This window comes from Dipodomys merriami, unplaced genomic scaffold, assembly GCF_024711535.1.
Source record: "Dipodomys merriami isolate MVZ:Mamm:240054 unplaced genomic scaffold, mDipMer1.0.p SCAF_5, whole genome shotgun sequence".
NCBI lineage: Eukaryota > Metazoa > Chordata > Mammalia > Rodentia > Heteromyidae > Dipodomys > Dipodomys merriami.
Window position 1 is genome coordinate 78,977,137 of NW_027206068.1, and position 68,997 is coordinate 79,046,133.

The following is a 68,997-nucleotide window of genomic DNA, read 5'->3' on the forward strand; positions in this document are numbered from 1 at the left end:
CACTTCCGTTTTCAAGTGGTTTATTGGAGATAAGAGTTTAATGGACTTTTCTGCCTAGGCTGGCTTTGAACCTCGATCCTCAGATTTCAGCCTCCTGAGTAGCTAGGATGACAGGCATGAGCCACTAGCGCCGGGCTCCAAGTCTGATTTCTTTCTTTGTTTTAAGGCTGGTGCTCCACTTCTTGAACCACAACTCCACTTCCAGCTTTTTAGTGATTAACTGGAGTCTCCAGGACTGGTCTGCCCAGACTGGCTTTACTCTGATTTTTAACAGAGATTAAGATTGAGATAATTTCGCGATTGCTTTTCTTGTAAGGCGGGATTGGAAGACTCACACAAAAGTTCTGAAGTCGTTAAGGCAAGGTCATACTAAGTCTTATCATCCGAGGACCCGGTTCTGGGAACTCCCTGATCCAGCAGAGTGGTAGGCCTGTTAGGGCATCAAGTCCTAGTCAGTCCAGGCGGTGCTGGCCCAGGGGAGGCCCGGGCAGGCGGGGGAGGGGGGGGGCCGGGGCAGGCGGGGGTGGGGGGGGCTGGGGCAGGCGGGGGCCGGGGCAGGCGGGGGGCCGGGGCAGCGGAGGGCCGAGGGGCCGGGGCAGGCGGGGCGGGGGGCCGGGGCAGGTGGAGGGCCGGGGCAGGCGGGGGCCCGCGGGGCCGGCCTGTCCGCGGGGCTGCGGGCCCGTCCCCCGCCGGCCGGCCTCGGCCGGACCTGCCTGGGCGGCCAGGGCGGGCCGGGCTGCGAGGCCCAGGCGGGCGGCCGGCCGTGCGCAGCGCAGGGCGCCCCGGCCCCGCCGCGGCCCCGCGTCTCCTAGGAACGGCGAGGTGACGGCGAAGGGCGGGACGTCCTTGGGCTGCGCGCGCGGCCGGCTCCTGCGCGGCGGCTCGGCTCCCGGCCCCACCGGCGGGCTTTCGGCGCGCGCTCCCTCGCCGGGGCCGGGCTCCACGCCAAGGCGCGGGCCGGCGGGGCCGGCGGGGCGCGACCGGCTCCGGGGGCCGCTCGCGGCGGGGCGGCGTGCCGGACGGGCGGAGGACCCGAGACGGGCCCGGCGCCCCCGGAACCCCGGAGCCCGCGGCCGCGCCTCCCGGGCACTTCCGGAGAGCGGGAGTCGGGCGCCGCCGAACCCGACCCGCGGCGCGGGCAGCCACGGCGGCGCATGCGCGGCGTCACGTCCGGGCGGAAGTCGACGTCATCGCGCCGCCGCCGCGTGACGCACTTCCTGTTTGTTGTTGGAGAAAAGGAGAGAAAGGAAAGCGCGAGGAGCCGCCGCCACCGCCGCCGCCAGCGCAGCCGAGCCGGAGCCGCGAGGAGATCGGCCGCCTCCCCCCTTCTTCTCGCCGGCCGTCCGCGTCCTCGGTGAGGGGCCGCCGGGGGCCGGGGCGGGCCGGGCGCTGCGCGGGGCCGGCCGGCGGCAGGCGCGACCCGACCCGGCGCCGGCCCCGGCGTGCGCTGACTGGGGTCGAGCCGGGCCGCGGCCCGGGCGCCCGGGGGAGGCCCGTCCGGGGCGGGGGCCGGGTCGGTGCCGGCCTCCTGCCGGACCCGCGGTTCTTATTTCCGCCCGTACTCGGAGCCGCCGTCGGGGTCGGGCCGGGCCCCCTCCCCCCGGCCGGCGGCGGCGGTTGGGCCGGACCCGCGCGGGGGGCGGCGCGGCGCGGCCGGGGACGGCGAGCGAGTTCGGAGGCCGGGGGGCGGCGAGGCCGGGGACGGCGAGCTCGGAGGCCGGGACGGCGCGGCCGGGGGGCGGCGAGGCCGGGGGCGGCGAGCTCGGAGGCCGGGACGGCGCGGCCGGGGACGGCGAGCGAGTTCGGAGGCGGGGGGGCGGCGAGGCCGGGGACGGCGAGCTCGGAGGCCGGGACGGCGCGGCCGGGGGGCGGCAAGGCCGGCGCGGCCGATCCCGGAGCCCGCGCAGTGAACACGGACGGCTCGGGCTCGGACCCTTGTGCAAGGAAGGCCCGAGCTGCTGACGGGACCGGGGCCGCCGCGCCAGAGCAGCTTCTAGAACCGCCCAGGGACTGCTGGAAGTTTTGGTCGGTGGCGTGGACTCCATGGCCGGGAGGCGGCGTGGGGTTTCCCTTGACGACTGTGTTGCCGGGTTTATGTAACCCGGTTTACGTAACGAAGTGTGCCCTCCGGCCGGCCGCGGGGCGCCGGGGCGCGGGGAGGCGGAGCGCGGGGAGCCGGGGCTGGAGGCTGTGCGCGGGGAGCCGGGGCAGGAGGCTGGGCGCGGGGAGCCGGGGCAGGAGGCTGTGCGCGGGGAGCCGGGGCTGGAGGCTGGGCGCGGGGCGCCGGGGCTGGAGGCTGTGCGCGGGGAGCCGGGGCTGGAGGCTGGGCGCGGGGAGCCGGGGCAGGAGGCTGTGCGCGGGGAGCCGGGGCAGGAGGCTGTGCGCGGGGAGCCGGGGCAGGAGGCTGGGCGCGGGGAGCCGGGGCAGGAGGCTGTGCGCGGGGAGCCGGGGCAGGAGGCTGGGCGCGGGGAGCCGGGGCTGGAGGCTGTGCGCGGGGAGCCGGGGCAGGAGGCTGGGCGCGGGGCGCCGGGGCGCGGGGAGGCGCGGCGCCGGGGCGCGGAGCGCGGGGAGGCTGGGCGCGGGGCGCCGGGGCGCGGGGAGGCGGGGCGCGGGGAGGCGGGGCGCGGGGCGCCGGGGCAGGAGGCTGGGCGCGGGGCGCGGGGCGCCGGGACGCGGAGCGCGGGGAGGCTGGGCGCGGGGAGGCGGGGCGCCGGGGCGCTGGGAGGCGGGGTGCGGGGCGCGGGGAGGCTGGGCGCGGAGCGCGGGGCGCCCTCGGTGGTTTCCAGTTTCCGTTTGTGCCGTGGACTGGCGGTGCCAGGGCTGCATGGCCTAAGCTCGGATCCAGTGCTGGAGAAGCGCTCACGCCCGAGCTGCACCCCAACTGTTTCAAGACCACTAATTTTCTGGAAAAGTTAGAGCAAGAGGGAAAAAGAAAAGAAAGAAACTAGCCAAGTGGCTCGGTTGTCGCCTCAACTTGGGCTCCTCTACCAGCTCTTCAGGTTTACCTCGTTTTCTCTGATTGCGAATCTCCCAGCGTCTGAAAGTAACGAGAAATCTCTCTCCCCTTGGTGTTTCCTCCTCTAGGCTGTGTTTGTTTCAGCACCAAGAAACTTTAGCTCCCTTGGGTTAGGGATTCCTTTTACATGTCTTTGCTCTCATAAAACGGTGAGTTCCATTTACACTTAGGCTATGCAGGCTTTTTGGACTATGTAGAAGGTGAAATTCGGGGAGCTGCCTTCGGGGTACCCCTTGTAGATGTGGATTGTTTAATTAGAAGTGGGAGAATGATGCGCTTAAATTTTACTTTTTTGGAGGCATTGGAGTTTTAGCTCCGGGCCTCATCTGCCGCCAACTCTGCTTTTTGATGATTATTGAGACAGTCTCAATGGACTTTATTTTTATTTATTTTTATTTATTTTTTTGGGGGGTCCGGTCGTGGGGCCTGAACTCTGGGCCTGGGCACTGTCCCTCAGCTCAAGGCTAGCACTCTACCACTTGAGCCACAGCGCCACTTCCCGCTTGTTTCTTTTTTGCTTATGTGGTGTTGAGGAATGGAACCCAGGGCCTCGAGCATGCAAGGCAAGCGCTCTACCACTGAGCCACCTTCCCAGCCCTGGGCTTTTTTTTTTTAATCCAGGCTATATTTGAACCAGAGATTCTCTGTATCTCAGCCTCCTGTAGGATTACAGTTGTGAGCCAGAAGTCACCAGCTTCGATGATAATAGTAATAATGTGTGCCAGTACTGAGCCTTGAACTGTCTCTGAGCTTTTTTGGCTCAAGCCTAGCACCCAGCACCCAGCACCCTGTCACTTGAATGACAGCTCTACTTTTGGCTTTTTGGTGGTTAATTGGGAATATCCCAGACCTTTCTTGCCTGGGTTGGCTTTGAACTGTGATCTTCGGATTCCAGCATTCATATGACAGGCATGAACCCCAGCATCTGGCTGTTTTTTTTTTTTTTTTTTTGTCGGTCGTGGGGCTTGAACGCTGGGCCTGGGCGCTGTCCCTCAGCTCTTCAGCTCAAGGCGAGGGCTCTACCACTTGAGCTACAGCGCCACTTCCGGTTTTCTGGTGGTTTATTGGAGATAGGAGTCTCATGGTTTCTCCTGCCCGGGCTGGCTTTGAACCGCGATCCTCAGATCTCAGCCTCCTGAGTAGCTAGGATTACAGGCGTGAGCCACCAGCGCCCGGCCTGTTTTTTTTTTTTTTTTTTTTAAAGTTTTCTTATAGAGGTGTTAGACAGAAGGGTTACATTTACATGCATCAGGTAATAAGTACATTTCCTTTCTTTTTATTTTTTTATTTTTTTTGGCCATCATGGGGCTTGGACTCCTGGCCTGGGCGCTGTCCCTCAGCTCAAGGTTATCATGCTACCACTTGAGCCACAGCGCCATTTCCGGTTTTCTGCTGGTTAAATCTGAGGTAAGAGTCTGGACTTTCCTGCCCAGGCTGGTTTTGAAATGCAATCCTCAGATCTCAGCCTCCTGAGTAGCTAGGATTACAGGCATGAGCCACCAGTTCCCAGCTTATATTTACTTTCATACAGTGTCATCTCTTCTCTCCCCCATTCTCCCCCTCCCATCTCCACCCATGAGTTGCATAGTTCACTTTCATCCATGTCCAGTGTGCTCCACTGCTGCCCTACTTTGCCCTCCCCCCCAAGTTCTGTGTGTGTGTGTGTGTGTGTGTGCGCGCACGCGCCTGCCTGCCTCTGTCTGTCTCTGCCTCTGTGTGTGTCTCTGTCTCTGTCTTGTGGGGCTCCTCCTGGGCTCTGTCCCTCAGCTCTTCAGATTAAGGTTAGTGCTCTGCCACTTGAGTCATGGCAGTACATCTGGCCTTTTCTTCTTATGTGGTACTGAGGAATTGAGCCCAGGGTTCAATCATGTATGCTAGGTAAGCATTCTACTGCTAGGCTACATTCCCAACCCTAAAATTTTTTTTAGTTAAAAACATAGCCAGGGGCTGGCTCAGTGGTAGATTGCTTGCCCTGCATGCATGAGGCCCTGGGTTCGATTCCTTAGCACCACATAAATAGAAAAGAATTGGCACTATGGCTCAAGTGGCAGAGAACTAGTGTTGAGCAAAAGAAGCTCAGGGTCCAGTACCTGAGTTCAAGCTCCAGGACTGGCAAAAACAAAAAAAAAAAAAATAAGCTGGGTGCCAGTGGTTCACCTCTGTAATCTGAGGATCACAGTTCAAGGTCAGCTATGGCAGGAAAGTCTCAAGATACTCTTATCTACAACAAACTACACCAAAAAAGCCAGAAGTGGTGTTGTGGCTCAAGCGGTAGAGCAAAACGAAGCTCAGGGATAGACCTTAAGGTCTGAGTTCAAGTCCCAGTACTGGCAAAAAAAAAAACAAAAAACACAAAAAACCCAAAAAACTTAAGCCAGCTCTGGTGATGCATGCTTGTAATGCTAGATACTCAGACTGATTTCAGGATTGCAGTTCAAAGCCAGCTCAGGCAGGTCCCTCAGACTCTTTATCTCCAGTTAACCACCAGAAAACTGGAAGTAGAGCTGTGGCTAAGAATGTTAGAGTGTTGGCCGTGAGCAGAAAAGCTCAGGGACAGGGCCCAGGCCTTGAGTTCAAGCACGGTAACTGGGGGTGGGAATTCTGGTGATGTAATCCCAGAGAGCATCAAGCTCTGCTCTTCCTGTCTCAGCCTCCTATGTGATAACTTGGTGTTTTGTAGGGTTGAGGGAGATGAGTGATGGGAGTGAAGAATACTGAGAGCCTTCAAAGAAATTTGATGGGTTTGAGCATTGTCTTCAAAGCTTATTTTAGAACTTACTTTGTTCTGCACTGACCTGTTAGATACAGTAGTTGTTGAATAATTCTGATTGTGATATTTGCAAACTCTTACTTTTTAAGAAGCCGCCTCTTCTCCCCCACTCTTCCTGAGAACAGGCCAGGTTGGTTTCCTTCTGTTCTTCCCTCAGCTTCCTGGGTGCCGGGATTGTATTCTAGTTGGATGGAGGCATTGGTTCATCCCCTTATATTAACTGGTAAAGCTGTTTTCCCTGTTTCTCTATCTTTAACAATTTCAAGCAAATATCCCATTGTTCTCATAACCACTGTTAATGGCTTTCAATCTAGCAAATTAAAAACCCAGGTTTTTTGGGGGGTGGGTGGGGCTTGAAATCAGGGTGGGGCACTGCCCCTGAGCTCTTTTCACTCTAGGCTAGCGCTCTACCATTTTGAGCCATAGCTCCACTTAAAAACTCATCTTCAGGCTGGGAAGGTGGCTCAGTGGTAGAGCGCTTGTCTTGCATGCATGAGGCCCTGGGTTCGATTCCCCAGCACCACATAAGCAGAAAAAGCCAGAAGTGGCGCTGTGGCTCAAGTGGTAGAGCAGAGCCTTGAGCTGAAGAGCTGAGGAACAGTGCCCAGGCCCAGAGTTCAGGCCTCACCGACTGACAAAAAGATAAACAAAAAACAATCCAGTTTTGTGGTGTGTGGTTTACTCTTGTAATCTTAGCTACTCACTGAGACCTGAGGATTGGGGTTTAAAACCAATCTTGGCAGGAAAGTCCGTGAGAATGTTATCTCCACTTATCCACCAAAAAGGGAGAAGGGGTTCAGGTAGAGGGGCTAGGCTTGAGCACAAAGCTAAGGGACAGCACAAGGCCTAGAGTTCAGACCCCAGAACAAGACCATAAAACAGTTTTGTGATGGGTTGGTCTATTTGCATGCTTTGCAGTTTTAGTTACCTTTTTTTTTTTCAGTCATGGGCCTGAACTCTGGGTCTGGGCGCTATCCTTCAGCTCAAGGCTAGCGCTCCACCACTTGAGCCACAGCACTACCTCTGGCTCTTTCTGCTTATGTGGTGCTGAGGAATTGAACCCAGGGCCTCAGGCATGCAAGGCAAGCGCTCTACCACTGAGCCACCTTCCCAGCCCCATGCTTTGCCATCTTAATAAAAGAGGAAACCTCAACTGTTGCCAGTCACTGTCCACCTGAATGTCAGTGCATGAGTATGCACCAGCCCTGTTTGTTGAGAGTTCACTCATATTGGTTAATGTTTTTCTAAAGATGCACATTTTTTTAATACTGTCCTGGGGCTTGAACTTGGGACCTTGGTTCTGTCCCTGAGCTTTTTTTCTTTTTCCTTTTTGCTTAATTAAGGCTAGTGTTCTATCACTTGGCCACACTTCACTTTTGTTGTGTTTTGCTGAGTAATTGTAGATAAGGCAGCCTCTTGATTAGATTAGCTAGGTGTGTGCCTGGACTGTAGCATTCTTAGATGCCAGTTGAGTGATTACAATCTGGCTTGCTATTTGCTGTCATGTGACCAAACATTTTTTCTTCTGCTTTGCTTGGAAGTGATAATTCTGTGTTAATTCATCTAGGACACCATCTAGTGGTGGAATGCTGCTACCTTTGGGCTCATAAAGAAGTGAAATCTGAGTGGCAAGATTGAATGCTGTAGTTTCCTTTTGTGAATAGAAGAGAACCTTAGGAAAGAAAATGAGGGTAATGAATGAGCTGGGCTTCTTAGAGGCATGCTAGTATTTGAAGGGAGGCTAACGCAGGAGGACAGACAAAAACCCATGTCATTGAGAAGCAAAGTAGCGCTCATGAGAACAGCACAGCAGGAACAGTCCTGTAGGGATGGAGTGGTGGGGAGGCCTGGAGATGCACTTACAGTGCTTGGATAAGTTAGCTAGTAAAATTGGACATTTGGGCTGGGAAGGTGGCTCAGTGGTAGAGTGCTTGCCTTGCATGCATGAGGCCCTGGGTTCGATTCCTCAGCACCACATGAGCAGAAAAAGCCAGAAGTGGGCTGGGAAGGTGGCTCAGTGGTAGAGCACTTGCCTTGCATGCCTGAGGCCCTGGGTTCGATTCCTCAGCAACACATAAGCAAAAAGAAAAAAGCCGGAAGTGGCGCTGTGGCTCTAGTGGTAGAGCTCTAGCTTTGAGCTGAAGAGCTGAGGGACAGCGCTCAGGCCCAGAGTTCAGGCCCCACGACTGGACCAAAAAAAAAAAAAAAAAAAAAAAGCCAGAAGTGGCGCTATGGCTCAAGTGGTAGAGCGTTCGCCTGGGCTGAAGAGCTGAGGGACAGTGCCAAGGCCACAACCAAAAGAAAAGAATTGGATATTTTTATCAGTTATTAATACATATAAGGTATCCCTAACTGTGGGGTGGACATGCAGAATCACACATTCCCTTTGTGTTAACCTACCTGAAAAGTACTTTTGACTCCAAAAACTTTTTTTTGTCGGTTGTGGGGACTTGAACTCTGGTCCTGGGCACTGTCCCTCAGCTCTTCAGCCCAAGGTGAGTGCCCTGTACCCCTTGAGCCACCTTTGGAGTTAAGGAGAATACACTAACGTGGTAGATAAATAGATATTTGGGTATTTGAATTACCAGCCTTCTCCCTGACGTAACACCTGTGTATGCAACATGTTTAATGCCCATGTTAAATACCTTAGTTCCAAAACAATGAAAGTGGATGAGCAGGCCCTACTTGTGAGGGTTGGAAATGGGAGACTGTAAATAATTCATACACTGAGGAGGTCTTTAGCAGTCAGTTGAATTGCAAGAACAGATCTTTCTAGTAGTTTCTCCTTCACCTAAAAGGTTATTTCTAGGATTGGCAGGACTAAATAGAACTTCAATAAAGTGAAAGGGGCTTGGGAGCTTTTTTCTGTCTTTCATGGTGGTTTGGATCATGGTACAGGCTCAATGCCTTGAGCGCAGGATTTTCCTTGGTAGGTCTAGGGTCAAATAGGGTGAAACTCATTCCTTTTATAGTACCTCACATATATTTGGCATAAAATAACATTTTCTCTGGGTGCCAGTGACTCAAGCCTGTAATTCTAACTACTCATGAGGCTGAGATCTGAATATTGTGCACGGTCCAAAGCCAGCTTGAGCAGGAAAGTCCAAGAGACTATCATTCTCCAGTTACCCACCAGAAAAAGCCGCTCAAGTGGTAGAGCTCTAGCCTTGAGCAACAAAAGCTCAGGGACAGCGCCCAGTCCTTGATAAAAGCCCCATGAGTGACTTAAAAATTAGTATTTTGCTAATTTGGCCTGACTAATTTCTATTTTTGTTTCTGATTTTACAATACTTACACGTTCAGCACATTGTTGGCTGCCTGCTTTCTCCTTGTCTGGGAGCAGTTCAGGGTTTTCACTGCTTATTTCAGTGGCACCAGCAACCTAACAGCCCCATTTAGTGTCTTCTGCTAGGTGGGCATTCTGGTTGAAAGAATGAAATGGAAACATTAAGAGATGTTCCAGCATTGGGGTGGCGGTTGGCTTGTTCCGCTTGCTTGCTCATGGCTAGAGCCTACTTACAGCTGGGATTTTGCTAAGTAACTGGAGATGGACTTTCAGGGACTTTCTGCTCAGGTTGCTTCAAACTGAGGATCAAGGTCTCAGCTTCCTGTGTAGTTAGGATTACCTGTGCGAGTTAAGAGGCACCCAGCTCAAAAACAAATTAAGAGTGGGAAAGTGGGCAAAGGATGTAGGCAAAAGTTCATAGGAAGCAGGTGGTTGGTGGGGCGGGTGAAGGGAGTGTCACGCGGGGAGGGAGGGCTTGGTGTCCGAGGACTGGAAAGCCTGCAGTTGATAATAAGGGTTGGCGTCTATAACAGGTGTGTGGTTGAACCAAGGCCTCCCTGATGGTGGTCTGTACTCTAACCCACTATCTTTTTGTCATTAAAAATATTTCTACTGATAGACGCAAAGCACATTAACTACTTTGCATTCTGTGATTGAAAAATTCCTGTAGTGTACATAAAGGTGTTGCCCTGAGGCCCCAGACAGCAGCTCAGGGTGGCTGAGGGAACTTCGGTTTGACAAGACTCCTTGGTCCCTGCTACCCAGCCTCAGCTGTCCCAGCTAGGACGTGAAGGGGCGGAGGAGTCATCCTGTCTGCTTTGTTGTTGGTCGAGGGGCCTGAACTCTGGGCCTGGGCGCTGTCCCTCAGCTCTTCAGCTCAAGGCTAGCGCTCTACCACTTGAGCCACAGCGCCACTTCTGGCTTTTTCGGCTTATGAGGTGCTGAGGAATGGATGGAACCCAGGGCCTTATGCATGGGAGGCAAGCGCTCTACCACTGAGCCAACTTCCCAGCCCCGTGTCTGCTTCTTCTGTAGTTGTTGGGTTTGGATGAAAGGGCTGGAGATTGTCAGGCTATTGCTTGACACAGTCAGGACTCAGATACGAGCTATGACTTTTTTAATGTGTCAGATGTTTGTAGCAAGAGAATGATGTCGAGTTGTTCATTGGCCTGTAACCTTCGTACTTTAGAAAGGAGACTTGGCTCTGTGTTGGTGTCCACAGAGTTGCTGAATGCAGGAATGCAGGGAAAGCAGATTATATCGGGCAGGGATTTGTTTGTTGGTTTGTTTTGTGCCGGTCCTGGGGTTTGGACTCGGCCTGGATTTGTTTTGTGCCAGTCCTGGGGCTTGGACTGGCCTGGGCTCTGTCCCTTGACTCTGTTCACTCTAGGCTGACACCCTACCACTTGAGCCACACCTCTACTTGGAGCTGTTTGTCGGTGGTTTGTTGGAGATGAGTGTTTCCTGCCCAGGCTGGGTTTGAATTGCAGCCCTCAGATCTCAGCCTCCTGAGTAGCTGGGTGTGAGCCCAGCCAGTGCTGAGCTGTATTTCATCTAGTTTTGGTACCATTTTTGGGGGGCTTGTTCTGTCTCGCCTATCTAGCTCAAGGAAGACCTTACTTGGAAGCCTTGTTGTCTCTGAGGGGACTTGTGACAGTCAGAGGGCTCTTTTCTTTTTGTTCTGTCCTGGGGCTTGAACTCAGGGCCTGGGCACTGTACATGAGATTTGTGCTCAAGGATAGCACACAGCTCTGTTTGATGGCTTTTTGGTGGTAAATTGGAGGTAAGAGTATCAGACAGCGAGGCGCTGGTGGCTCCTGCCGGCATGGCACTGTGGTTCTGGTGGTAGAATGCTCGCCTTGAGCTGGGTGACAGAGCCCAGGCCCCGAGTTCAAGCCCCACCACCAGCCAAAAAAAAGTATCACAGACTTTACTACCTGGGCCGGATTCAAACTGTGATCCTTAGATCTCAGCCTCCTTAGTGGCTAGGATTACAGGCGTGAGCCACAGTGCGAAGCTGAGGACTTCCTAATGATCACAAATGGGTAGGTGCTTGGGCTTCTGGTGGGTGGCAGTCAGCTGTGACAGGGAAACGCTGGCTGGAACAGAAGGCTGGAATGGAAGGCCGGCTTCTAGTTTGTGTAGGTGTCCACCCCTCCCCCCACTTCATTGAGGAACTTGATACTCCAGGCTTGGGCCCTGAGCTTTTTTTGCTCGACTATTACTCTACCACTTTGAGCCGCAGCTTCACTTCCAGCTTTTAGGTGGTTAATAAGAGATGCATCTCACAGCACTTCTGCTTGGGCTGCCTTTGAACCATGGTCCTCAGATCTTGGCCTCTTGAGTAGCTAGGATTGCAGGCATGAGTCACACCAGTGCCCAGTTCTGTAGTAATGTTCTGTTGGATGAGGTATTTTCTACATGCCTTTTGGTGGTTTGCTAAATGTTCAACCTCCTTCCCTTTTTTAAAAATCTTTAACATGTATCATTTTATTGTTACTAAGTTGTACAGAGGGGGGCTGGGAAGGTGGCTCAGTGGTAGAGCGCTTGCCTTGCATGTATGAGGCCCTGGGGTTCGATTCCTCAGTACCACATAAGCAGAAAAAGCCGGAAGTGGCGCTGTGGCTCAAGTGGTAGAGCGCTAGCCTTGAGCTGAAGAGCTGAGGGACAGCGCCCAGGCCCAGAGGTCAGGCCCCCACATCTGGCAAAAAAAAAAAAAAAAAAAAAAAGTTGTGCAGACGGGTTACAATTCCACGAGAAAAACTCACAAGTTTTTCTTGGACAGTGTCACCCCTTCTCATTCTCCTAGCTCCCCCTCATGTTCTTGCTCATAAGTTTCATAGCTCACTTTTTACATAGTATGTATTGAATACCATGGCCGAATTTGTTCACCTTTCTTCCCTCATTTCTGTGTCCCCACCTCTCCCCCAAGAATAAGAAATCAACAAAAAATCCCCACCAGCACAACAAAAGAACACTTCCATTTCCTAGAACTCATTGAGTAGTAGTATTTTAGCCTTTAGTACCCTCCTTCAGTTGGTCTGTGTGTAAATGCATGGAGCCCTGTAGCAATAGGAGGGGGGTTCATTTGTGACACTACATACAACCACACACACGGGCACTCTGAACAGTGTCACCCCGCTCCATTCTCCTTCCTTCCTCAACATGGCAGGCTCTGTTCCTGAGCTGTGTTCAGGCCTCCAGGTTATCTGACTGTAAAATAGGAATGGCAGGTCCCAAGAGGAATTGTACTAAGCTTTGTATTTTTGTGTTTTAAGTTTCAAGTGGTTGTGCAAGGGAGTTACAGTTTAGCATGTTCATTTATGGATACATTGCTCTTTTATGTTTGTAGTGGAGCTTGAACTCAGAGCCTATATACTCTTGCTTTTTTTTTTTTTTTTTGGTGCTCTCATGCCTGGCACTCTAACAATTGAGTCACACCTCTAGTCCTTGAAATGTTTTCTGATAAAGTAACCAGTTGAAACTTTTTTTTTGGTGTGCACCTGTACCAGTCCTGGGGCTTGAACTTGAGGCCTGGGTACTGCTCCTGATCTTTTCAGCTCAAGGCTATCGCATTCTGTCACCTGACCTACGGCTCTGCTTTCAGGTTTGTGGTGGTGAATTGTAGATAAGAGTCTCATGACTTTACTCCTGGGGCCAGCCTGGAACTGTGATCCTCAGATCTGCCTCCTGAGTAGCTAGGGTTACAGGTTCCCAGCTAGCCAGTCAAACTTCAAGTGTAGAATCCCTCCTGGGGCTGGGAGTGTGGCTTAATGGTAGAGTGCTTGCCCAGGTCCTGAGTTTAAGCCCCATGATTGCCCCCCACCCAAAAAAAAAACAACAAAAAAAACCACAAATCCTTTGTGTCCACCACAGTGGAACTTGCCTTGCCTTGCCTTCCCTTCCCTTTCCTTTCCTTTTCCCTTTTTCCTTTCCCTTCCCCTTTTTCCTTTCCCTTCCCCTTTCCCTTTTTCCTTTCCTTTCCTTTTCCTTTCCTTTCCCTTCCCTTTCCTTCCCTTTCCTTCCCTTCCCTTTCCTTTCCTTTCCTTTCCTTTCCTTTCCCCTTTCCCTTCCCTTCCCTTTCCCTTTCCCTTTCCCTTTCCCTTTCCTTTCCTTTCCTTTCCTTTCCTTTCCTTTCCTTTCCTTTCCTTTCCTTTCCTTTCCTTTCCTTTCCTTTCCTTTCCTTTCCTTTCCTTTCCTTTCCTTTCCTTTCCTTTCCTTTCCCTCCCCTCCCTTCCCCCTCTCTCTTTCTTTCTCTTTTCTTTCGATGAGGCTTGAACTCAGGGCCTGAGCACTGTCTCTCAAGGCTAGCACTCTACCACTTTGAACCTCAGCTCTTCTTTGGTTTTTGTAGATAAGCATCTCACTGACTTCCCTATCTAGGCAGGCTTTAAACTTTGATCCTTAGATCTCAGCCTCCTGAGTAGCTAGGATTAAAAAGCATCCAGTGGGCTTGACTTTTTTTCTTACCATTTTAAGAGGAGAAAGTGTCCTGTAAATAGTGTTTCTAAAATTGTTACTCTGATAACAAAGCTATTTAAGTCTCTATTTGAGTTAGTTGTAGAGGTCTAGTAATGTATACTTGCTGGCATCTGGTCTGTGGGTCTGCTGGTCTGCCTGTCCTCCCTCCTACCTACCTACCTTCCTACCTACCCACCTACCCACCTACCTATTGTATGTTCCTGGGTCTTGAGTGGTGGATTTGGGTGCTGTCTCAGCTTTATTGCTCAAGATTAGCACTCTGCCACTTGAGCCACAGCTCCACTTCCAGCTTTTACCTGCCAGGTTTACTTCAAACCTTGATCCTCAGATCTCTGCCTCCTGAGTAGCTAGGATTTATGGGTATGAGCTACCCATACCCTGCCTTTTTATTTTTTATGCCAGTACTTGGATTTGAACTCAGGACCTGGGCTATATCTCTTCTTTGCTCAAAGCTGATGCTGTGCCACTTGAGCTACAGCTCCTCTTCCAACTGTTTTTCTTTTTCTTCCTTTTTTTTTTGCCAGTTGTGGGGTCTGAACTCTAGGCCTGGGCACTGCCCCTCAGCTCTTCAGCTCAAGGCTAGCACCCTACCACTTGAGCCACTGTGCCACTTCCAGGTTTTTTCTGCTTATGTGGTGCTGAGGAATCGAACCCAGGGCCTCATGCATGCAAGGCAAACACTCTACCACTGAGCCACCTTCCTAGCCCTCTTTTCTTTTTTCTTTTTTTGTCCTGGGTCTTGAACTCTGGGCCTAGGTGCTGTCCCCCAGCTCTTCATCTCAAGGCTATTGCTCTACCACTGGAGACACAGCGCCACTTCCGGTTTTCTGGTGGTTTATTGGAGATAAGAGTCACCAAACTGGCACTGGTTGCTCACGCCTGTAATCCTAGCTACTCAGGAGGCTGAAATCTGAGGATCGCAGTTCAAAGCCAGCCTGGGCAGCTTCTGGCTAGGATTGAGGTTTGAAGCCAGCTTGGGCAGACAAATCCAAGAGAATCTATCTACATTTAAGGCCCCCCCCCCAAAAAAAAAAATCCACAAAACTGTATGGATCTATAACTCAAGTGGTAGAGCACTAGCCTCGAGCAAAAAAGCTCAGGGACAGCGCCCAGGCCTTGAATTGAAGCCCCCTGACTGGTACACGTATGTGTGCTTCCCCCTCGGGGTCCCCCTTGAACTTTCCTGTACTAGGCTGGCTTCATAGGGGTAATCTCAGATCTCAGCCTCTTTTCTGAATAGTTAGGATTGTAGGTTCCTACCTGCAATCACCAGCTTACATTCCAGATCCGTAGGTCCTATGTTTGAAGATTCGCAGTCTTTTTGTACTGGGTCTGTGGTATGAATGGGAAAGGCTTACTGGTAGGGATCAAGTCCCAGCATTAAGCATAACAGATTTCCCAAGCAAGATTTGACCTAAGTCATTACCAAACTGAAAGCTTATAAAAGACCTCTTCAGTTAAGCTGCCAGTAATTGAACACAGGCTCTACCTCACTGTCAACCTGTATTTTATGGTAGGTTACTAGAAGTAAGCCTCTCTTTGTTTAGGAGGATGAGGTGAGCTCGCAGGTGTGGTGACCCATCCGACTGAAGGGAGTGGCGTCTCTGCAGATCAGCTTAGAGCGGTGTAGTCAGCCCTGAGCTCATCCACCCTCTGCACTTCTCCTCGCCCTTCCTCAGAGTGTGAGGTCATCTGCTGTGGATAGACTTTTTGTTGCTTTGTAATTAGCACGTAGTTACTGGGTGATTTTCCTCCCTTCTCCCCATTCCTTTCTGTCCTTCGCTTCTCTTTCCTGTATTGGAGATTGGACTCAGGCCTAAATTGGAATGTTGCTTTTCCAAAAGAAAAGGCGTTTACTTCACTTCTTGAGTAAGCCAAGTTAAACTAAAGAGTTCTTCATCTGATGGGCTTGGTGAGGACCCCCTCACCACTGTCTGCTGTAGACTTCATGCTCTCAGCATGCATCACGGGCTCTTGTAGGACCAGCTTACCTTTGAGCTGGGTCAGGTGGTTGGGCAGAATGGGAGAAGTTACCCAGTGAGGCGTATGCTACCAGCCCCATCTGTCATGGTGGTTCACACGTTTGTGTGTTGACATCTGTAGTGTGTCACGGATCACATAAATTGAGGAGACACCTGTAGTTAGGGAAAGAGCCATGGTAGAGCTGAAACTAAAAGAATGGATACGCTTAAGGTTGTAGGCAGGAGTGTGTGTGTGTGTGTGTGTGTGTGTGTGTGTGTGTGTGTGTGTGTGTGTGTGTGTGTGTGTGTGTGTGTGTGTGTGTGTGTGTGTGTGTTAGGGTAGTGATGTTGGTGAGGGTGAGCTCACTACCTGTGGTCAAGCAGCTTGAAAGCCTTCCTAGGGGAAGGCCAGCAGGTCTCCGCACCGGAGCATTAAGAGTTAAGTTTTGGGATGCTTGCTAGCTATCCCCGGGGCTATTTGCATGGTCCTGTCCTCTGTTTATGTCTGAGCCCAAAGGATGGACTTTCCATATGGGACTGGGGTTTCCCTATGGGAGGTGTGAGAAGGAAGACTTTCTTTTAGTCTTTTTCTTTTTTGGTATTGGGGATCATACCCAGGACCTTGGACTTGATAAGCAAGTGCTTTGCCACTGAGCTACTCAAGTGGAGGAGGGAGAGGTAGTTGATGTTTCCTTATGTTAAAATGGTGAAGTTAGGCTGGCGCGGGGCAGGGGCCATGGAGGCCAGTCAGGTGGGAGAAGTATTGAACAGTTGGCTTGTCTAGGGGCAAAGGTTTTTTTTTTTTTTTGTTGGTCGTGGGGCTTGAACTCTGGGCCTGGGCGCTGTCCCTCAGCTCTTCAGCTCAAGGCGAGCGCTCTACCACTTGAGCTACAGCGCCACTTCCGGTTTTCTGGTGGTTTATTGGAGATAGGAATCTCACGGTCTCTCCTGCCCGGGCTGGCTTTGAACCGCGATCCTCAGATCTCAGCCTCCTGAGTAGCTAGGATTACAGGCGTGAGCCACCAGCGCCCGGCGGGGCAAAGGGTTTGACGCTCTAGTTTATCCATTCGCCATTGTTTTTCTTTGTGAGATAAACTTCCTTTAGTAAGACAATGCCAGCTTTCACATGGTGCCCAAGTGCCAGGCCCTGTCACGTGGTGGTGTGTGTCAGTCCACTGCCCTGGGGAGTCTCCTGGTGGACCTTCTGCAGGGTCATGGCGGCTGAGCCACCTGCTCCCACTGCCTGCCAGGCCCCTTCCTCCTGGCTCACAGTCCCTCTGTGTCATCTTGCTGCCATGCTACCACCGACGCTCATAGACACACCTTAGAATGCAAGTGCAAACATTTGCTGTGAATTGGAAGCACAGGAGTCTCCATGGTGGTGTCATTGGCAGATGCTGACTGGTCTCCTGTGGGTGGCTCAGAGGTGGTGATTGAGGTGGAGTATGGTCCTGAGATTTCCGCCTTTGTTCTGTGAGAGCTTGTGCTGTCTCAGTTGGGCAGTGTAGTTGGCTGGTCTCAGAGCCCTTGCCACTGGTGCCCTGGGTGGTTCTCAGCCTGTTGAAGTAGATCTGAAGGGCTGCTGTCCTGTGTCTCCAGGAGATAGGGCCCTTTCCTGCTGTTGTTTGGATGCTTTTGATGGGTCAGCCACTGATGTAGTCGGGTTTTGGTTCCTGGAAGATAGGGGCTGTGTTCTTGAGTAGTGCGGGAATGGACCGCTGCCTCTGTGCAGCCTGTCTGGCATTGGTTCCTGTTCTAACTGGTCTGACTGGTGTGCTTTGAATCCTGAGGTACTGTGTCATTTTAACTGCCAGGGAGGGAGCCTTGGTTAGTTGCACGCTCATTTGCTTATGTGTAACTTGCTTAATTTTTTTTTTTTTATTATCATTAAGTAGTTTTACAAAGGGGTTCCAATTCCATAATTAATTTTTTTCCTTAGTATTTTATGTGAACATTTCAAAGTTCTTGGAGGTGCTGGAAGGGGGAGGCTCGGTGGAAGAGCCTGTGTAGCAAGCATTTAGGCCAAGTTCCAAACCCACTACCACCAGAATACTAAGTTCTGTGGCTGGAGGTAGAGCTGGGTTCCATCCCCTCAGTGCTACGCAGGTTCTTCCCGTGTGACATGTATACCGTGTAAAGTGGAGTGCAGTTAATTGGCATTGAATACATTCTCATGGTTGTACGTCTGCTGCCACTTGATCCATCTTGAGAACATTTTAATCTTTCCAAGTGAAACCTTTTTTTTGTTGTTGTTGTTGGCCAAGGGGCTTGAACTCTGGCCTGGGCGCTGTCCCTGAGCACTTCAGCTCAAGGCTAGCGCTCTACCACTTGAGCCACAGCCCTACTACATTTTTCTGGTGGTTTATTGGAGATAAGAGTCTCATGGACTTTCCTGCCCAGACTAGCTTTGAACTGTGATCCTCAGATCTCAGCCTCCTGAGTAGTTAGGATTATAGGTGTGAGCCTCCAGCGCCTGGCTTCCTAATACTTTGGGTAGAGAGAAACCTTTCCTTGGGTTTCAGTTAACTAGCTTTAGGACCAGTGCCCCTCTCTCTTTAGACCCTTCCTAGACTGGCACCCACCTCACAGAAAAAATCTCCCATTCCAAACTTCTGCAGCTGTACCCCAGGAAGCCTCCCCAGAGCCATTGTCCACATTGCGTAGGGGCTGACCGTGGGATGCTGCAGCCCTACAGAGAGAGGTCCAGTCGGTTATTTTGGGGAAGAAGGCGATGTGAATTGGGGACTTTGCTTGGCTGTTTCACCTCCGCTGCCATTTTTTCCCAGGTCTTTTAACGTCCACTCTTTCCACCTTACTCTTACAGTGCCTCTCACCCTCTTGTGAGTTGGTTTATCTGAAAAGGAAATGGAGACACTGGTCTCAGGAGTCCCAGACTTCCTGCTCATTGACTCTTATCCCTTGTGTCCCATAGACTCCCCAGCTGCTACCTGAGCCCTTGGTGGAGGTTTAGACAGAGGTTTCCATTTTCCTCAGGACAGGTCTTCAGTAAACGTGTGTGTGTGTGTGTGTGTGTGTGTGTGTGTGTGTGTGTGTGTGTGTGTGTGTGTGTGTGTGTGTGTGTGTGTGTGTGTGTGTGTGTGTGTGTGTGTGTGTGTGTGTGTGTGTGTGTGTGTGTGTGTGTGTGTGTGTGTGTGTGTGTGTGTGTGTGTGTGTTGAACTCTGGGCCTGGGCGCTGACCCTCAGCTCTTCAGCTCAACGCTAGTGCTCTACCACATGTGCCACAGCTCCACTTCTAGCTTTTTCTACTTATGTGGTACTGAGGAATCGAACCCAGGGCCTCATGCATGCAAGGCAAGCGCTCTCTGGCCACCTTCCCAGCCCCAGAACACTCCCATCTTGAAAGAGGCAGCAAGTGTGCAGTTCTGTGGTGAGGCAGGTGGCGCAGTGCCTAGCGGAGGTGCAGTGGCTTTCCTCCCGCTGCCCTTTGAGGACGGGGGTGGGGGGTGGGGGGGTTGGGGAGGGAGGGAGGGGCTGTGTAACCTGTAAGCCAGGGAAGGTCCTCTGCTTTTCCTGCAGCAAAGGCACAGTTGTATGTGGTTAGGGAGAGAGCTGCCGCTGCTTAGCAGGACAGTGCTTCAGGCTTGCCCAGTACCTGGCACAGGAACATACTGAAGGAGGGAGGCGCTCTGGGCTTGGGTGCTTGCTGCCTAGCCTGCCTGAGAGCATCACCCCCTCTTCAGGTTGTTGTTGAGGCTGTATATACTTGAGAGGTTTTCAGGCATGGCAGGAGCGGCGGGCAGGAGCTGTGGCTCGGTCTGGTGGGTGCTGAAGCACCTTTTCCCTGTCTACTTTCCACCTGTGACCTACCTAGCCTTCACATTCTTGCCACTGACCAGACGCTTCAATTGCAGGACTTGTTCCAGCAATCTGTTAAAACATGGTGGATTACTATGAAGTTCTAGGGGTGCAGAGGCATGCCTCGGCCGAGGATATCAAGAAGGCGTAAGTATTTTATCCCTGGATATATCTGCCCAATTGTCCATAGGTAATTGGGTGATAGAATATTTGCTAGCTATTAAAATGGCTTTTCCCCCTCTTTTTTCTTTTGCAGTCGTAGGAGTCTACGCCAGACCTCATATGCTAGGCAGCATCTCTACCGCTGAGATACACCCTTAGCCCTAAAATGATGTTTTCTCCTTTCTCCTATTGTGTCTGTTCTGGGGCCTGAACTCTCTCTACCTGGATGCTGTCCCTGAGCTTTTATTTATATATTTTTCTGCTAGTTTTGGGGCTTGAGCTCAGAGCCTGGGCACTGTCCCTGAGCTGCTTTTTGCTCAAGGTTAGTGCTCTACCACTTGAGCCATAACACCACTTCTGGCTTTTTGTATTTATGTGATACTGAGGAATTGAACCCAGGGCCTCATGCATGTTAGGCAAGCACTCTACCACTAAGACACATTCCCAGCTCTCCCTGAGCTTTTTTTTGTTTTAGGCTAGCCTTCTACCACTTGTGCCACACCTTTACTTTTTTTGGGGGGGGGTCCGGTCGTGGGGCCTGAACTCTGGGCCTGGGCGCTGTCCCTCAGCTCTTCAGCTCAAGGCTAGCGCTCTACCACTTGAGCCACAGCGCCACTTCCGGCTTTTTTCTTATGTGGTGCTGAGGAATCGAACCCAGGGCCTCAAGCATGCAAGGCAAGTGTTCTACCACTGAGCCACCTTCCCAGCCCTCCTTCCAGCTTTTTGATGGTTAGTTGGCGATGAGTCTTCTGAACTTTGCTACCCAGGTTTTAAACCAGGCTCCTCAGATCTCAGCCTTCTGAGTAGTTGTGTTATAAAGAGCTCACATAGAAATACGTACACCAACTCAAAAGGAACTCAGCAAGGCAAACATGGTGCCACAGCACCACTTCCACTTTTCCTGGCGGTTTATTGGAGATGAGTCTCACGGTCTTTCCTGCCTAGGCTGGCTTTAAACTGTGATCCTCAGATCTCAGCCTCCTGAGTAGCTAGGATGACAGGCGTGAGCCACCGGCACCTGGCCTGTTCTTTTTTCCTTTCCTTTCTTTCTCTCTGCTTAGAGAATATTAGTTTCTGGACTAAAACCCAGATAGATAATAACTTATGGGTAGGCAGGACTCCGCTTGTGAGCTGACATCTCCGCCCTAGCAGCCCTAATCCTGGCCAGGTGCTGACTGCAGAACAGAGGCAGGCTGTCTGTGTGGGGCTGGCTGGCTTTGGCCACACTGATCTGAGCAGAGCTGGCTTAAGAAGTGGGGAGAACCCGAAAAGCTAAGGGTCCAGGTCCTGTTCTGGACGACCCTGCTGTAACAGCCCAGTCACTGCCAGTCTGTGTTGTGGACACTTGAATCCTCAAATAGTTTTAATAGTTTCCTAATTTTAGAAATCAGCTTAGGCTGGGAAGGTGGCTCAGTGGTAGAGCGCTTGCCTTGCCATGCATGAGGCCCTGGATTCGATTCCTCAGCAACACATAAGCAAAAAGAAAAAAGCTGAAAGTGGCGCTGTGGCTCAAGTGGTAGAGCACTAGCCTTGAGCTGAAGAGCTGAGGGACAGCGCCCAGGCCCAGAGTTCAGGCCCACGACTGGATGACCTCCCCCCCCCCCAAAAAAAAAAAAAAAAAAGAAAAGAAATGAGCTTGTGTTAGCTATATTTAGATATGATTGATTTGATTATTTTTTTGTGGTGTCTTGGGGCTTGAACTCAGGGCCTGAGCTTTAGTGCTTAAGGCTGTACCATTTAGCTTCAGTCTACATCTGGTTTGGGGATGATTAATTGGAGATTACAGTCTTAAGGTCTTTACTGCCTGGCCTAGCTTTGAACTGTGACCTTCAGATCGCAGCCTCCTGAGTACCTAGGATTACAAGTATGAGCCACTGGCGCTTGGCCTGTTTCATTTTTAAGAAAAGGAAGACTATTCAGCTAAAGCTGTACTAGTTTCACTAGTTGGCATCTCTGAAGCTTTTTTTTTTTCTTTTTTGTGATGCTAGTCCTGGAGCTTGAACTGTGAGCTTGGGTGCTTTCCCTGAGTTTCTTTTCATTCAAAGCTAGCAAACTAGTACTCTGCCACTTGAGCCATAGTTCCACTTCAGTTTTTTTTTTTGTTGTTGTTGTTTATTTTTTTTTTTTTTAGTAGTTTATTGGGCATAAGGGTCTCACTGACTTTCCTGCCTGGACTGGCTTCACACCGTGATCATTAGATCTTAGCCTCCTGAGTAACTGGTATCACAGGTCCACCTCCAGTGCCTCCCTTTCTCCCTGTCTCTCCCTCCCTCCTTACTTCCTCCTCTCCTCTCACTCTCCCCTCCCTGCTTTCCTTTTCTGTGTGCAGGTATTGGGGTTTAACTCAGGGCCTGGGCACTGAATCTTAAGTTGCTTAAGGCCCAAGCCACAGCTATACTTCTGCAACTGTTATTTTTTGTGTGTTAGTATTAAAAGCCTAGTTGATTTCTAGACTGTGAACATGATGAGTATTCCTCATTTTTTTCAAGATACCGGAAACTGGCATTAAAGTGGCATCCAGATAAAAACCCTGAGAACAAAGAAGAAGCAGAGAGAAAATTCAAACAGGTAGCTGAGGCGTACGAGGTGTTGTCAGATGGTAAGTGGCACTGAGCCTCTTGAGTCTCAGGAGCGTCTCAGGTGGGCTTCGTGGTAAACTGGAACTGGGCGGGCAGTGCGGGTGAGCTGAGGAAGGGCTGTTGGGTTCACCGTGTGGTGGTGGCCGCCTGGTGGGTGCTGCTCCTGCTGGAAGGGGGCCCCGTCATTCTGACCTGTCCTGTCTCAATGGAACAGGTCCATTCACGGATAAGATCAGGACATCAGACATCTGTATGTTTCCCCCACCCATCCCAGGGCTACATACAGAGCAGGAATCATATGTCATTGAAAGTCAGGCCCATTGGCTTGGCTTTGGAAGTAGGTAAAGGTTTGTTGGCTAGGTCCAGCCAGGGGTTTCATAATGAAGACCAGACCTTGTATGGGCTGAGGTGGGGTCAGTGCCAGAGCCTGGAAAAATACCCCTGATAGTTGGGTGGCCTCGCGTGAGTCACGGCAGAGGCATTTAAAGGACTGAGCAGTGATTCACTGACCACAGGAAGCAAGTACATGATTCCAGGTACATCTCCATGTGGTCAAGTAGGAAATGAGTAGCTCACTATTTTTTTTATTTTTATTTTTTATTTTGGGTCTGGTCGTGGGGCCTGAACTCTGGGCCTGGGCGATGTCCCTCAGCTCTTCAGCTCAAGGCTAGTGCTCTACCACTTGAGCTACAGCGCCACTTCCAGCTTTTTTTTCTGCTTATGTGGTGCTGAGGAATCGAACCCAGGGCCTCATGCGTGCAAGGCAAGCGCTCTACCACTGAGCCACCTTCCCTGCCCTAGGTCACTATTTTTATAAGACTGTTTTTAGAAGGACTCCAGTGCAAAATGCATCATCACCATTACTAGCACACGACCCTTTGCATTATTGAACATTTCCCCAATCTCAGAGGCTTCCTTGCTTACCAGCAACTTGTAAACTTACAAAAACATAAAATATTGTTCCTGAAAGCCGTGTGTGTGTGTGTGTGTGTGTGTGCGTGTGCGCGTGCGTGCGTGCGTGCGTGCGTGCATGCGTGTGTGCGCGTGCTTTTCTGTGAGCCTCAGATCTTAACTTCCTCAGTAGTTAAACGGGTGAGCCGCAGTTACTGTTTTTTTTTGTTTTTGTGGGTGCTGTCCCTCAGCTCTTCAGCTTAAGGCTAGTGCTCTACCACTTGAGCCACAGCACCATTTCCAGTTTTCTGTTGATTAATTAGACTTTGTTGCCCAGGCTGGCTTTGAACCTTGATCCTCAGATCTCGGCCTCCTGAGTAGCTGGGATGACAGGTGTGTGGCCACCAGCGCCCGCTACAGTTACAGCTGTATCTAAAGATATCTGCGGGCTAGCCATCACGTTGCCAGCGCACAGGTCCTGCAGAGCCCTGCTGTGGCTGTGGCTGTGGCGGTCCTTGTCTGGGGGGAGGAGGCGGGGCCAGCACCCCTGCCTCACAGCACCCCTGCCTCACAGCGCGGTGGGCCTGAACGCGGAGGCTGTTTCCTGGTGTTATCCATGTGCTTTTGCTTTGCCCAGGCAGCATGGTCGTCCTTGTCTTTCATCTTCACTGCTGTGATGGCGAAAGCTTTACACTTGAGCATATGAGTTCAGTGTGTGCGTAGGATCTGGCCCTGTAGTGAGATCAGTTGTCTAATGGAGTAAGTAAGTGCTAAAAATTCATGATACTTAAGTTAATCTAAAGTGTCTTTCTGGAGAGAGGTATCTATACCTGCCCCTTTTTCTGTCTAAGAGGAGCCTAACTTCTTAAAACTTGAAAAGCTGATATCTGGTTTACAGTGTGTGAAATACTGATTAACTTTAAAGAATTTGAAAGGAACTGACTCCTAATGATTTTTTTCCCTCCTCAAATTTGAAGCTAAAAAACGGGACATCTATGACAAATATGGCAAAGAAGGATTAAATGGTGGAGGAGGAGGTATGTAAATGAGTTTAGTGTTCTCTTTGGGGACAAAAGGTTTAGTCATCTAATGGTATGTTACTGAGTCTTTGGAAGATGGTAAATACTGATACAGTCTATAAAAAGTAGGCTGAATTGGGTAGGAATAAGAAATTGGTAACACACAAATGTTTAAACATGTTTAATGCTGGCACTCAGGAGGTAGAAGCAGAATTTCAAGGCCAGGCTGCCCTATGTATAAAGCCACTGTCTTAAACAAAAAAATAAAGCAAATGTAAAAAAAGAACCACAAACACTTTCAGAGTAGAAAGTATATGTAAATATACTTCTGTAGGTGCAGACTGTACTGCACTGGCATGCTGTGTGAACAGTCCACCTGCATTAAGGAATTTGTCCTTAGGGTTTAGAGCGCAGACTCCCCGTAGTATGAAGCTCCCATGATTCTCCTCGGGTATGATGCTTGATGGAAGTGTCATCACAGGTGCTCAGAGTTCTGTTACCACCCTGTGTGGTCAAGTTTGTGCCTGAAAGGTGGTCTGAGCAAACAGTCTTGAGTTTTCATGAACCTTCATAACAGGCAACAAAATTGACATAACACACGGTGATGGCAGACTGGGAAAGGGTTTGCTGGATGTTGAGTAAGCTCACAGTGTGAGCAGTGCTGTGTGGTTAGCTCTGGGCACAATTTCAAGCAGTCTAGGGCCCAGTTTGCATTCCAGGAAATTGCTGGAAGATGAGATAATTCTCTTTAGATCACAATGTGTATATAATGTTCTGTAAACAAATAACATGTCTAAAAACATTAGAATTTAGCAACTAAAAGCTGTGCTTATTTATGTAGGTGGAAGTCATTTTGACAGTCCATTTGAGTTCGGCTTTACATTCCGGAACCCAGATGATGTCTTCAGGGAATTTTTTGGTGGAAGGGACCCATTTTCATTCGACTTTTTTGGTAAGTTAAGTTGCCTGGCAGCCATCTACTTGGTATATGGTGTTTCTGTGGTCTGGTGAGGGCTACTGGTGCCCTTTCTATTTAACATGTGTCTTGGTACTAACTTTTGTGTTTCAGCAGCAGTGAAATGACCAACCTTTTATGCTCTCCCTTTTAAAGTATTGGAATTTATGACTCAAATATTAGAACCTTCAGATAAATTAATGCATTGTCTCTATCATATATGGTGCTAATTAACTTGATTTTCCTCTTAGACAGCCATGGAGAAGACAGGACAGAACACTGGTGAGGGATCTAGGAAGTGTTTTTTCTTGTGTTTTGATTTATGTGTGTTGAACCCATGGACCTTCCTCTGAGGTATGCTTTCACCCCACTCCCTTTGGAGTTTGACACTGTTACTATAAAGGTGATGCACTAAATTCACTCTTGCTCCCCAGTTTATGAATTGGCTTTGGAATCTTGTTAAAACCAAGCACCCTAGAATCTGTTCAGAAGACATTTCATCTGTGCAACTTTCCTTTCCTTACTGTGTTACAGTGATTGGCTTCACAGTTTGTGAGGAGAGGATTCTTTTTGGGCAAGGCAGAAGTAGTCAGTAGTTAAGGAGACAAAGTTGGTTTAGTAGCTGTTAGACTATGGGAAAACATTTTCATCTCTTTCCTCTCAGCCCTGGTGTCTGAAACTGTGCTCTTGGGTGTCCTGGCTCTGGTTGGCCATCTACTCGCAGGGTTTTCTTCTTCTCACTGGCACTCTTTGTTTGATGTGCCCAAGGTGCCTGGAAGTCGGTGGTGGACAGGTTGTTTGCTGCTGCTGGTTTTGTCTTGTATATCGAGGGGGAAAGCATGGTCTGTGTTTGTCTCCTTTGTTGCTGGAGCCTGGTTGAAGAGGCTTGGCCTCTTCAGCATTTCCCAGGAGGGAGAGGGAAGAGAAAGGGAGTAGAAGGGTCTCACAGAGAGGGGAGCATTTGAGCTTCCTGTCAGGAGTGTGTAGAGAGCTCTCCCCTGGCTCTAGTAGGTCTTCAGTCCTGTACATGGTGTATTCTTTCATCTGATCTCAAAATGTGTGCGTTCTAAGTCTTACAGTAAGTATAGCAAGGTTGTGAGCAGCCTTGTTGAGGGAGGGAAGGACAGCTAGCTTTTTCATGGACATGTAAAAAGCTGAAAAGCAGGAGGAGAGGACAGCTACAGGTGGGCATACGTGCTGTTAGCACGGCATGGACACAGCCTGTGAGGCCAGGCCAGGCTCCCCGGGTGAGGACAGGCACTGAGTCGGAGATTCCCTCTCCTCTTGTGTCCTCCCCACACAGCTGATGATGGATGCTTATAACGTACACGAACAGAACCACGCTTATACAGGGAAAATGAACAATTAAAAAATGGTTTTGTTTGGTCCTGGGTTATTGTCCCTTAGCATTTTGGCTCTAAGCTGGCACTCTACTTCTTGAGCCACACTTCTGCTTCTAGCTCTCTGGTGGTTAATTGGAGATGGAACTCTCATGGGCTTTACTGCCCAGGCTGGCTTTGAATGGTGATCCTCAGATCTCAAGTGGCCTGAGTAGCTAGGCTTAGGCCCAAGTCACTGGTACCTGGCCAAATCGAACACTTTTCATGTTTTCTGTCGTCGCAGTATTTCATTATTTTTTTGTCAGTCGTGAGGCCTGAGGTTCTGTCCCCTCAGCTCTTCAGCTCAAGGCTAGCGCTCTACCACTTGCCACAGCACCACTTCTGGATTTTTGTGGTGTTGAGGAATGGAACCCAGGGCCTCATGCACGCGAGGTGAGCCCTCTACCACGGAGCCCCCTTCCCAGCCCCTCAGCTTTAGTAAGCCCACATTGGTTGTTTGGAGGCAGGGCTTCATTGGGTTTTACATCCAGTTTTTCGATTCGATGAGTTCCTTGGCGGCCAAATTGGGAAAAAGCTGCTTCTCTGGCTTCTTAGCTTCAGTTCTGGCATGCACACGATAAAGTGTGCTGCTCTCTGCAGCTGCAGAGCCCAGGCATCTTAAACCTTATCCTACACGATTAAAAAGAAAGTCCGACGTAGAGGTTTGGTAGAGTGCCCGCCTGGCACAGAAAAGTAAAGTAAAGCATGAGCGACAGACCTCAGTGTCCTGGTGCCCACCCCCACCCGACCCCTGAAAGGAAGGAAGACTTGTCAGTGTGGTGGTGTGCCTGTCATTGAACTCTAGCACTTTGGGACAGGAGGATGGAGGGCTTGTGGCCAATCTAGACTAGATAATAAATAGTAACCTGCCTCAACTGCCCATTCTCTTCCCAAGGGGTGCAAGACTGGGAATGGTAGAACTCTGGTCCCACCTCTGCCACTATCCCCCAGACCTAAGTGGGAAATGAACGGTTCATTTCAGTTTTGTATTATGTAGACAGAATTTGTTTCCCTGGGAAAATGAATCTGAGGGACCAAAGTTCTCCAACAGAAACAGTTTTCCTGTAGACAATGTTTGTACACTTATACCAAAGGCTAGAGTGTACAAAGGACACGGTAGAGTTGTGAATGAGTAAACTTTACTTCTGCTCCAGAGATCCCAGGCTTACGGAAAGTCCACTCTGGTGGTGCTTCGTCCTGTTGGCTGCTCAGACAGAAAGCAGACACGCCCAGCCTTCCCGTGGTGCGGTGTGGTACTAATTCAATCCGTTCTTGTAGGTGTTCTAGGGGACTTCCATTTTCAGGCTGTAAGGATTTACGCACAGGAAAAGAAGCTGCTCCACAGCTACTACCTGTATGAAGTGACCGTGCAGCCTCCCTGTGGTATGTGCAGCACAGGGCGGAGCCCGCGGGCTTAGCTGGGGCGTGGCTGGTGGTTAGCAGCACAACCTTGGGACCATGTCCATTTCTTAGAGGAAGTTATTTTCACTCTTAATTTTTCAAAAGACTGAGCCCCCCCCCAGCACCCCCCACTTTGGCTTTCAGAGGAATAGTTCAAAAGACAGCTGGACTCAGTGTCACAGGCACATAATTGCAGGTGCTCAGGAAGCTGAGGCGGGAGGGCTGTGAGCTTGAAGCTTGATTGGGTACATAGTTAGGCTTCCATCTCAACATGAAAGCAATTTTAAGAGAACTTTGAGCTGTCCTTTGCCTTTGTCAAGCTGTAGAGCCCCTTCCTGAGGTGGGAGTATGCCTCAGCATGTGCCCCGGGGCCTTGCAGCGGCAGAACCCCAGCTCTCCGGGAAGGCAGCAGAGGCCGATGTGGAAGCTCTGGAATGAGAACGTAGCTAGTTGGTACGTGCAGATACACCCATCAGACTATTATTGGATATGTATTGGGGTGTTATATAGTTTGGATTAGGGTGATGTCTTCATCTCAGGATTCTATTACTGGTGCTCTACAGTAGACAAAATCCTGATAATAGTCCTTTTTTTTGGGGGGGGGAGGGTGAGGCTAGTGAGAGATCTTGAACTTGGGATTCTTAGTGGTTTGGAGTGTGTATGTGTGTCAGTCATGGGGCTTGAACTGTGGGCCTGGGCATTGTCCCTGAGCTTTTCAGCTCAAGGCCAGTGCTGTTGCCTTTTAGCCCCAGCATCACTTTCATTTTTCCTGGTGGTTAATTGGAGATAAGAGTCTCATGGACTTCTGCCTTGGCTGGCCTTGAGCCATGATCCTCAAATCCCAGCCTCCTGAGTAGCTAGAATTACAGATGTGAGCCACTGGCACCTGGCTGCTGCCGCCGCCTCCCCTCCCCCTCCCCCTCCTCCCCCCCCTCCTCCCCCTCCTCTTCTTCCTCCTTTTTTTGGGGGAGGGGTCTAGTCGTGCAGCCTGAACTCTGGGCCTGGGCGCTGTCCCTCAGCTCTTCAGCTCAAGGCTGGCGCTCCACTTGAGCCCCAGCGCCACGTCCGGCTTTTTCTGCTTCTGTGGTGCTGAGGAATCGAACCCAGGGCCTCATGCATGTGAGGCAAGCACTCTACCACTGAGCCACCTTCCCAGCCCCTCCTTCTCTTTTTTTAAATCTCTCTATAAAACTAATGCTGTGCTACTTGAGCGAAACCTCCACTTGTAATTTTTTGCTAATTAATTGGAGATGAATCTTAGATTTGTCTGCCTGGGCTGCCTTTGAACCTTGACCAGTAGCCTTCTGAATAGCTAAGATTATAAGTGTAAGCCCCCTGCCCCCAGATAATAGTCCTGATCCCTTTAGAGTCAGGGTCAGAATTATTTAGAACTGCCTGGGTATAAAACACTTTGTGCACGAGCGCCCCCCCCCCCCCCCCCCCCCCCCCCCCGTCCTGAACTCTGGGCCTGGGCACTGTCCCTGAGCTCTTTTTGCCCAAGGCTAGCATTCCAGCCACAGCTTCATTTCTGTTTTTTTGGGGACAGTTAATTGGAGATAAGTCTCAGGAGCTTTCCCTCCTGGCTGGCTTTGAACAGTGATCCTCATATTTCAGTCCCTAGTTAGCTAGGATTATAGTCTGAGCCACTGGTGCCTGGCTCCCACCACCAATTTTCATTGGCATTTTGGAAAGCCAAAACTAACCTTGCACTGTTTGCAAGGAGCCTTTTCATCCTAACACTTCAGAGTGTTTTCCTTCTGGAAGTGTCAGTCTGAGGAGCGGCCCAGCAGTGGAGAGAGCCTGGGGCCCGGGTTGGGAGGAGGAGTGCTGCGTGGAGGGAGATGTGTAGCGTCATGAGTCAGTCGTTTTGCTCCCCAGGGCTCGAGGAAGTCGCCAGTGAGGAGCTGGAGCCTAGTGAAGACCTAGACCTGCCCGGGTTTGAGGGGTCGGGAGAAGGCACCCCAGGCGAAGAGAGCAGTGAGGTTCTGGATGTGATACCCAGTGAGGAGCTGGATCTCTTTAGTGAAGACCTAGACCTGCCCGGGTTTGAGGGGACAGAAGACGCCCCAAGCGAAGAGAGCAGTGAGGTTCTGGATGTGATATCCAGTGAGGAGCTGGATCTCTGTAGTGAAGAGGAGCCGAGCGAAGGCTATAGCTGGGTCCAGGGCGAATTTCCCAGTGAGGACTTGGACCTCATATCCAGCGAGGAGGAAGCCAGTCCCCGGGACCTGGAGGAGGAGCAGCTGAGCGAGGACGAGTGTGAGGAGCTGCTGAGCGAGGAGGAGCACAGTGGGGCTGAGCCGGAGCTGCTGCTTGTTCACCAATAAACGGAGAGGAACTGCCCCACCCAGCCTCCTTGGAGATTGAGTTTAGTTTGCCCACTGCCTATCTAGAATAAAGACGTTTCTTCTGTACCTAGCCCTGTCCTGAGTCAGTCAGATAAGCCTGGCTGCCAGGCTTGCCCCCGGGGGAGCCTGGGGTGGGAGCTGGCCTGCGTGCTGTCTGTCTTGTCGGGAGGCAGAGCCTCAGGCCCTGAAGTGGTATGGTCTCGGGTCTTCTAGGGCTCCACCACCAAGTGCCCTGCACGGAATGCTTTAGCATCTTCTCCCGTGTTGCCTGTCTGGACCAGTCCAGGATCAGGATGCTTGCTGGCTGGGCAAGGAAGGATCTGTCCCGGCCATCTCTAGGTGGAGTCCTCAGACAGACCAGGCTGGGCTGTAGGTGGTTTGCTTCCTGTGTCTTCACAGGAGCCGCCAGTTGTGACCAGGTGACCGCTGGATGGGGGTCCGTACCAGTGACCTCAGGTTGCCTCACACACGTGTTCACAGACAGACAGACAGACACTCACACCTGGGAGGAGGATGCAGCCTGTCCTTGCAGGGCCAGTGAAACCTCCTTTTTTTTTTTTTTTTGTTAGTCGTGGGATTTGAACTCAGGGCCTGGGCACTGTCCCTCAGCTCTTTAGCTCAAGGCGAGCGCTCCACCACGAGAGCCACAGTGCCACTTCCGGTTTTCTGAATGGTTTATTGGAGATCAGAGTCTCACGGAGTTTCCTGCCCAGGCTGGCTTTGAATCGTGATCCTCAGATCCCAGCCTCCTGAGTAGCTAGGATTACAGGCTTGAGCCACCGGCGCCAGACTCAGTTGAAACCTCTTAACAGACTTTTATTCTAGCAGAGGCTTAGGTTTCTGTCTTAGAAGCCATTAAGAGTCTGACAAGAGAAAGAACAGGAAAACGTTAAAACTACATGTAAGGTAAAACTGGAAATCACAAAATGTAAATATGGAGATGGAAGGGGCGAACAGCTTAGTTCAGTCCTTTATGTGGGTCTGTGCGGTGTCTTGCACTGCCAGGCCCAGTGGGTCATGTCCTCGTGAGAGTTCCCAGTTACACCAGCCTGCTTCCCGACACACGTGAAATGTGAAAGAAAGCAAATAATAAGAGAAACCATGTCGCGCCCATTGCCAGTGGCTCATGTTTGTGATCATAGCTACCACTGAGGCTGCAGGGAAATGTATCAGAAAGCTGGAGATGACGATGTGGCTTAGGTAATGGAACACCACCAGCCTTGAGTGGAGAAAGCAAAGCAGGTAGGCCCTAATTTGAAGCCACAGTCTTGACGTACAGGCGCATACACAAAGTTAGGTCGGCCTGCCTCTCTGTGCAGGCCCAGGCCCCATGCTCACCGGTGTGATACCTGCTCTGGGGTCTGGAAATGCTGGATTTTAACTTGGCAGCCATGCTCATTGTCAGGATAATTCCAAGTGGTTTTCAGCTTTTCATTGTGTACGAGCGATTCTAAGCAGCGTTTCCTCTGACCTTCCTGTTAGAGGATAAACATGAGTCTGAGGACTTCATTTCTTGCTGCGGGAATCTGCAGTGGGCCAATCCTAAAGCATGATTTAGCACCATGATAATGTTTTGCATGTACTTTTTTTTTTTTTGGCTGTGGGCCTGAACTCTGGGCCTGGGCACTGTCCCTCAGTTCTTTAGCTCAAGGCTAGCACTCTACCACTTGAGCCACAGCGCCACTTCCAGCCTTTTCTACTTACAGGGTGCTGAGGAATCGAACCCAGGGCCTCATGTGTGCAAGGCAAGTGCTCTACCACTGAGCCGCCTCAGCCCTTGCATGTACTTTTGAGATCAGGTTTCCAATCGATTTTCCTGTGTATTTTTTTAATCACCCAAAAGGGAAGACAGTGTCTTAGCTAGTGTTTTCGTGTGGGTGCTTTTTTGCACGGTGGTCACCCTTTTCTGTGGACAGGTGAGAAGCAGTGAGAGGGCTGCATCACTGCAGTGGCAGAGCTTTCTGGACATCCAGGGAACACCACTGCATTCTTTTTTGTTTTTGTTTTCGTTTACGTCGGTGGTGGGGCCTGAACTCGGGGCCTGGGCGCTGTAAGGCTAGCGTTCTACCACTTGAACCACAGCACCACTTCCAGCTTTTTCTGCTTCTGTAGTGCTGAGGAATTAACCCAGGGCTTCATGTGTGCAAGGCGAGCGCTGTACCGCTGAGCCACCTTCCCAGCCCAGCACTGCATTCTTTTTTTTTTTTTTTTTTTTTTAACCATTTAGCTGCCAGTTAACGACGCGTTTCATGAATGCAGTATGTCTGGTCAGTGTCACCGCTTCAACTCTTCAGCAACTGCATTCTGGGTGCTCTTCAGTCCACCTCCTGAGAAGGTGAGCAGGTTCAGCATTGTGTGAGGAGAGGGGAGGCAGCAGGTGGACTGTGGGAAGGAAGACATGTCTTCGTAGATCAGGGGCTGGAGAAGACTCCGCAGAAGAGCCTTGCGGTCATCCTCGCTCCTGGAAGTAGATTGTCCAGCAACGAGGACTTCTTGTCTACAGGGCTTCTCATACAGAACTAAGTTTCCTGGCATTGGAACTGAATGACATGAATAGGTTTCCTAATGATGCTCCAGCCAGACCTAGGGTTCTGTAACAGAGACAGCTTCTGGAAGAAGTACTTCTCCAGTGCTCTGCTTAGACCAGGCCTCTTCACTGGTGTGGTCCAGGGAGAGGATACCCCAGGAGGCACGGTCTGCTAGGGCTTGCAAAGCGAAACCTGGAGCAGACAATGTGGCCACGGCCACAGACGGCTCCCCTTGCCGTCTGTCTTACATTCTACTTCTGAGGATGTAAGCAATACCAGTTAAAAACCCGAGTTGTAATAAGCGCATGTATTCACGTTAGCTCTGGGAGTCAGGATTGGTGGGAGACGGGGGTACTGGGCCCGCCCTGCTTGATGTGACCTCAGTGTTCCTGGCAGCTGCAGCCAAGTAAACTGCCCAGCTACACTGGTCAAAATGCAGGTACTCCTGGCACAGGTGACTCAGTGCAGGTAGACAGGTATCTCCCACCATGCCAAGCACTAGTAGTGTTGGAACCTGTGGAGAGGGGTGTCCCTGTGGCTCTTCTGGTGTCCCCTTCTGTCCTGGTGGCTTGGAGCCCTGGGGGATTGATACGGTGCAGTCATGTAGCTTCGCAGCTCTTGTCCGGTGAGCGGTGTGTGACCATGCTGAAGAGGGTCTGTACTTCTGTTCCTGTGCTTCCATAGGTTTTAACGATCGATCATGTTCGGTTTCTGTGTGTAGTATACTTGTATATTTTGTGTGAGTTTTAGCTCTTAAGTTTGAAATCTTTACATGGATTCTCCATACTTTAGTAGTCTGTTGATATTCTGAATCAGGATTAGTATTCATCAGAGACTAGCAAGCTTTTTTTGGCGGGGGGGGGGGGGGGGGGAGGCGGGGTGTCCGGTCGTGGGGCCTGAACTCTGGGCCTGGGCGCTGTCCCTAGCCCTTCAGCTCAAGGCTAGCGCTCTACCACTTGAGTCACAGCGCCACTTCTGGCTTTTTTTCTTTTTGCTTATGTGGTGCTGAGGAATCGAACCCAGGGCCTCAGGCATGCAAGGCAAGCGCTCTACCACTGAGCCACCTTCCCAGCCCCCTTGCAAGCTTTTTAATGGGGAGTGTGGGGGCAGTGTGTGGTTGTTGGTCCCTGGGCTTGAACTCAGGGCCTAGGCACTGTCCCGTAGGTCTTTTGCTTTTTGTTGGTCATGGGGCCTGAACTCTGAGGTTGGGCACTGTCTCTCAGCTCTTCAGCTCAAGGCTAGAGCCACAGCACCACCTCTGGCTTTTTCTGCTTATGTGGTGCTGAGGAACTGGACCCAGGGCCTCATGCATGCAAGGGAAGCACTCTACCACTGAGCCGCCTTCCCAGCCCTCCTTAGCTTTTTTAAAAGCTGGAGGCTAGTGCTTTACCCCTTGAGCCACAGCTCAGCTTTGGCTTTTTTTTTCTTTTTGGTGTTTACCTGGAATAAGAGTCTCGGGGATTTTCCTGCCCTGGCTGGCTTCAAACCACGGCCCTTAGATCTTAGCTTCCTGAGTGGCTGTGATGACAGGCGTGAGCCACTGTTGTCTTACAGGCTTAATTTTTTGGGAGGAGGGTCAGTGGTGGGGATTGAACTCTGGGCCTGGGCGCTGTCCTTGCACTCTTCAGCTCAAGGAGAGCAATCTACTGCTTGAGCCACAGCACCACTTCCAGTTTTCTGGTGGTTTATTGGAGATTGGAGTTTCACGGACTTTCCTGCCAGGGCTGGCTTTGAACCGTGATACTCAGATCGCAGCCTCCTGAGTAGCTAGGATGACAGGCGTGAGCCACTGGCGTCTGGCCTACAGGCTTACATTTTAAAGAAGCATTTGAGCTGGGTATTGGTGACTCACACCAGTAATCAACCCTTAGCTACTCAGGAGGCTGAAATCTGAGGATCAAGGTTCTAAGCCAGCTCTGGTAGGCCAGTCTGTGAGACTCTTATCTATAAATAACCATTAAGAAGCCAGAAGTGGAACTGTGCTCAAGGACAGGACAGTGACGAGGCCATGAAGTCAAGCCACAGTTCCGGCACGCACACAGTAAAGAAGCACTTGATAATACAGAGACTGGGATATTGAAATGAGTGAGTTAAATAATTGACATCTCTTTGGAGAATACAACCCGTATCTCAGGATGGAGCTGTGTTGTTGCAGAACTTGCCCCCTAATGATTCTTGTGAAATGATCTTTCCAGATAGAATAAGGCACATGCCGCTGGTTTGAGGGCTCAGGCTCCCTTGGTTACCAGTTGGCAGATAGAACCGGTAGCACCTCTGGGCAGCTGTCTCGTGGTGCCATCGGGCTGGAGAGTGATCTCCCAGACGGGGCTGGCGCTGGGCCAGCCTTGGCTGCTGTGTCACAGCCGTGCTATTTCAGCCAGGCCCGCCTAGGCTCATGGCTTGAGTAAGACTGTATTGGGCCACCAAGTGGCCCAGGGACGTTAACCAGTCAGCTCTGTGCCTGCTCCGGTCTCTGTGACCTGTCCTCATCTCGGTCTGCCTGTGAGTGCTGTGCTGACTGCAGACGTGGGCAGCACACTGGCCTCTGGCTGATGGAGATGAGTCTAATGGGAGCCCCCTTCGTGGTGTGTGTAGTCCTGTGCTCCTAGTAGATGATGGTAAGGAAAGGAAGAAAGATGGCACTACTAGGAGTGCCCCCCCCCCCCCCCCCCCCCCCGTCAGTTGTGGGCACTGTCCCTGAGCTTTTTTGCTCAAGGCTGTGCGCTACTACATGAGCCTCAGCTTTGCTTACAGCTTTTTTTTTTTTTTTTCCTTTTGCCAGTCCTGGGGGTTGAACTCTGGGCCTGGGCACTGCCCCTTATCTCTTAAGGTTAGCGCTCTACCACTTGAGCCATAACACCACTTCCCACTTTTTTTCCCTGCTTATGTGGTGCTGAGGAATCGAACCCAGGGCCTCATGCATGCAAGGCAAGCGCTCTACCACTGAGCCACCTTCCCAGCCCCACTTCCAGCGTTTTCTGTGTTTGTGGTGCTGAGGAATCAAGCTAAGGACCTCATGCATGCAAGGCAAGCACTGTACCACTGAGCCACCTTCCTAGCCCTGCTTGCAGTTTTTTGGTAGTCAGTTGGAGATTAAAAAAAAACCTTCTGATCTTTCCTGTCTGGGTTGGCTTTTTGCACCATGATTCTCAGATCTCAGCCTCCTAAATAGCCAGGCTTACAGGTTTGAGCCACCTGTATCCAGCTAGGATTGAAGGCTTGCTTTGGGGAGCGGGGGAGGGGGGGCACGGGGAGGTTGGTCTGCTATTTGAGCGCACAGCTCCAATTCCACCTTTTTATTGGTTGACTGGGTATATATTTAGCGTGGGCTGACTTTGAGCCTCAGTCTTGAGCCTCCTGAGTAGCTAGGGTTACTGGCATTAGACATCAGTGCCTGGTCTCTAGAATAATTTTTATAGCAGTGATAAAGGGGATATTATAGGAGGATAAAACAATTTCCCTCCCTCCCTCGCTCAGTCATGGGGCTTGCCTAGGTGCTGTCTCTGAGCCTCTTGGTGTTCAATGCTAGCAACTCTACCACTTGAGCCACAGCACCACTACCTCTGGCTTTTTCTGAGTAGTTTATTGACAATAAGAGTTTCACAGACTTTCCTGTCCAGACTGGCTTTGAACTGGAATCCTCAGATCTCAGCCTCGTGAGTAGTTAGGATTACAGACTTGAGCTGCTGAATTCCGTTTTATAGTGTGACGTTTTAGTGTGTATAAAAGAATGATTTGATTAGAATTTTGTTTCGGATAATGTATAAGGCTAACACATATATATACACACACACACATACACACACACACACACACACACACACTATATATATATATATGTTGTTTGCTTAGAGTTGAGCCTACAACAGAATTATTACAAAGTAAATTTCAATTGTATTCCTTAATTTTGGTAGGTGTTTAGTATACCAGTTTCTGTTTTTGGTTTGGTTTTGGTGTGGTTTGAGACATAGTCTGCCCTGGCTTAGAATTTTTCATCTCACTTCCCACTCGCAGATGCTGGGATTCGACACACTTGATATTATACCTGGCTTCTTTCATTACCACCCCCACCCCTCATATTTGGTGTCATTGCACGGTTCTGTCACTTGAGCAACAGCCCAGCCTCTCCTAATTTCTTAGATGTAGGAAATGGTCTTCATTTTGAAGTAGCTCGTAAATGGCCTAAGGGTGGCCTGTCCAGCAGCTCCGGGAGTGAGGTGTGGGGTTCCCTTGTCGCCATCTGCCTACCTTGCATGGGATGGAGCTGGAAGGCGTCTGCGCCCTGGACTGCTCCTTCCGCGCTTGGAACCATGCTGCCAACGGCTACTTTGTCCCCGCTGGTCCTTCAAGCCTGTTACGTTGGATTCCACTTTAATCAGAGCAACCTGTCCAGAGAGGGTCCTCTCCTTCAGGGCAGACATGCGACCTGCCTCTGTTCTGTTCCAAGTCCCAGCCTTCCCGGGACTCTCTCCGACCCACCGCCCAAGGCTTGAGCCCTTGGTTCCCATAGGCTCCTCCCATACGGAAGCATAGGCCTTTTTTTGGCTCCTCTGCCTCACACAGCTGCTTTGTTGTCGTGCCCGCGCTGTGTGTGCTGTCGTCACGTCCTGGATCCAGGCATAGCCGTCCCCTGGCGTGGCTGTCTTTCTTGCCTTGCCTCTGGCGCAGTGACTTGCTGTAATATACGGACTTGTTATTCTTGTGTCCTCACTGCTCTTTTTTCTCCTGTATGTCCCAATGTAAGCATGATTTCTACATTTATTCCTTAACAGTTTTCTCATTTTCCTGAAAAAAAAAAAAAAACACTAATTATAAAGAACCCAGATAAAATTTTAAAAACCTAGTATGTTGTGTGTGTGTGTGTGTGTGTGTGTGTGTGTGTGTGTGTGTGTGTGTGTGTGTGTGTGTGTGTGTGTGTGTGTGTGTGTGTGTGTGTAATGGCACTTAAACTCTGGGCCTGGACACTCTTCCTCAGCTCTTCAGCTCAAGGTGAGCGCTCTACCACATCGAGCCACTGCTTCACAGGCTTCACACTGGTTTACTGGTGGTTAATTGGAGATAAGAGTCTCAAGGACTTCCCTACTATGACTGGCTTGAACCTTGATCCTTAGACCCTGGCTTCCTGGGTAATTAGAGGTGTGAGCCACCGGTGCCTGGCAAGTTATATTTTTAGTTAGTGCTTTAGATAGATAACCACAACAAAGAGAAAACTCCCTGCTGATCTTTTTAAAATGAAGGTATGTTTAATGTAAATTCTTTGAATCATTGTTGATCTTAATTTTCAGAAGCATTTTGGTGTTAAGGAAAATGTAATACCTACTTTTGTCTATCAATACTTCTGTAAGTACAGTGTATGTTGGTCAGTTATTGTTTAGATTTGACTTCAACTGTTTTTGTTTTTTTTTTTAAGGAATCAAAAGTTAGAAAATTAGGGTTTCCTGGACATCTTGGTAAAGTAGACCAGCTGATTGCATCTGCTTTGCTCTGTATCCTCTGTTTACATTAAGAAGGGGCTGGGAAGGTGGCTCAGTGGTAGAGCGCTTGCCTTGCATGCCTGAGGCCCTGGGTTCAATTCTTCAGCACCACATAAGCAAAAAGAAAAAAAGCTGGAAGTGGCGCTGTGGCTCAAGTGGTAGAGCGCTAGCCTTGAGCTGAAGAGCTGAGGGACAGCGCCCAGGTCCAGAGTTCAGGCCCCACAACTGGACCCCCCCCCCAAAAAAAAAAAAAAAAAAGAAAAATTCATGTTCTGGTTTAAACATGCTCTGGAGAAGCAGCTTGAATGCCTACGTATACAACTGCATTGGCCAAGAGTTGCGGCAGTCCTCCAGTGGACACGGACCCTGAGCGCTGCGCGCGCCTGCGTGCGTGCATGTGCGTGCATGATGTAAGGCTGTTTTCATCAGTCTTAGTCAGCAGTGCAGCTGGTGTTGCAGTTCTCAGTGAGGGGTCTAGATCTGTTCCTTTAACTTCTTGCTGGATGTTTTCCAAGGAAATGACATGGAAGGAGGCACTGGCTGATTCCCTCTCCCAGGCAAAAACATATGAATGAAACTTTCATAGCACCCATCTCTGTTTGTTTCTAGAAGACCCATTTGATGACTTTTTTGGGAACCGAAGGGGTCCTCGAGGAAGCAGAAACCGAGGTGCAGGCTCCTTTTTCTCTGCCTTCAGTGGATTTCCATCATTTGGAGGGGGATTTCCTTCATTTGATGCAGGTATTTAATAGCTTAGATTTGATCTTTCTCATTCAAACAGAAATTGGTGCTTATGTCAGGACCACCCTTAGAGTGGGTATAGGTTGAAGTGTCTGCATTTCTTTTGTCAGAAGAGCTTTGTGAACATGTTAGGTCAGTGATTAATGAATGATTTACTGCATTTACTTCCCATTTCCCCCAAGAATGGTAGCTTACTTCACTCTAGCCAGGTGTTGGTGGGTCATGTCCGTAATCCTAACTACGCAGGAGTCTTGAGCTGAGATTTGAGGATCACAACCAGCCTGAGCAGGAAGGTGTCTCCCATTGTCAGTCCCTTAGCTTGAACTCAGGGCCTGATGGCTAGCACTCTACTATTTGGAGCCACAGTGCCACTTCGGTCTTCTGCTGTTTAATTGGAGAGATAGGTGTTCCTGCCCAGGCTGACTTTGAACTGTGTTCCTCAGTTCTTAGTCTCCTGTGTGGTTTAGGATTACATGCATGACCTACTGTTCCCAGATTATCTGCCAGACGCATCTCCAATTAACCACCAAAATGACAGACATGGAGCTGTGGCTTAAGTGGTGCTAACCTTGAGCCAAAAAAAGCTCCGGGACAGTGCCCAGGCCCTGAGTTCAAGCCCTGGATTGGCACCAAAAACAAAAAATACCTTAGGAAATTCAGACAGTAAGTAATGATATATTAAATGAAATTGATGGGAGATACTAGACTTTGTCAGTTCCTTTTGGACCACATCTCTAGCCTTGCTTTTTGCTGGCTATTTTAGAGATGGAGTCTCATGCATATTTTTTTCTGGGCAGGTTTGAACTACAATCCTCTGCATTTTGGGCTTGATGAGCAGCTAGGACTATGGGGCTACCAGCACTTGGCTCTAATTTTAAGTTGTTTCATGCTTTCTCGGTTTGTTTGCTTATAGTTGACACTCTACCATTTGAGCCATGTCCCCCACCCTGTTTCTTTGCTGGCTAATGGGAGATAGAATCAAGGGCTTTTATGCCCACTGGCCTCTGATCCATGAGCTTCAAGTTCTCATTCTTGTGAGTTGCTAAGATTGTAGGCATGAGCCTCTGACGCCCAGTTGTAATGAAAGTTTTAGTTAAGAGGGATGGAGTATTTTTCTGGTTAGTATGTGCAGAATAAGCCACTTGCTAGCACCTCACCAAATCTGTGCTAGCAGGAGCTTCCCACCTCTGGCGTCAGACAAAAGGACACACTCAGTAGCTCCCCTGGTGTCTTGGTTGTATGGAATTGGATCGTGGGTCCACACATAGCTTGGGTGTATGCGCCCCTGAAGTTCTCAGCCAGGAGCAGTTCTCACAGGCAAGGTTGAGCTTACTCTGCAAACTGGCATGTGCACATATCATGGCATATTGATGCTGGAACTGATTTTAAGCCTTGGTGGCTATGATTGGGGTGTTGGCAATTGTCTCCCTTTAAGTCTTGTGCCAGATTGTTTTTGTCTAGTTAAGTAGTAGTACACTGGTCCTTTTCCAGCAGATGGGCGTGCTCAAGACCATGTAATAGGCCAAGCACATGCCAGGAAAGGTGCCAAGACTCTGACCAAACTTTCAGGAGGCACTGGTGCTTCATGCCCGTAATTGTTAGCTACTTGGGACCAGAGGATCTGGAAGATCAGAGTTCAGAGCCAACCAGGGCAGAAAAGTCCTCAAGATTCCATCTGTGATTAGCCAGGGAGATGCCAGACTGGAGTGTGACTCAAGTGGTATAGTGCCAGCCAAGCAAGCGAGCAAGCCAAGTCAGAGCAGGAAGTCTTACAAACCCCTGTCCCATGTGTGTCGCAACAGTACTAGCACGTAACAGATGTGTGGCGGTCTACACATGAAAGCCCTGGAGAGGCCACAGGATTGAGAGTTCAGCCCCACCTGCTCTGCAGAGAGACAGTCAGGCGCCTCCCAGAGCACGCGGGTCTCAGGCTCACACTGTCTTGTGTGGCAAGTAGTCCAAAGGGAGATGGACTGGAACTGTGAAAGAAACACAGTGTGTTACAAATTGTACTGATTTCTAACTTTTTAGGGAGACTATAAAATTAAACGTGTGGCTCACGTTTTATTAAAGCAGCACAATCCGAGACAGGTCAAACAATGTTCAGGAGTATGTGTTGTTTTAGTGTGACCATTTCAGAAATAGTAAAGAATTAGGCTCTTTTATCAAACCAATCTCCCTATCTATGAGCGGTTTTGCTTTAGGTTTTGTGTATCCAGGGTAATAGCTTCATAATTGAGGACTATGCTTTCGGGGGGTGGGTAATTAATTGCAGTATTCTGAAATTTCTGAATAGCTCAGCCTTTTGTTTCCTGTGGTGCCACTGCAGCACGGGCCAGTTAGTTAGATGCATGTTTCTGTGGGGAAGTTGCTGTAGGTGTACCACACAAAGATGCTCTCCAGTACCAACTAGACGGTCCAGGGCGGGGCGTATCTTTGGCATGTTGGAATGCCAATGAGGCCCTGCAGTGCAAACATCTGGTCTTTGTGCTTAAGGGTGAGCGTCCAGAGGTAACCGACCCATTCTTTGGCTCCCCTGCAGTTCCCCTGAGGTACTGTGCCTATGTGGCTTATTGACGGCAGACAGATTACAAGTACTTCGTGCAGTCATGCTTGACCAGGTATCTTAAGATGATCTCTTGTGTTTCCCTGCAGGATTTACTTCATTTGGGTCACTGGGTCATGGAGGCCTCACTTCCTCCTTCTCCTCCACGTCATTTGGCGGTGGTGGGATGGGCAACTTCAAGTCCATATCAACTTCCACTAAGATAGTTAACGGCAGGAAAATAACTACAAAGAGGTGAGTACAGTACAGTGGCTTTTGTGTATTTTCAGGAAATCAGCATAATAGCAAAAAACTTCTATGCGCCCTCGAGCTGAAGTATAATTGTAAATTACTAGAGCCTTTGCTTTTTAATTTATGCAGCAACTTACTTATTAGAAATCGTTATTTTGAGCAATAGTTTTAATAGGTAATTGAGGGTAAAACGTTTTCCACAGTACTGTTGGAATGGTGAAATGGAAGATTGTTACTAGTGAAATTCTCCCTTTTTCTATTCCTGTTTCTTTTCCCTTCCTTCTCTTCTGGTCTTCCTTCCCCTTCCCTTCTTCCCTTCTTCCCTCCTTGTATGTGGGAGGAAACTACAGCCTTGACATCCTTCCTAGGCAGTCTTTCTACCATTGCACTACACTCCAGCTTAAAAAGGGTTTCAAATGAATTCTGTCTTGCAGAATTGTTGAGAATGGTCAGGAAAGAGTAGAAGTTGAAGAAGACGGCCAGCTAAAGTCCTTGACAATAAATGGTAAGGAGCAGCTGCTACGCTTGGATAACAAGTAACTCAGCGCACGCATTTAACAGGAGTGTTAAACCATAACAAGCACCATTTGAGGATTAACAGGAACATTTTTTTGAAGATTTCAAACGAACTCGACTTTCAGTATAACTGTACCTAATCTAAAGTATTTATAAGCAGCTCATCGGAGCCTCTATTTGTCATAGACTTTTGAGTTTATTGTTGGGACCACACAATAGGACCATTTTTTTTTTGTCTTTAAAATTGTTGTAATCTCTGTATGCACTTTGCTTTTTATTAAGCGTAATGCAAGGTGAGGCCCGTGACTCTTGCGTAGCCCTAGGACAAGATTGTACTCTTAACACCAGCATGGACCTGCTTTCGTTGTGTTTGAAATGTGAGCCACGTAGTTCAGCCTGCTGTGAAGTTGACATTGCCAGGATGAATCTTCTACCGAAACAATTCCAGTTTCTTATTTTCAGTAATGAAAGACTTAATACATTAATGGTAATACATTTCTGGTTTATTATAAATTAAGGATGTTTTCTAGTTGTGCATGAATGCTGGCAACTTAGTACGTTTTGACAACTGTTTAAATAATGTAATGTTAAGCTTAGGTTAAAAATAAGTTGGTAAACTGGGTCTTTGTCATTGCTTTAAAAAAAGAAAATAAATGCGACTGTGTTTGGTGCATTCTTTCCTGAGTGGGTGTCGTCGGCCTTCTTGTGTCTGTGTGGTTTTGTGCCTGGGTTCTCGTGTCACACCAATAGCACGTCCTTCTGTATTGAGGTGGATGCTGAGTGAAGCTACGTGTAGACCTGCTCAGCGTATTTGGAGAGTAATGAGTTAGCAAATTACGGGGCATTTTAGTGTTCTGTTGCTGTGGGGAGGGGAGAAACAGTGCCACAAATTTAGTCTCTTTCGGATGTTGTAGTTTCCTGAGGAATGGATGTGAAATCACCTGACCTAGTCATGAAATGATGGAGTAAGCAACAAAAAAAAGTTGATTTTGTCTCTGTAACCCTTGTCGTTGTTGTCATTGCCTACTACTATTCCAGCTTACTTTATTCCACAGAGTAATTCTTTGGGATTTTCCAAACCCCACCCACAAATCGTTTAGGAAACGAACAGCTCTTCGCTGATGTAGGTGTGAAGCTGGCAGAGCATTTAAGGACTCTGGTGAACTATTCCCGAGAAAACGTTTTTTTTTGTGTTTTTGTTTTTGGTTGGTCTTGGGGCTTGAACTTGGCCTGAGGGCAGTCCCTGACATTTTTCACACAAGGCTAGCGTCTAACACTTTGAGCCACAGCACCACTTCTAGTTTTCTGGTGGTTAATTGGAGATAAGAGACTTTCCTTCCCTGGGCTGGCTTTGAACTGCAGTCCTCAGATCTCAGCCTCCTGAGTAGCTGGGATTACAGGCATGCCACCAGCGCTCATCTTGTAAAAGACTTTTTAAAGAAAACTCATAGGATCTTTAGAAAGAAAGCACAGCACACACCAACTGAAGCAGTTGAAGAACAGTTGGACTAAGGACAGCAGTGAATGAATGCTGTGTCAGTGCTAGGAGTGGTGTGCCTTGCAGCCCCTGCTTTGGATGAGGTAGGTATGCAGTCCATCTGTTCTACACCTGCTCCACCCCTAGAGCTTTCTCGTCGGAAGGCCTACTTGTGGTCATGCCACCAGCATCAATGGCTTCCATTCAAGTAGACACCCGAGACTCTTGGATGTAAGTTTTTTGTGGATAGGGATATCTCACGTGATCTATGGGGAAAGGCACGTGGGAGTCTTGTCTCTTCCAAACGTGTTGACATGAACCAGCAGTTTGCTACACACTTGTTTGAATGCTTGGGGTAGATCTCTTTTGCTTTACTTGATACTGGAAGACCCAGAAGGTGTCTGACTGTGTGGGCTGAGCCCATTGTAAGAAAAGATCCTGCACACAGCCCTGTGATTTGCATTTGAGAAAATGACCTTCATCCTGCTTTCCCACTAATGTGAGTTATTAATTGAACACCAGGTAACTTGTTAAATCTGCTCGGTTGAAGTGTGAAGCACTCAAGTGTATGCCATGAGAATTTGGCCCAGCGTTTATGAATGTAGCCTTGGTTAGGAATGAAATTGTTTTTGTTGAGGATACTACTACCCAAGCAAGTGACTTGGGCCAATAGCATTTCTCTTAAATGACTTTTTAGTTTGTTGCTGCAGTTTCTTTTCTTTTGGCCAGTCTTGAGGCTTGAACTCAGTCTTGAGACTTGAACTGTCTCTGAGCAGCCTTTCTCAAGGCGAGCACTCTACTACTTGAGCCACACAGCACTTTTAGCACTTTCTGTGCATGTGGTACTGAGGACTTGAACCCAGGGCTTCATGTACCCAGGGCTTCATGTATACTAGGCCACTAAGTCACCTTCTCACCCCGAATCACAGGTTTTGTGTATTTAGGAATCCCTTTGCTTTTGTGTAGGAAAGGCCCCTTGGTGTCATGTCTGTTGCATATGAGAATGAGACTGCGGTGGCGGCTTCTGCCTGCCTCACCCAGATGCTGGGCTACTGCCTCCATTGGGAGCTGGCCGCTCTTGATTTGTGCACAGTGGCCTTGCAGGTCAGGTCCTCTGAAGTCTGTCCGCTTTGCTGCTTCTCCATGGCGTATATACATCCTCCAGTTTGACTCAGCTCTCTGAGATGGACAACTCCCCACAGTCCCTTGCAAATCGCAAGTCATAGTTTGTGGTTTTTGTGGGCTCAGTCTCACGGTGCGAGAGTGATCAGTGGCTTTGGTCATGGCTCTCTTCCAGGCTGACTTCAGTAGTTGTTGGAATTAGTCTAAGCACTGCCTGACATCCAGTTCACAGACCATGCCTATTCTTTGTAATTTCAGATTTTCCCCGAGGGTAGTTCTGGGATAATGGTCTTGCAGCCATTTAAATCTCTTGTCTAGAAAAGCTTTAAAATTCCTGCACAGTCTTGTCTGAATTCTTACTAGCTATTGCTATTGTCTTTGTAGAGAATACTGATCTTTATCTTTACATACTGTAAACCCGTGGAATCTGGGTGAAGAAATGAGCAAAATGCGCAGGATGCAGAGATCAGTGCTGTAAAATACTCAGATCGTGTACTCTGCAGAGAGTCAGAATGCTCATCACTTGGAACCTCTACTTCCATGAAAACTACTGCTGTACATACTAATACTTCTCACAGTATCAGCTGGCAAGGCGGGCAGGCTGCCACTTAAGCCAAAACTTGAGTGCAACAAAATGAGATCTTAGTTCATGTTGTATCTGGATTCATTTTTCCTGTAGCACAGCCTGACTGGTGGTAAAGACAGGAAGCGTATTGTCATCAACTCGCAGCGTTTTTGTGTGGCCACTTTAGGTAAGCACATTGTGTCCCGTCACACACACACACTCTCTCTCTCTCTCTCTCTCTCTCTTTCTCTCTCTCTCTCTCTCTCTCTCTCTCTCTCCCCCTCTCTCCCTCCCTCCCTCCCTCCCTCCCTCCCCCTCCCCCCCTTTTTTTTTTTTGGTCAGCCATGGGGCCTGAACTCTGGGCCTGGGCACTGTCCCTCAGCTCTTCAGCTCAAGGCGAGCGCTCTAGCACTGGAGCCACAGCGCCACTTCCAGTTTTCTGGTGGTTCATTGCAGATAAGAGTCTCACGGCCTTTGCTGCCTGGGCTGGCTTTGAACCATGATCCTCAGAACTCAGCCTCCAAAGTAACTAAGATTACAGGAGTGAGCCACAGGCGCCTTACTTTTTGGCCACCATTCACATTATAAAAAATGAAGACAAACAGCGTAGGTGTGCTCCGGGTGGACCTATGTGCTGTCCCGTAGCTACTGTGCTCAAGGTTGGTGCTCTGTTGCTTGAACCATACTCCACCTCCGGGTCTTGGGTGGCTAGTTGGAGTTTTGAGGCACAGGCAGGAAAAGTTGCAGCTTCAAACTATAATGCTTAGATCTTCGGCTTCTGAACAGTGGTGCTCACAGCTGTGAACCACCTGAGCCAGCCGAGGGGAATTCGAAATGTGATTGGCAGCTCACCAGCTGAGCTGCACAGTGTGTGCGAACTTGCAGTTTGGGGTTTTTGATTTTTTAAAAATTCTTACTGCATTTGGTCAGAAGTGCGTGTGATGAATTGGTGAGCAGAGTGGACTTACTGTGTAATCAGAACTGTGCTCAGGGAGCCAGAGGTAGCATTTGGCTTTTATCACCTCTTAGTGGTTATGAAATTATCCATTAGCCTGTTGGGTTATGAGAGGAAGAAGGTGCTGATGTTAGTGTGTATGCTTTGGTATGCTGTGGTCAGGAGCTGAGTTGAAGACTTGGTGAGCAGCTAGGTAGGGTTACAGGTGTGCGAGCGGGGCTTGTAATTTAATTTGTGGGCTGTGAAGGCTGTGGATGTGTGCAAGAGTACTTATGCTAGTGTGTGAGGTCCTGGGTTCCATTCCCAGCCCGGGATACAAAGCTCAAGGAGCAGCCTCCGGGGCTTCAGACCACCGCCCTGGGCCCACCCCCACCTCTCACCCCCGAGGCTCCTCCGGGTGAGAGTACGCTTGCGCTGGCGGGTGTGTCTCCAGTGCCCAGTCACCTCTGGGAGCGCTGCCCTGTGTCCCCTCCGGAGCCCTGCCCTCTGGCGGACTTGTGCTGGGGCCAGGGCCTGGCTGGAAGTGGCTGCTGCAGGGTGTGTGCTCGGATTTGCTGGAGTTTCTAGGCAGCACTGTCCCACAGTCACGAACAACATTTGGCCTGACTCACTCCAGCAGTTGGTGTTTTCAAGACGCCATGGAGTGTCTATTCCGGGAAGCCCCTGCGGAGAGTCCCGCACAGCTGTCTGGCCTGTGTGTGGACAGGCGTGACTCCTGTAGGGCTTCAGAGGGCCTTTGGCCGTTGGTGCCCCTGCCTCCTTGTAGGATGAAGGGTGGGTTTGTTATGCATGGCCCCGGCAATCTGTTGCAGGTGCTGAGAGCTCTGTATCTGCTTCCAAAAGCCTATTGATGAGTCATTGCGCCCGCGCCCGCAGTGCTCTTGACTTGATTTCCCTCCACCTCCACCTCCACCGTGTTTCCACCTCCTCTCTCATCGATACAGGTTCGGTTGCAGCACTCCTCCATCAGGACTCTGGTTTTTTTACCTTGTTTCCCTATTTTGGCAGCTGCCATCTTTTCTGCACCTCGGCCCCTGTTTTCTACATCTGTCCAGCATGTTGGGGACAAATAGCGCTTATTCTTGTTTGTATCTGCTCTACCACTGAGCTGAAGACAAGAGCAAGTCTTGGTGTCCCCAAGCTTGGCACATGCCCAGCACCCACTGTTTGAGTCTGTGTCTTCTAATGGGCCAGCAGGCACTTTGGGGGTGCTTGTGTAATTCCATAAGGAAGGCATTGCTTGTGATTTAAGTAAGTGGTACTCCCCCCACCACACCCCACCACACCCCCCAAAAAAACAGCAACAGCACCAGAGACTTGTGCATGGTGCCCCGCTGGAGGAGGGGTTGCCTTAGTCTACTGTGCCTGTGCATGCACTGGACTATTGCCAGTGACCCAGCCCTCAGGTGCTGCCGGGCTCCCGACTGGCTCGTTGTTGTAGTCTTTGGGTGACCGGAGACATGGGCAGATTTCCTTTTGTCCCCTTGATATATTGCTTCATCAAGTGGAAAATAAACGTGAACTTCTGTAATCAAGCTACATTTCATTAACTTGTGAGTGTGTGTACGTGTAAAACTTGGTCTGGGCACCGTCCCCTGAGCCTTTTTGGTCCAAGGCTGCCGCTGTAGGATTTGAGCCATTTCTACTTTTGGCAGTTAATTGGAGATAGGAGTCTGGCTGTGAGTCAGATTGCAGTCCTCAGTGTTACAAGTGTGTGCTACCAGCATCCAGCCCAGTGATTTGTAACTTTGGTTGTTTTGGGCTGGTCTCAAGGCTTGAACTTGGGGGATAGGCACTGTCCTTGATCTTTTTGGTCAAGGCTAATACTCTACCACTTGGAGCCACAGCTTCATTTCTGGCCTTTTTTTTTGGCCAGTCCCAGGTCTTGGGCTCAGGGCTTGGGTGTTGTCCCTGAGTCTTTTTGTGCTCAAGACTAGGGTTCTTTACCACTTCGAGCCATACCTGCAACCTGTGGTTTTCTGGTAGTTAATTGGAGATAAGGCTCTTATGGACTTTTCTTTCTGTCCAGGCTGGCTTTGAACCACAATCCTCAGATCTCTGCTTCCTGAATAGTTAGGATTACAGGTGTGAGCCACTGCTGCCTGGCTCATTTGGTTTTGAGTAGTGTGGGCAGTACTCAGGTTAAAGTCTGTTTGGGTGTGATAGTGAGCTTGCTTCTCGAGAATTTTGTCTTTTTTTTTTTTTTGTCGGTCATGGGGCTTGAACTCTGGGCCTGGGCGCTGTCCCTCAGCTCTTCAGCTCAAGGCAAGCGCTCTACCACTTGAGCTACAGCGCCACTTCCGGTTTTCTAGTGGTTTATTGGAGATAGGAGTCTCACGGTCTTTCCTGCCCGGGCTGGCTTTGAACCGCAATCCTCAGATCTCAGCCTCCTGAGTAGCTAGGATTACAGGCGTGAGCCACCAGCGCCCGGCGTGTCTTTTCTTTTTTGGTGCTGGGATTGAACACTTCTCCCCTGAGCCACCTCCCTGCCCTGTTGAGGATTTTGTTGTTGGGTGGGTGGGTGCTGTGCTGAACGTTCCTGGCGGTGTTTGCAGGGGCCATGCCGAGGCCCGCGCGTGTAAAGGGGCAGCGGCGGTGGGGTCAGCGCTGGCTGGCCGCCTTCCCAGCCTGGTGGTGGTGGGCTGGGTGAGAGCGAGTTCCACATGGTTTTGTTTGCCGGGTGTGTCCTCGGGTTGGCTGTCGGTGTCTAAGGAAAAGTGGGAATGTCTGGGCTGGGTAATGCCATCCTGGGGCCATTTACATGTGCTGTTACCTGGCACTTCGTGTACTTTGGTTCTAGGTCTTGAGTCAGGACCTAGACAGTGTCCCTGAGCTTTTTTGCTCAAGGTTCTACTACTTGAGTCCCAGCTCTGCGTCCAGCCTTGTGGTAGCTCATTAGGTACGGGTCTCATGGACTTCCCTGCCAACGCTTGCGCAGGCTGCCCCCCAGCCTCCAGCCTCAGCTCCGGAGTGCTAGGCCACACCGTGCTTTTGTTTCTTGCCCTTCCCAGTGATGGCAGCGTCTGCTGGCTGCAGGTGCCGGGGCGTGGGTGGAGAGTGTGCGTGCAGGTGTTGGCAAGGCCAAAGCAGGCTGAAGAAGGTTCCAGTCCTGACCTGCTTCGCTGAATGGGAGCGTGACAAGGGGAGGTGTGGGGGCACAGGGGTTTCTGGAAGAGGTTGGGCCACTTTGCTCTCTGCCAGCTTCAGCCCATACAAGTACGAGAGATGCACTAGCTCCAGTGAAGTGCTCACGTTGAGGTAAAAAGCACAGGGACAGCCCATGGCCTGGAGGATAGCCCAGGACTGGCATCAAAGGGCGTGGGGGAGGGCAGGCCAGGTGTGACCCTGGCTTGTAGGAGTGGAAAGGTGTGCTAACTTCTTGTTATTAATTACTTAAGTAAAGTTAGGGTGGTATAGAGGGGTTACCAGTTCATAAGTCAGGTAATGAATGCAGTTTGTTTGTTTTTGGAGAGGGGGTCAGTCGTGGGCCTTGAACTCTGGGCCTGGGCACTGTCGCACAGCTCTTTAGCACAGGGCCAGTGCTCTACCACTAGGGCCGTAGCGGTCACTTCTGGTTTTCTGGTTGTTCATTGGAGATAAGGGTCTTGGATTTTCCTGCCTGGGCTGGCTTTGAACTGTGTTCCTCAGATCTCAGCCTCCTGAGTAGGATTACAGGTGTGAGCCACTGGTGCCTGGCTTCAATATATATATTTTAAATGTTAGAGGAGTTAGACCTTTGGGTTCTTCCCCTAAGAGTATCCTCCTTTAGTCTGTTTGGGTATGAATGCCAGAGTCCTGTGTAGCTTGTTATGTCAGATCTAGCGTCCACATAGGGGTGAAAAGGTACACCATTTGTCTCTCTGAACTTGGCTTGCCTCATTTAACATTATTTGTTCTAGGCTCATCTATTTCCCTGCAAATGATACAAATGGATGAGTAAAATTCCATTGTGTATATGTACCACATTTTCTTGATTACGCATCCATTGTAGGGCATCTGGTGAATTTCCATAACTTGGTTGTTATGAATTGGTCAGCAGTGAATATCGGTATGTGAGTGTCTATGCTATATCCTGAGTTGCGATGATCCAGGTAGATGCCCAAGAGGGATATGGATGGGTCACAGGGAGTTCCATGTTTAGTTGATTAATTGTGTGTGTGTGTGTGTGTATGTGTATGTGTGTGTGTTTGTTTGTGTCATGGGGCTGGAACTTGGCCTGGGCACTGTCCTTGAGCTTTTTTGCTCAAGGGTAGAGCTTTGAGTCACAGGGTCACTTTTGATTTTCTGGTAATGATACTCTTGGACTTTCCTGCCTGGGCTGGCTTTGGAACTTGATCTTCAGATCTCAGCCTCCTGGATAGCTATGATTATAGGCGGGAGCTACTGGTGCCCAGCCAGGGCGTAGCTTCTTCATCTCCTTTGTCAGAAGTATTGCTGGCAAAGATCTTCTTGGCTGTTCAAGTTTTGTAACTATGTTCTTGACTGTAAAACTTATTGCCTATTTTGAGGTAAGACTAAGCCATGGTTAGGACTTCCAGGGTTGCTGTGGGCGAAGCTGGCGCCCAGTGCACACTCACACAGCAGGCAGCTTGCTCCAAGCCCAGCATGCGCGCGTGCGCACGTACACACACGCACGCACACACACACGCACACACACACACAGTGGGCAGCTTGCTCCAAGCTGACGCCCAGCATGCATGCACGCGTGCACACGCGTGCACACACACACACACACACACACACAGTGGGCAGCTTGCTCCAAGCTGGCGCCCAGCATGCATGCACACGTGCACACGCGCACACACGCACACACAATGGGCAGCTTGCTCCAGTGGGCAGCTTGCTCCAAGCTGACGCCCAGCATGCATGCACGCGTGCACACACACACACACACACACAGACACACACACAGTGGGCAGCTTGCTCCAAGCTGACGCCCAGCATGCATGCGCGTGCGCACACACAGTGGGCAGCCTGCTCAGTGCATCCTCACAGGTCACGGCAAACGCTTTGCTGTCCCTCGGGTTTCCAGTCAGTGTCCTCCCAGGACAGTCCCGCTCTTAGGTTGTTAACCTCATCTGTCCAGGAGCCAGGCCGGCGGCACTGTGCGTTTATAGCGTGTGGCTCCTGCTGCTCTTCACAGGTGAACACTAAGATGCCACTTGATTTGACCTTGTCTCCGCAGAGTCTGGGCATTGTGGTTCATTCTTGTGGCAGGAGGTCTGAGGCCTGCCTGGACATGCCAGGCGCACTATCAGAAATTCTAAAAGAAGCGTGAGGCCTGGCTGAAGCTACAAAGCGCCGGCGTTGGCCCTGCTCCCCCTCCCCCCAGCCACCTCCAGCCTTGTCCTGGAGCTGTGCAGCCCCCTCCCTGGCAACTGAGGTCTTTTTCTTTTTCTTTTTCTTTTTCTTTTTTTTTTTTTTTTTGGTCCAGTCGTGGGGCCTGAACTCTGGGCCTGGGCGCTGTCCCTCAGCTCTTCAGCTCAAGGCTAGCGCTCTACCGGTTGAGCCACTGTGCCACTTCCGACTTTTTTCTTTTTGCTTATGTGGTGCTGAGGAATCAAACCCAGGGCCTCATGCATGCAAGGCAAGCGCTCTACCACTGAGCCACCTTCCCAGCCCCACGTGGTCTAAATTCTATGTGTGTGTGAGGAAAGATCAGCTCATGCTAGTGTTGGGGCTTGAGCTCAGGGCCTGGCTGATGTCTCTTAGCATTTTCACTCAGTTGACAATACCATTTGAGAAAAAACACTGCCACCTCGGCACCTCTGGCGTTTTGATGGTTAGTTGGAGATCAGAGTCCCAGTTTCTTTCCTGCCTAGGCTGGCTTCAAATGATCCTCAGATCTTGGCCTCCTGAGTAGCTAGGATGACAGGTGAGAGCCGCCGGTGCTGAGGTCCATTGAGCGTCTGGGTCTCTGCCTGGAAAACCTGGCCTGGGCAGCCGGGCCATCTGTGATGAGATGCCTGCGTGTCTGCCCTCTGCGTTGGCTTTAGGGTCTTACGTTGCTCCCGCAGAGCAGCTCTGAAGACATTGGGTTCTGTCTGGATCTGGGCAGAGTGGAGGGGACGGGGGGAGGGTGCTGTGCCCGAAAGCACAGCCCTCCCCAGCCTGTGGCCTGATTGAGCTGCGAACCTGCCCCGAAACGGCACCCGCCCGGCCCGGGGTGGTGGCGATCCACCACGCGGGAGCCCTGGGAAGACCCCCCCTCGGTCATCCGGGGGCAGCTGCAGGTCCTCAGCGTGGTGGGGGGCACCCTGAGGCAGAGCGCTGTGGATGGAGCCCCGTCTCGGCCCTGGCCCACGTGTGCCCAGCCGGCCCGGGACCGCCCTCTCCTCGCCAAGGTAAGTGAGAAGGGGGGAGGCTGCCCTGTCCAGGAGGCCCGGCCCAGGGCCAGTAGTAGACTGGTGTTGTGTGAGACTGACCCTGAGGGGTGCGGAGGGCTTCCCTGCCTGCCGCCCGGGTCTCCGTGGCCGTGCGCCGAGTGGTACGGAGTTCTGGGGTGCTGTGTGATGTGGGGTGATTGCTGGCTGGGAGCCTGTGATGGTCTTGGCAGCGTGGGGGCTCTGCGCGTCTCCTCGGGGCTCGCAGAAAACCTCGCTTTCTGTCACAGACCCTAGTGGGCGGCGCTGACACCCATGTGGCCCTCGGTGTGTAGAGGTGCTGTGTGTGTGGTTGCTGGGTGTCCCGCCCCCCATGTGGCCCTCGGTGTGTAGAGGTGCTGTGTGCACAGTTGCTGGGTGTCCCCGCCCCCCCCCCCCCCGCCTGTGGCCCTCGGTGTGTAGAGGTGCTGTGTACACAGTTGCTGGGTGGCCCCGCCCCGCCCCCCCCCGTGGCCCTCGGTGTGTAGAGGTGCTGTGTGCGCGGTTGCTGGGTGTCCCCACCCCTGCCCCCCCTCCCCCCCCGCCTGTGGCCCTCGGTGTGTAGAGGTGCTGTGTGCACAGTTGCTGGGTGCCCCCGCCCCCCCCCGCCTGTGGCCCTCGGTGTGTAGAGGTGCTGTGTGCACAGTTGCTGGGTGTCCCCGCCCCGCCCCCCCCCCCCGTGGCCCTCGGTGTGTAGAGGTGCTGTGTGCACAGTTGCTGGGTGTCCCCGCCCCCCCCCCCCGTGGCCCTCGGTGTGTAGAGGTGCTGTGTGCACAGTTGCTGGGTGTCCCCGCCCCTGCCACCCTCCCCCCCCCCCCCCCCCCCCCGTGGCCCTCGGTGTGTAGAGGTGCTGTGTGCGCGGTTGCTGTGGTGGCTTGTGTGTGTGGGGGGGTCCGGCCCGGGTCACAGGGCCACGCTGGCGCCCACCGCAGCACAGTGGCGTTGTCATCGTGCCCGGGAAGTGTGGCCCCTTGGGCATGCGCGGTGCCCCCTGCACTGCTCCCCCGGTGTCGCCGAAGGGCTGGCATTGGTGGTGGGACAGGACCGTGCGGGGCTGTGCACTTCCAGCCTCCGTCTCCAGGCCTGAGGACAAAGTTGGCTGTCCAGTGTCTTCTTGCGAGATGGCGTGTTGGGGCTGAGGACGGCCCTCTTGTCCCGGTGTGGCCGCGGGCCACTAGCGCGTGGGACCGAGCGGTGCCTCCTGCCGTCTCCAGACGGTGCCCCTCCCTGTCCGAGCCGGCTCGGCGGCGCTCACGGCTGTCCCGGTGTGCTTTCAGGTGTGGCGGACGCCGAGGCCCTCGCCGAGGAATGCCTGCGCAGAGGCCAGCACTCGCTGCCCGCCACGTCCACCGCCACCGCCCGCCTGCCCCGGCCGGGCCGCGCCGGCCCCGGGGCCAGGATCACGCCTCACCCCGGCCTGGAGGACAGCGAGGACCGAGACAACCCCATGACCTCAGCAGGTGTGCAGGAGGGCGCTGGTGTGGTGGAACCCCAGAGCGAGCCGCCCCCAGACCCCGAGCGGCCCGAAGACAAGTCCGGCCTGTGCTGCTGTGTTCTGACCTGAGCACGCGTGGGCAGCCGGGGAGCGGGGGTGCTCGCGCCCCGGCCCCGGCCCCACACGGCTCCGTGGGAGGCCTGGCCGTGGCGGCTCAAAGCCAACCCCACGATTAAAACGGGGTCCCAGCGCTTGTGACGCGTGTGCAGTGTGTTGTGTGAGCTAGGATGAGAGCTCCCGGCCTTGCGCCAGCCACGTGAGCCCTGAGGCTCCCGGGACTTGGAACTTAGAGACTGCCCCGCCTCACCTTAGACACGGGGCCCGCCCTGTCCCTCCCCCTGCCCTCCCCCCTGCGCCCTGTCCCTCCCCCTGCCCTCCCCCCTGCGCCCTGTCCCTCCCCCTGCCCTCCCCCCTGCGCCCTGTCCCTCCCCCTGCCCTCCCCCCTGCGCCCTGTCCCTCCCCCTGCCCTCCCCCCCTGCGCCCTGTCCCTCCCCCTGCCCTCCCCCCTGCGACCTGTCCTTCCCCCTGCCCTCCCCCCTGCGCCCTGTCCCTCCCCCTGCCCTCCCCCCTGCGCCCTGTCCCTCCCCCTGCCCTCCCCCCCTGCGCCCTGTCCCTCCCCCTGCCCTCTCCCCCTGCGCCCTGTCCCTCCCCCTGCCCTCCCCCCCTGCGCCCTGTCCCTCCCCCTGCCCTCCCCCCCTGCGCCCTTCGGGTTCTCTCTGTTGCCAGCAAACGTGCGCTGAGGGGTCCCCACACCAGGCCGCACCCCGGCGTTGCATCAGGATGGCACAGGTGGCCGCGAGGCCCCCGCTGTGGACCTTGCTGTTGGAAGACAGCCCCTCTCCCCGACAGCAGAGGGCCTGGAAGAGAGGAGGACGGTGCCCAGTGCCGAGAGGGGCCTGGGCCTGCTGGCTGCCCACATGCTTTGTGGCGGTGATGGGGGAGCACTCCGCGGCTCTTGCGCCCAGGAGGATGCACCGAGCGGGACCCCAGGGCGCCCAGCTCTGCAGCTGACACCCTGACGTCTCCGTGTGGGACCTTGCCCTGCCTGGGGTCCGGCGGTGGGACCCCAGGGCGCCCAGCTCTGCAGCCGACGCCCTGACGTCCCCGTGCGGGAGCTTGCCCTGCCTGGGGTCCGGCGGTGGGACCCCAGGGCGCCCAGCTCTGCAGCCGACGCCCTGACGTCCCCGTGCGGGAGCTTGCCCTGCCTGGGGTCCGGCGGCGGGACCCCAGGGCGCCCAGCTCTGCAGCCGACGCCCTGACGTCCCCGTGTGGGACCTTGCCCTGCCTGGGGTCCGGCGGTGGGACCCCAGGGCGCCCAGCTCTGCAGCTGACACCCTGACGTCTCTGTGCGGGAGCTTGCCCTGCCCGGGGTCCGGCGGCGACGTTCTGGAAGCTGCTCTTTCCGTTCTGACTGCCCTTTTCTGGCGCCGGGCTGTGACCCGGGTAGGCGGGTGCTGATCCTGCACTTGAGCTGCGCACTCAGTCCCCGTAGGGCAGCTGGGTTCCAGAGGACTCACGTTCTTTCCTGCCCTGGGGTGGAGCATGGGCCCGGGCCGGCTGAGCATGTGTTCCAGCACCCAGCCACAGCCCTCTTCTGGGCCAGCATGCTAACCCCGCACTTCACCACCAAGCCACACCCTTGGCTGGAGGCTGTGGGGGGGGGTGTGGGTGTGGGTGTGGGATGGGCCCTTGCTTGGACCTGCCATCCTCAGATCTCGGTCTGCTGAGCACCTAGGATGGCAGGTGTGAGCCACCGGCTCGGGATTGGACACTTCCTTTGAGTGGGCAAATGGGCAGACTTGTGATTGGCAGCACACTGGGCGGCGGGTGCAGGCGTCAGATCCAGGGGCCCTGGGCGCTGCCCCTGCGACCCCTCTGCTGGTCGTGGCCCGGGCTGACCGCAGGGCCCTGCTTGTCTTTTTCCCTCACGGTTGTCACTCTCTCGGTTCGGGAAGTAAGTCTTGCTGTCCTGCCTGTGGCTGGCTCTCAGATCTGGGCCTCCTGAGGGGCTAGGCATGTGCCTCTTGTAGCTTTGTGTTGTCAGATGGTGGGGTGAGCCGAGCCTCGGCTGAGTAGGGAAAGAAGGCAGGACGGCGTCGGGAGCCTGGGCAGCAGGGAGCTCGGCACAGCCCGCCTCGGCTGCGCGGCCGCCTTTGCTGCTGGTGTTGGGAGCAGAGGGAGCCCAGTCGCCCCCCGCCCGGCCCCCCAGGCCGCTGGCGCCTGTGGAAGGCTGCAGGCCGGGCGCCCCCCGCCGCCCCGGCCAGGTCCACATGGCCCTGGAACTGGCTGTTGGTGTTTTGTTTTTGCTGGATTTGCAAGTGTTGGGCCATTTGTCTTGGAGAGAAGCGCACGGGCTGGAGGGCCTTGGGCGGGGCGAGCCTCCTGGCTGAGCATGAGGGGGGCGAGCGAGGGAGCCCTGTCCTGCCCAGGAAGCCGCGTGCGGGAGCTGCCTGTGAGGCCGGGCGCGAGGGGCCCTCCAGCGGCTGGGCTGCCGTCCCCCAGCATCGGGGTGGGCGTGCCCCCGTCTGTGCTGCGAGGTGCGGTTGCACGGAGTTTGACTTGCTGGCCTGTCCTCTTTTCTTGTGGTGCTGGGACTTGAACCCAGCCCTTGCTCCTGTGCGGCCAGTGCTCTACCCCTGAGCCACACTTCCGCCTGCCCTGCTTTCTGTTTACTGCTGTGGTGTGGATTGCTGACGGCGGGCGGTGGTGCTGCTCTGGAGCACGGCGCCGCCCGCCGCCCGCCGCCCGCCCGTGGAGGCGGCTTCTCCATCTCCTGCAGCCACAGCCCACGCTGTGCCACCCAGGGCAGAGCCCTTCCCCTGCGGCCCAGAGGGGAGGCGCCGGCCTTGGCCCGTGAGACGGCTGTGGACCTGACTAAACCCTTGATTCGTGTCCCCGAGGAAGGAGGCTGGGGCCCAAGTCTGCCAAGAATAAGCCCATCCTCTGTGGGGCCCGGTGGCCCCGGCTGGCTGACGGCGCAGCTGGAGTAGGGCCCTAGGGTTCCATGGAGGGTCGAGGGCCAGGCTTGGGTGCGGTCCCTGGGGGCTGGCGCAGCCGGATGGTAGAATGGATGCTCACTCGCCATGACAGCTCACCTTCTCACTGAGCTGTACATACGACAACTCTGACCTTGCTTTGCGGCTTCCTGTTTTGTTTTGTTTTGTTTTTTTTTGGTCAGGCGTGGGGCTTGAACTCTGGGCCTGGGCGCTGTCTCTCAGCTCTTCAGCTCAAGGCAAGCGCTCTACCACTTGAGCCACAGCGCCACTTCCGGTTTTCTGGTGGTTCATGGGAGATAACGGGCCTTCCTGTCCCGGCTGCCTCTGAACCGGGATCCCAGATCCCAGCCTGCAGTCACTAGGATGATAGGTGTGAGCCCACCAGTGCCCGGCTTGCGGCTTCCTTAAAAACAAAACAAAAAAACACGGGCAGTGTGTAGCAACCCACCGCCTCTCCTGAGGAAGCAGGTGTTGGTGTGCGGTGTTTTACAAGCTGTGTTTCCGTAGGGGTCAAAGAAGGTGGCAAGAGGAAGAAGCAGAAGCAGAAAGAGGAGTCGAAGAAGAAGAAGCCGACCAAAGGGAACCACTAGGCCGGACTTGCTGCGGTCACCAGCCCCGCCCCCGCCACCCGCGCCTGCGTGTGGCCGTGCCCGCGCCCGCAGCAGCGTCTGCTCGCTTAGTGGGCTTGTGAACGCGCGCTCACGGATCGGTAGGATCAGGGCATCGAGACAGAGGTGACAATCGCGGGTGGCCTGGCAGCTATTTGGGACACAGCCTCGACTTTGTTACTCTGCTTTTCTCCAGCACTAAATCCGTGAGCGTTTTCCTCTTGAATTGCAAGGATCTGTCTTGTTCTTTCCAGCTGAGATATCGTAGTGGTAGAAGTTCAGTAAGCCGGGCCCGACTCCACACGGCACACGCTCCTTCCCGGTGGTGGCACGGCGTTTGCAATTGGAATACGATTAGGTACCCTGTAAATTAAGAGAAACTTACACTGCCGGTACTTTTTTGCCCACAGAAATCTGACAGCGCACTGTCGGCTATCTTAGTGGCTTCACAGATAAGACCCTTCCTGTAGTTGTCATCCTCTCCAAGTCCAAATTTGACTGCAAGTCTTGCTTAATTTTTGCTAAATCTCATCTTTCTCGGATCTATAATTGTTCTTTTTTAGTAAGAAGGTTTTGCTCAGTGAATACCATCCGCAGCGTTTACAGGTCAAGCTTAGGCTGGGGAAAACCAAGCTGGTTATTGACACACATGTACCCCCCTTACACATATACATACGTGTGCAAAATAACCGGCCACCTGGCAGAAGCTTGACCTGAGTAGTTTCAGTTTGCACACAAGGGTCCTCGCGCCGTCCACCGCTGTCACCGCACCGCATGCTGCTGCGGCCTCCGCCCCCTTCCCCCGGGGCGCTGGCACCCGCGGGCTCCCCGCCTGCCCGCCCCCGCCCCCGCCCACGTGCCCCTCCCCCAGCCCCGAGGACCCGGGTCGCTCCGCCTGTCCCCCGTCCCCGGGGAAGAGGTGGCCGTGTTTGGAGTGGGGGTGTGTGGCGCGTCCCTGTGGCGGAAGGGACGGAGGCCTTGGCTGTGTACCCGGCGTGGGTGGGACGCGGGCTGGGCCCTCATGGGCCGGATTGGTATCTCATGCTTGTGGAAAATGTGACCTTCAAGGCACAGCGTGTTTTACTGCTTCCTACAAATAAAGCGTATGCACCGTTGAGCCCAGCTCTCTTGTGGTTAATTAAAGATGAAGACGGTGCCTTCCACGTCCCCGGTGAGGGAAGATGAGGGGGGACTCGGGGGCCAAGACGCATCGCAGGGGGGACGTGGAGGCTCGTGTGCGGAGGGCGTCGGCTGCCGCAGCCTGTGGGCCGCCTGGGCCGCCACCAACCGTGACAGCACCGGGTGCGTGCACGCGGGGGGAGGAGGATCGTTCCAGGCAGCCTTCCGTGTGTGTGCATGCACGCACGTGTGCTGCAGGGAGGAGGATCATTCCAGGCAGCCTTCTGGTTCTGTGTGTGTGTGCATGTGTTTGTGCGTATGTGTGTGTGTGTGTGTGTGTGTGTGCGCGCGCGCGGGTGTGTGTGTGTGTGTGCGTGTGTGCGTGCGTGTGTGTGTGTGCGCGCGCGGGCGGGTGTGTGTGTGTGTGTGCGTGCGTGTGTGTGTGTGTGTGTGTGTGCGCGCGCGGGCGGGTGTGTGTGTGTGTGTGCGTGCGTGCGTGTGTGTGTGTGTGCGCGCGGGCGGGTGTGTGTGTGTGTGCGTGCGTGTGTGCGTGTGTGTGTGTGCGCGCGGGCGGGTGTGTGTGTGTGCTGCACTGCTTCTAGTACGGATGAGGAGGATCATTCCAGACAGCGTCCTGTGTGTGTGTGCGCGTGTGTGTGTGCGCGTGTGTGTGCATGTGTGTGTGCGTGCGTGTGTGTGCGTGTGTGTGCGCGTGCGTGTGTGTGTGCGTGTGTGTGTGCTGCACTGCTTCCAACACGGAGGAGGAGGATCGTTCCAGGCAGCCTTCTGGTTCTGTGTGTGTGTGCATGTGTTTGTGCGTATGTGTGTGTGTGCGCACGCGGGCGGGTGTGTGTGTGTGTGTGTGTGTGTGTGCTGCACTGCTTCCAGTACGGAGGAGGAGGATCATTCCAGACAGCGTCCTGTGTGTGTGTGCGCGTGTGTGTGTGCGCGCGCATGTGTGTGTGCGTGCACATGTGCGCGTGCGTGTGTGTGTGTGCGTGTGTGTGCATGCGTGTGCGTGTGCGCGTGTGTGTGCATGTGTGTGTGCGTGCATGTGCGTGCGTGTGCGTGTGTGTGCATGCGTGTGTGTGCGTGTGCGGTGTGTGTGTGCGTGTGTGTGTGCGCGTGTGTGCTGCACTGCTTCCAACACGGAGGAGGAGGATCGTTCCAGGCAGCCTTCTGGCTCTGTGTACGTGTACATGTGCCCATGCAAAGGTGTATGCCAGACCTAGTGCCTGGGTGCTGCTCCTGAGCTGTTTGCTGTGTGTGTCGGCCACCCCTTTACCTCTTGCTGTTGTGGTGCTTTACTGGGGGTAGGAGTCTTGAGCCTGCATGGGCTGGTTGAACCAAGATCCTCAGATCTGAGCCTCTTGAGGAGCTGGGATTACAGGTGTGAGCCACCAGTGCCAGGCTCTGTCCCTGTGTGCTCGCCATTCCCATGTGGCCTGCTCTCAGAGCGGGTGACGCAGCCCCGGCCCTTCCCCAGTGCTTGGAGAGGCCCCCGCACACAGGCCAGCTCAGATCAAGGAAAGCGTCCACAGCCACACCTCGCCACGGTGGAGAGGGACGGGCCCTGCAGCACAGCGGTCCCAGCGTGAGGCGTAGGCCGACGCCAGCGGACACTGCTGGGGGGAAGGAGGGCCGGAGGGGCAGGCGGAGGCCAGCCGGACACTGCTCAGGGGTGAGGCGCGAGGGGCAGGCTGGGGCCAGCCGGACACTGCCAAGGGACACGTGGCCAGACAGCTCTTGGGGGCCAGGAAGGCCGGCAGCCCGCGGCTCCACACCAGGCAGCGGATGGGCCAGAGTGGGGGAGGGCCATGGGGGAGACCAGGGGCACAAGACGCGCCGGGGCCCTGAGGGGGCTGCACCCCTGCCAGGTGTACCCCGGCCACGGGCCCCGTGTGGGTGGGCCCAGTGGGCGCCCTGGCCCAGCCCTGGGTTAGGTCAGCAGCGGATTCCTGTAGGACGAAGTCTCTCCACTTGGCAGCCCCAGCAAGAAGCTGGCCCTCTGGGGTTCCGCTGTGGTCCCCTGGGGTGCCCACCCTTGAGTGCTGCACAGGGCGGGCAGGTGCTGTGCACCGGGAGCCTGGCAGCATTGCCTTCCAGGCCTCCACCTTCAGGGATGTGGCCACCCCCACAGTCGACCAGGGTTTTTTTTGTTTGTTTTGTTTTTGTTGTTGGTCATGGGGCTCAAATTCTGGGCCTGGGCACTGTCCCTCACCTCTTCAGCCCAAGGCTAGTGCTCACTATTTGAGCCACTGTGCCACTTCCAGTTTTCTGAGTGGTTTATTGGAGATAAGAGTCTCACAGACTTTTCTGCCCAGGCTGGCTTTGAACCATGATCCTCAGATCTCAGCTTCCTAAGTAGCAAAGATGACAGGTATGAGCCACCGGTGCCCAGCTTGCTTTTTTTTTGGGGGGTGGGGTATGTGTTGGTCCTTGAGCTTGAACTTTGCCTGGGTTTTTTTTTTTTTTTTTTTTTTTTGCTCAAAGATAGTGCTCTACCACTTGAGCCACAGTGCCACTTCTGGTTTTCTGAGTGGTTAGTTGGAGATCTTCCTGCCCAAGCTGGCCTGGAGCTGTGGCTTCCGTGCAGCCTTTTGAGTGGCTTGGATCCCAGGTTTGCCAGCGGTGCCAGCCCTGTGTGCTTCCCGCAGGGAGGTTTCATCGTGCCTCCGGAGGCTGGGAGCGGGGGGTTCTGCAAAGGCTCTGGCACAGCGTGCTATCCCTGAGTTCCAACCTGAGTCCTTGCCCACACCAGCCACCCCCCTGCCACTGAGCCACACCCCTGCACCAGGGAGGAGGGGAGAGGCAGAGGAGGAGGCCCTGGTGGAGTGTTCCGCAGGCAGGGTCCTCTAGTGTGGAAAGTGGATCAGGTCTGTCTTGGGCCCTTGCTGACTGCCCAGTGGCCAGAGATGCTCTTCAGTCCTAGACTTGGGGCCATCCTGGTGCCCACAGCGGAGCTGGGGGCCCGTGCCGGAAGTGTCTCACTGCGGGGATGTGGTGAGTGTGGAGCGTCTGCGGCAGGCGCGCTCTGCTTGGAGCCTGGTGGGCGAGGCCCCTGCTCTGCACGGCGGGGGCTGTGTTCGGCCTCCACCCCCCTCTGGGCCTCTGCTTCGCCCCCGTGTCCAGTGAGGACCCTCGAACAGCTTCATCTCACTCTCCACCTTGGGCTGGCATTGATTTACAGCGTCCATCCTAGATAGGTGGAATTTGGTTTTACAGCATGAGGAACTGTTCCTCTGATTTGTTGGCTGTTGTGTGGTGACCCACAGGATGGATCAGGAAGTCCTTAGGTGTCTGGACCGTGGACGGGTGTGGCCTGGCGCCGAAGGACTGACTTTGTGCACGGCCACAAACTGTCCCAGCAGGCCGAAGGCTGTGGACCCTGGCACCCACCCACAGACCTCCAGGAACCCGGCCTTCAGCTCTGAGGCAGTCCGTCTCTGTGTTTCCCACCCACAGACCTCCAGGAACCCGGCCTTCAGCTCTCTGAGGCAGTCCGTCTCTGTGTTTATACACACACATGAAGATGTGTGTGCACGTGTGTGTATTGAATGGGGACTTGTGCTGTTGCTCAAAGACTTGAACCTCCCATTGCAGTCTCCTGAGCAGCTGGGACTAGAAGTAAATGCCACTATGTCAGGCCCAATGTAAAATATTTTAATACATAATTTTATTATTGTTAAAGGTTATCATTTCATCAGTCAGGTAATGACTATGTTTCTTTCCCCAGACATGGGCAGCCCTTCCTTCACATCCCCTGGTGTCCTACTCAAAATATTTTATAGAAAATTCCCATATGTCTGTGTGGCTTGGTTTTATATGCTGAATGTTTAAGTACTTCCCATAGAAAACAACACAGGTTCAGTGCGGCTTCACGATGCACTGTTTCCAGCAGCCACCAGAGGGCGCCTCAGTAAAAGAAAACAGGACTCCAGGTGTCCAACCTTCTGGCAAGTGTGCACACACTGCTGTGTCCCAGTCACACACACGTTCTCGTGCAGGCTCACAGTGCGGACACACACACGCACACAGAGTGCTCCCCGTGACACGATCTTGCGCGGAGACGGAGGGGCTGGTGGGAGACAAGCTTGAGGGGCTCTTCCGTGTGGGCTGCACCAGCAAACACTTGCTCTCAGCGCCACACAGCATGGAGAAGTAAGTCCCAGAGACCCCGCCTCCACAGGGCCGGGCGGCCGGCCGGGGCTGCTGATCCCGGTGCCTCGGTGCCAAGCACGCCTCTGCCAGAGCAGCCCGGGTGCCACGCCGAGGTCCCGGCTGGGCCGCGTGAGCCCTCCCCTGTCTGTGTCACCCTTCCCAGCGCGGCGGGAGTGACGTTCTCATGTCGGCACGCGGTCGGCACGCGCGTCTGTCCACCGCAGCCAGTGGCACAGGCTGAGAATTAATTCAGGATGTTTCAAATGTCCGATTGTTAAACGAAATGGTAGAAAGGAAGTTGTGGTCTTTGGCAAGCAAGTATTTCATAAAAGAAGATCACTTTGGTGAAAGGATAATTGCTCTGGCGTGTGTTTTTATCACCACTCTCGGGGACACGATTAGGAGTAGAAAAGTTTTAGAAAGGGTCATATTAAGGAAATGGAAAGACTTGGAGAGGTTTATATTAAGTGAAGTAAGCCAGACCCAGAAAACAAAGGTTGTGCGGCTCTGCTCACGCAAGGTGGCTAGAATGTGCCCGAACGCGAGAGGCGGCCCGCGAATCACCCACAGTACACTAGACTGTGGAGAGCGCCGCGAGCGCCATCTTGCAGAGAGACAAAGTCCAACAAAGCAGGCAACGAGTGTGGGGCTTGGGGAGAGAATCCAGCGTGGAACCCAGCGTGGAACCCAGCGTACGCGCTGCAGAATTGCCACGCAGCGCTCTGCCTTGCTGAACGGCGCCTCCTTTGTGCAACTACTTAATACAAAGTTTAAGGAGTCGTAAATTTGGTCAGAATAGCAAGAAGTGACGGCACCGATGTCTGGGGTGTCACCAAGTGCTGATTGGACAGTCAGTTAAAACGCAGAGTGGCTGAGGGTGTGTGTGTGCATGTGTGCATGTGTGCTCACTCAAGCCCCGAGAAAGAGCTCAAGGATTATGTGGAAAACATTTTGATCCACAGGTTAAGAAATGCAGGATCCATGCCAGGCGCCGGGGCTCACACCTGATGTGAGGCGTGTGGGCTGAAGGCGGCGCAGGCAGGGAAGTGTGAGGCTCCTGCTGCCAGTGAGCCGTCAGAAAGTCACGTGGAGCGGTGGCTCGGGTGGTCCAAAGCCCATGCTGGAAAGGAATGACTGCGGCTGGTGGAGGCCGGGCCAAGTCCTGTGTGCCTCCTCTCGGCCCCCCTGCTGCCGCTGACCGCGAGCTGACCGGCCCTTGGCCTGGGCTGGTGGCCTGCCGCGCCCTCGAGGGCGCCGTGTCCCAGCCACGCCGCTCCTCGGCCCGCAGGTCGCAGGTCGCAGGTCGCAGGTCGCGGGGGCTCGGGCCTGGGAGTGGAGCGGGCCCTGGCCGGGCTCCGTGGGGCGTGGCCGCAGGCGCTCCCTCCCGTGACAGGACTTCCCTCCCCTGTGTCTGGCCTGCCGGCAGCACACGGAGGGGCTCCGCCAGGGCGCCCGAAATCTCCTCCTCGCATGCAGGAGAGCAAGCGGAGGGGCCCGTGGAGCTGGCGCTCGGGCCGGCCGGGCTCACCTTGGCCAGCGCTGGGCGGGAGGGGGTCTTCCCGAGAAGCCCAGGGCCGCGGGCGGTGCCCGGCCCCCACGAGCCGCTGGGATTCGGAAATCAAGATGCCTGGAGCTGGGCTCCGAGGGCTTCGTGGCTCCTGCACGGAGGCTCAGGTGGGCGCAGGTGTGCCCGCCCAGGGCGGCAGCATCCGCCAGCACTGCCTCACACATCCACCTGCACCCCAAACAGGCTGGAGGGGGAGACGCCGGAGGACACGTGGGGGAAGACCACCACCCAAACCTCCCCCGAGAGCCTCCCCAGCCGGGCCTCCCCCGAGAGCCTCCCCAGCCAGACCTCCCCCCGAGAGCCTCCCCCGAGAGCCTCCCCAGCCGGGCCTCCCCCCGAGAGCCTCCCCCGAGAGCCTCCCCAGCCGGGCCTCCCCCAAGCCTCCCCAGCCGGGCCTCCCCCCGAGAGCCTCCCCAGCCGGGCCTCCCCCAAGCCTCCCCAGCCGGGCCTCCCCCCGAGAGCCTCCCCAGCCGGACCTCCCCCCGAGAGCCTCCCCAGCCGAGCCTCCCCCGAGAGCCTCCCCAGCCGGGCCTCCCCCGAGAGCCTCCCCAGCCGGACCTCCCCCCGAGAGCCTCCCCAGCCGGGCCTCCCCCGAGAGCCTCCCCAGCCGGACCTCCCCCCGAGAGCCTCCCCCGAGAGCCTCCCCAGCCGGGCCTCCCCCGAGAGCCTCCCCAGCCGGGCCTCCCCCGAGAGCCTCCCCAGCCGGACCTCCCCCCGAGAGCCTCCCCCGAGAGCCTCCCCAGCCGGGCCTCCCCCGAGAGCCTCCCCAGCCGGACCTCCCCCCGAGAGCCTCCCCCGAGAGCCTCCCCCGAGAGCCTCCCCAGCCGGACCTCCCCCCGAGAGCCTCCCCAGCCGGGCCTCCCCCGAGAGCCTCCCCAGCCGGGCCTCCCCCCGAGAGCCTCCCCCGAGAGCCTCCCCCGAGAGCCTCCCCAGCCGGGCCTCCCCCCGAGAGCCTCCCCAGCCGGACCTCCCCCCGAGAGCCTCCCCAGCCGGGCCTCCCCCCGAGAGCCTCCCCAGCCGGGCCTCCCCCCGAGAGCCTCCCCAGCCGGACCTCCCCCCGAGAGCCTCCCCAGCCGGGCCTCCCCCCGAGAGCCTCCCCAGCCGGGCCTCCCCCCGAGAGCCTCCCCAGCCGGGCCTCCCCCGAGAGCCTCCCCCGAGAGCCTCCCCAGCCGGGCCTCCCCCCGAGAGCCTCCCCAGCCGGACCTCCCCCCGAGAGCCTCCCCAGCCGGGCCTCCCCCCGAGAGCCTCCCCAGCCGGGCCTCCCCCCGAGAGCCTCCCCAGCCGGGCCTCCCCCGAGAGCCTCCCCCGAGAGCCTCCCCAGCCGGGCCTCCCCCGAGAGCCTCCCCAGGGCTTCTGTAGTGGTGAGACTTGAGTTTCTGTTGCCTCCTTAAGCTACTCTCGGTCATGGTGTGCGAGGGTCCCGGCCCTCACCTGCTGCCTGGCCTGGCCTGGCCCCTAGAGACTGCAGTCACGTGACTCCCCAGGTTCTGACCCCCGCCCCCATCCGTGAGCTGCCCTCCACCCTCCCTTGGCCCCTGTCAGCAGCCCGGGGCTGCTCCGCTGCTTCTCCCTGGGCACACGCACAGCTGTGAGCGCAGTCTGTCTGTCTGTCATCTGTCTGTCCACAGCCTGCGCTGTAAGGGAAGCAGAGGTGGAAGGAAAGCCCCTGAGTGCAGGGCCAGGCGCTGGGGTTGGCAGGGGCGAGGGCATCGCGGAGCGCCGGGACCCGCCCGCCGGCCGGCCTGGGTGTCACGGAGCGTGTCTCCCTGGTGGGCACTTAGGCCGCGGCTGGCCATCCCTCAGTGCTAACGGGACCCGCGTGTGAGAATTGAACGCGTCTTTCCTCATGGCCCCACCTTCTCCATCTCTGTCTGATGTCACCTTACTCATCTGATGTCTAATGAAAATGACAAGCATTTATAGGGAAGATGACTGTGGAGTTGGGACCCGGGTGTGCGGCGCCCTCCCCAGGCCAGGGTCCAGTGGTGGACTTGGGAGTTAAGGGAACAGAGAATGATCTGAGCTGGCCCATTCTTGTCGTGCTAGCTACTCTAGAGGCTGAGGACAGGAGGAAAGAGGTTTAAAGCCAGCTGAGAGCTATGTGCCCAGCAGCCCGGCTCCAGAGGATGAGTACGGGGATTGAAGTCCAAAAGTGAGACCCCCATCTCAATAACTGGGCAAAAAAGGCTCAGAGACAGTTCTTGGCTAGCAAGGAAAAAGTCCTGAATTCAAATCCCAGTAACACACACACACACACACACACACACACACACACACACACACACGAAACAGGTTCTGCTTTACAGATAAATACCAACCCTCAGCCAGGAGCCTCTGGCCTAAAACAGTTGATTTCTGACCTTGAGCCTAAGCTCCCTCTGACTGCTTTCGTTTTATTTATTTAGTTGTGAGGCTTGAACTCAGTGTCACCACTGCACTGTCACCAGCTCTTTTGCTCAAGGCTAGAGCCACAGTGCTACTTCCGGTTTTCTGGTGGTTCATTGGAGGTAAGAATTTCCTGCCTGCGTTGGCTTTGAACCGCGATCCTCAGATCCTCCTGGGTAGCTCGGATGGCAGGTGTGATCTGCCAGTGCACAGCCTTGTTTTGTTGCGCTTGCGAGGCAGGGGCTCAACCACTAGCCTGCGCCCCTGGACCATGGCCGCTCAGTTCGCCAGCAGCAGGTGCGGTGCCCAGTGAGGAGCCTCCCGGGGCGGTGGGGGCTGTGCCCCGCAGAGCTCCGAGGCGCGTGCAGGCGCCCTGCTCGAGGCTGGGCACCTGGTGTGATCTGTCGGCAGGGCTGGGGCTCCTGCGGGCCCATCGCCCGGCCCTGGGGGAGGCTGCTGGGGGGCTCTCAGGAGGAAGGCTGGGCCTCCTGCGGACCCCGCCTGTGTGGGCTGGCCGCTGGGAGGGGCGGGGGGGCCTGTGTCTGGGTTTCCTGGCTGCAGTGGCAGCAGTGTGACCCCGGTACCCTGAGCCCAGCAGAGGCCTCCACCCAGCAGAGGCCTCCACCCAGCAGAGGCCTCCACCCAGCGGAGGCCTGCCACAGACTCAGTGCCCCTGCCCTCCGGCTGCCGTCCCTTCTGGGGGGCACGGGGCAGCACCAGGCGCTCCTGCGGAGTCCCTGCCTTCTCCTCTGGCCTCCCAGGTCGGATGACCGCCGACCGCCCTCGCAGCTCCCTTCCGTCTGTCCGCACAGCACAGGCCCCTTGGTCTGTCTGTCCGCACAGCACAGGCCCCTGCGTGTTGTCTGTCTGTCCACACAGCACAGGCCCCTGCGTGTGGTCCCTGTAAGGCGGCTGCAGGGCGAGGCCGCTGCTGGCCACAGAGCCTGGCCTGAGCTGGTCTGGGGGACGGAGATGGGGTGGAGGGGGCGCCGGGCCTGTGCCTGCGCACCCCGGTACAAACCCAAACCTGCGCTGCCCCGGCCCAGCCCTGCCCACGGCCCCCAGTGCAGCAGCTCCTGTGTCCCCGAGGTCACGGAGGGGTTCACACGGCTGCTCCTTCACTGCCTTGGCTTTGTTGACTTTGATACCAGCTGGCATCGCAGGGGTCCACCGCCGCTGTGTGCAGCCTCCAGAGCTCACCTGCACAGCCACTGCCTGGCCACCTGCACGGCCACCTGCCTGGCCACCTGCACGGCCACCTGCACAGCCACCTGCCTGGCCACCTGCACGGTCACCTGCCTGGCCACCTGCACGGTCACCTGCCTGGCCACCTGCCTGGCCACCTGCACGGTCACCTGCCTGGCCACCTGCACGGCCACCTGCCTGGCCACCTGCACGGTCACCTGCACACCAGTCATCTGCATGGTCACCTGCATGGTCACCTGCACACCGGCCACCTGAACAGTCACATGCATGGTCACCTGCACGGTCACCTGCATGCCGGTCATCTGCACGGTCACCTGCATGGTCACCTGCATGCCGGTCATCTGCACGGTCACCTGCACGGTCATCTGCACACCGGCCACCTGCATGGTCACCTGCACACCAGCCACCTGCACGGTCACATGCATGGTCACCTGCACGATCACCTGCATGGTCATCTGCACGGTCACCTGCACGGTCACCTGCACGGTGGCCACCCGCATGGTCAGGGCACATCTGGGGCGTTCGTGGAGGAGGCTCGGCAGAGTCCCCGTGTGCCGGTGTGGTCCCTCCAGGCCCCAGCGTCTCCGGGGTAGGCCGCCCCCAGGGCCGCTTCAGATTCTGGAGCTGAAGGCTGCAGCTGGCACGGGGTGCGTTGGGCCCTGGGGGCATTGGAGGAGGCGTCCCGGTCTTGGTCCTTCAGGCAGGCGGGTCTGCGATGGGGCCGGGAGGTGAGGCGGCCTGGCCCCGAGGCCGTCCTTGGAGACGGGGCTGTGAAGTGGCTGTCACAGGGGTGGCTGGATCCCATGGGACCAGTGTCCGTCCTGGAAGCCAGGCCCGGCCGCCATGGGGTTCGTGGGC

The 68,997-nt window shown here is 53.8% G+C and overlaps 1 protein-coding gene across 7 annotated transcripts; it reads left to right on the forward strand.

Moving 5' to 3' along the window:
• The first annotated feature begins 1,119 nt into the window (after nt 1-1,119).
• Nucleotides 1,120-58,818, forward strand: Dnajb6 (DnaJ heat shock protein family (Hsp40) member B6). 7 transcript variants are annotated; one of them, XM_069997194.1, is made up of 10 exons: nt 1,161-1,354; nt 19,388-19,478; nt 21,983-22,092; nt 23,941-24,000; nt 24,824-24,934; nt 38,677-38,808; nt 41,464-41,608; nt 42,040-42,110; nt 53,880-54,062; nt 57,601-58,818. In XM_069997194.1, exons 2-10 carry the CDS (start codon nt 19,414-19,416, stop codon nt 57,681-57,683), a joined length of 960 nt encoding a protein of 319 aa, XP_069853295.1. In that variant the 5' UTR covers nt 1,161-1,354; nt 19,388-19,413; the 3' UTR covers nt 57,684-58,818. The 7 variants fall into 7 exon arrangements, with proteins under 7 accessions (XP_069853296.1, XP_069853298.1, XP_069853297.1 ...); XM_069997193.1 differs by lacking the exon at nt 57,601-58,818 and having other exon boundaries at nt 1,150-1,354; nt 38,680-38,808; nt 53,880-54,291; XM_069997191.1 differs by lacking the exon at nt 57,601-58,818 and having other exon boundaries at nt 1,156-1,354; nt 53,880-54,291.
• Nucleotides 58,819-68,997: the final 10,179 nt, after the last annotated feature.

Bases quoted from the DNA above. Each gene is read 5' to 3' on its own strand.
- Dnajb6 (XM_069997191.1), top strand. From the start codon at position 19,414: ATGGTGGATTACTATGAAGTTCTAGGGGTGCAGAGGCATGCCTCGGCC. The intron at 19,479-21,982 runs GTAAGTATTTTA...ATTTTTTTCAAG, and splicing joins GCCGAGGATATCAAGAAGGC to ATACCGGAAACTGGCATTAA. The intron at 41,609-42,039 runs GTGAGTACAGTA...TCTGTCTTGCAG, and splicing joins AGGAAAATAACTACAAAGAG to AATTGTTGAGAATGGTCAGG.